This window comes from Gymnoscopelus microlampas (assembly GCF_963454915.1).
Source record: "Gymnoscopelus microlampas genome assembly, chromosome: 8".
NCBI classification, from domain to species: domain Eukaryota; kingdom Metazoa; phylum Chordata; class Actinopteri; order Myctophiformes; family Myctophidae; genus Gymnoscopelus; species Gymnoscopelus microlampas.
In genome coordinates this window covers 26,831,109-26,903,197 of record NC_139945.1, presented here as the reverse complement: position 1 = coordinate 26,903,197, position 72,089 = coordinate 26,831,109, and the positions used below count along the sequence as shown (strand labels likewise).

General features: G+C 38.5%; 3 protein-coding genes across 5 annotated transcripts; 2 read left to right on the top strand and 1 right to left on the bottom strand.

Annotated features, from left to right (window-relative positions):
* Positions 1–12,058: 12,058 nt before the first annotated feature.
* On the bottom strand, positions 12,059–21,646 carry mmp13b (matrix metallopeptidase 13b). Of its 2 annotated transcripts, XR_014601324.1 has the most exons (12): positions 21,517–21,646; positions 20,729–20,839; positions 19,852–19,979; positions 18,959–19,107; positions 18,018–18,143; positions 17,097–17,252; positions 16,693–16,813; positions 15,913–16,046; positions 14,501–14,660; positions 13,668–13,771; positions 12,915–13,135; positions 12,059–12,609 (listed from the first exon to the last, which is right to left on the bottom strand). XR_014601324.1 is itself a non-coding variant. In XM_084065001.1 (11 exons), exons 1-11 carry the CDS (start codon positions 21,610–21,612, stop codon positions 13,035–13,037), a joined length of 1,386 nt encoding a protein of 461 aa, XP_083921127.1. In that variant the 5' UTR covers positions 21,613–21,646; the 3' UTR covers positions 12,059–13,034. The 2 variants fall into 2 exon arrangements, 1 of the variants encoding a protein (XP_083921127.1); XM_084065001.1 differs by having other exon boundaries at positions 12,059–13,135.
* Positions 21,647–31,563: 9,917 nt separating this feature from the next.
* mmp20b (matrix metallopeptidase 20b (enamelysin)) lies at positions 31,564–42,700 on the top strand. Of its 2 annotated transcripts, none has more exons than XM_084064951.1 (10): positions 31,564–31,753; positions 33,115–33,353; positions 33,825–33,964; positions 35,283–35,408; positions 35,946–36,104; positions 37,200–37,362; positions 37,962–38,095; positions 38,698–38,854; positions 41,098–41,201; positions 42,470–42,700. In XM_084064951.1, exons 1-10 carry the CDS (start codon positions 31,625–31,627, stop codon positions 42,568–42,570), a joined length of 1,452 nt encoding a protein of 483 aa, XP_083921077.1. In that variant the 5' UTR covers positions 31,564–31,624; the 3' UTR covers positions 42,571–42,700. The 2 variants fall into 2 exon arrangements, with proteins under 2 accessions (XP_083921077.1, XP_083921076.1); XM_084064950.1 differs by having other exon boundaries at positions 33,816–33,964.
* Positions 42,701–43,776: 1,076 nt separating this feature from the next.
* On the top strand, positions 43,777–68,381 carry LOC311050535 (uncharacterized protein; the record flags this gene model as incomplete). Its single annotated transcript, XM_084064620.1, has 22 exons — positions 43,777–43,896; positions 45,696–45,952; positions 46,447–46,595; positions 47,038–47,169; positions 49,908–50,069; positions 51,337–51,448; positions 52,593–52,735; positions 52,963–53,119; positions 53,863–53,966; positions 54,818–54,913; positions 55,143–55,169; positions 57,695–57,855; positions 60,025–60,141; positions 61,215–61,342; positions 62,267–62,415; positions 62,931–63,056; positions 63,575–63,736; positions 64,584–64,737; positions 66,136–66,266; positions 67,150–67,315; positions 67,473–67,576; positions 67,829–68,381. 22 exons carry the CDS (start codon positions 43,777–43,779, stop codon positions 67,927–67,929), a joined length of 2,958 nt encoding a protein of 985 aa, XP_083920746.1. The 3' UTR covers positions 67,930–68,381.
* Positions 68,382–72,089: the final 3,708 nt, after the last annotated feature.

Here is a 72,089-nt window from a genome sequence, read left to right as displayed (position 1 = left end):
GCCCTGACGTCACAACATTTGGAGCGATGCCCACTGCACTCTGGTTGGTTGGGGAAATGAAAGGTTGACTCCCACTTCCTATGCCAGGAATGTCAACAGCCTGGTCCAGCCTGGAGATCGAGGCTAGGGCCCACCAAGGGCCCAGGTAGAACCCACGTATAGGCCACACGGGCAAGCCCAAGTGGGACCCAAGTGGATCCCGCTGACATTGCCCACTGTAGGCCCTTATAGTTCAGCCCACCTTGAAACCATATGGGACCCACGTCAGGCCCACATAAATTGCCAAGTTACACTAGGTACACCTAGGGCCCAGGTAAAACCCACTTAAAGCCCGCATGGGCAAACCCAGTTAGGACCCACCTCGGTCTCACATAAACTTGCCTAGTTAGGGCCCACCTACTGTAAGGTCCAAGTAGAACCAACTTATAGCCCACATGGGCATCCCAGTTAGGACCCACCTCGGCCCCACATAGAATTGCCTAGGTGGGGCCCACCTAAGGCCCAGGTAGAACACACTTATATCCCACAAGGGCATCCCAGTTGGGACTCAAGTGGATCCCGCTGACATTGTTTTTTTTTGTATTACAAAATAATGTACAGGTTAGTGTTTTGCCAATTATTTGGGGTCGCATTTGCAATATCCTCATGGCCCACCAGTGTGTCCCGACCCACAGGTTTGGAATCGTTGATCTAAAGTAACAGGGATAGGAAGGACATTAAGACCATTTTGAGCACAGCTCTGGAGTCATTCCCAGCATGGAGGAATAGCTACAGTACAGGTCTACCAGTAATCCCTGGGCAATTCTAAACCTGTCGAGTTTGCATAGAACAATGAGCTGTTGTCTGCTATTTAAATGTTTGGCACACACACACACACACACACACACACACACACACACACACACACACACACACACACACACACACACACACACACACACACACACACACACACACACACACACACACACACACACACACACACACACACACACACACACACCTCTTTTTCCGAACAAAAAGCCACAAATTGAATTCTCGCATTGTTGCACTGTACAACATCAAATCCTACATCATAAACTGTGACACATCTAAAAGTAAAGTGAATTGGAGTAAAAAAAAGTACTCGCATTTCTTACTAAAAGTATCAATACTGCATTGTAGAAAATCTGTTACAAGTAAAAGTCCGGAATTCAAATTTTACTTGAGTAAAAGTACAAAAGTATTGGTATCAAAATATAATTATACGGTACCAAAAGCAAAAGTACTAAAACGTTTGAAAATAGCAGATCTACAAGCTCACAACGCATCGCGATGCGTTGTGAGCTTGTAGATCAGCTATTTTCAAATAGCCTAGGTATAAAATAGGTGGTTAATGTATGTTTTATAATATTATAATTTATATCTGCAAAGTAATCAGTAGTTTTCAAATAATTGTAGTGGAGTAAAGAGTAAAAGTATAATGCCTCTGAGATGTAGTGGAGTAGAAGTAAAAGTACTGAAAATTGGAAATACTCCAGTAAAGTAAAAAATACCTCAAAATTGTACTTAAGTACAGTACTTAGTAGTAAATGTACTTAGTTACTTTACACCACTGCTGAAAACCATTAATATTCTGGGTATGGAGAGCCATATGGAGCTCAAAACAACTGTTTCAGATGTCTTATCTCTTCCTCTTTCTGGGAGGCTTAAAAGCTATACTGCTTTGAAAGTTTGGTGCCTTTATGACAAATGTGAGATCAGCGATGAACATGCAGAGGGGATTTCATGAAGTGGGTGACGCACTCTCTCTCCACCATTGAGAACCTCGGAAATGAGCAGTGGAGGGTGAGTGTGCTGCCGCTGCGCTCTAATTGCATCCACATGATTTGGGGCCCAACGTGGATTAAGCTGCCTGGCTCATGCTCCACTGTTCTAACTGTCAGGCAGGCCTTAAGCCAGAGATGCACTCGACAGGCCGGGGCTGAACTCTCTAAACTGATCTCCATGGGGGATGCTGCTTCACCCCATTATAGGATTGCATAATTATCAACATCTGAACAATTTCACGCTCACCACAGAGATCACAGGCTTTGAGATTTTATTTTGAGACCTACTGTATAGGCAACTGTGCAATTTTAACGAACTTGTGTGGTGGACATGTGGCAGGTTCCTAACATGTTAAGGGCCACAGCCCTCCCCCCGTAAACTACGCTATACCAATGAAATCAGCCTTTTTTTCTTTTTCAAAACATGAGTGCAACTCCTAGCAAGAATGGAGAACTTTGAAGAGGGGGCATAAAACAACAAAGCCGTCTTAGAAAAACAGAATTGTACTTCTAAATGTGATTCTTAATTTCAACATGTCTAACATGAGGCTACTTTCCCCTATTTCCTTACAGCCAGGCATATCATCTGCTATCTTTTCCATAGAGTGTCCTCTAGTGGAGAAGATAAAGAACTGTGATAGATGTATTTCCTTCCTAATTAAGAGTAAAACACGTGTTTTTGTTTTCACTTCAAATCGTAAAGGTGGTTAAGTGATTATTATCATTTCATTAAAATAAGTGTTAAACAGTCTCTATATTCCAATAGCAATGATTACTATGGGTGTTTGTTCAGTAACAAAGGTCTCCCTTTTATAAACAGAACATCAGTGGTGGAAAAAGTACTCACATTAGTTACTTAAGTAAAAGTATCAATACTGCAATGTAGAAATACTCTGTTAGGGCGCGCTCCCACCGCACTTTTATTTTACCTCTGGGGCAGAATCTGCCAATGCTTTGTCAATGCAAATGCGTGGATTCCTGGTATTGCAGATTTTTTCCAAGAATCCACGCATTTGCATTGACAAAGCATTGGCAGATTCTGCCCCAGAGGGAAAATAAAAGTGCGGTGGGAGCGCGCCCTTACAAGTAAAAGCCTGGTAATGTACTTGAGTAAAAGTACAAATTGGTATAGTATAGTATTGGCATCAAAATGTACTTAAAGTGCCAAAAGTTAAAGTACTCATTATGCAGAATGTCCCATTTCACAAGTTTTCAAATGTGCAAAAATCATTTGAAAATAGCCGATCTACAAGCTCACAATACATCGCATTGCGACACATTGTGAGCTTGTAGATCTGCTATTTTCAAATGGCCGAAATGTATATAGGGCTGAAGTGGTTAATGTATGTTTTGTAATAATAATCAAAATGTACAGTGTAACTAGTATCTAAAGTTTTCAAATAAATGCAGTGAAGCAAAAGTACAACATTTGTCCCTGAGATGTATCGGAGTAAAAGTATAGGAAATTGGAACTTAGTTAAGTAAAATACCTCAAAATTGTAAAGTACAGTACTTGAGTAAATATACTTAGTTACTTTCCACCACAGGAAACAAATATAAAGCATATATATATATATATTATACAGAGGGTATGTGAAAGCAGGTATATACAGTACATGTTTAGAACATTAGCGTCATACAGTATGCACTGCAGGTCTGTTCTTTTTTATATATATATATATATATAAAAGTATACAGCAGCAGCAGTGGAGTTTCTTAAAGGAGTAGTTCACCACAAAAAATGACGTATTTTATATCAATTAATTACACACCCCATGAAGCCTTGAATTCATGGAGATTTTTATTGTTTTTGACACATTTCTGAGCAAATCATTTGATGACCGGGTGTATTTTTGGGGGTGAACTATCCCTTTAAGGTGCTGTACCTTGTGTGTGTTTATTCACACTGCTACTGTAGTTTGACTTTTAGAGTTTAACACCTCTGTTAAACTTCTGTTTTGTCCATATGGGGCATAATAGCATGGACTGGGTGGAGCCAACCAGCACTGTTTGGGTCTGTAGCATGAGATAATTTCCTGTGTGATTCACAGGTCTTCCTGAGGTCTTTGTATAGGCTGCTGCTGAAACACCCACAGGCCATGGAGTCTTTCTGTTGTTTTTGGTTCCAAAATACAGTGGTGGAAAAAGTACTCACGTGTTTACAAAGTGTCAATAATACAATGTAGAAATACTCTGTTATAAGTGAAAGTCTGGAATTCAAAATGTACTTGTATTGAGTAAAAGTACAAAGGTATTGGTATCAAAATGTACTTAAAGTACCACAAGTAAAAGTGCTCTTTATGCAGAATGTTCCGTTTCACAAGGTAATATGTATCAAATGTATTAAAATCTTTTGAAAATAGCAGATCTACAAGCTCACAATGCGTCGCATCACGACGCGTTTGAGCTTGTAGATCTGCTATTTTCAAATAGCCAAAGTTTAAATAGGTGTAAATTAATGTATGTTTTGTAATAATAATTCAAATCTACAAAGTAACTAGTAACTAAAGTTTAGAAATAATTGTAGTGGAGTAAAAGTAGGCCTACAATATTTGTCTCAGAGATGTATAGTGGAGTAGAAGTAAAAGTACAAAAAAATGGAAATACGGCAGTTAAGTAAAAAATACCTCAAAACTGCACTTAACAGTACAGTACTTAAGTAAATGTACTTAGTTACTTTACACCACTGCCAAAAATAATCTGTTCTCACGATGAAAACCTTTCTGTTTAGCTTACCACAGTTTGATTTTATTATGCCATGTTTTGGAATAATTACCTAATTTCTACAGGTCCAAGCAATGCGTTTGTCTGAGTAGACCTGTTTTTATTTTAACATTGAGTACAACCTTTGTGTGGTCCTGCATTATTTTCAAGCATGGCTGTGCACAAACATTGTTTCTAAATTCTAGTTTCCAGCATCCAATTTCTCAATAATAGGGTTTTGGTATATGAACTTAAATGCTGACTTGTTTTGCATCACTGGCGTCCTCTTCATGAATAACTTGTAGTTGCAACGGAACCTGACAGCTTGCTTATATCCTCTCCAGTTACAAACTATAGGCAGTACTGATCATCCCCAACACCTAGATCCTGAAAGTAAGATATACGCAGCCTACTATATAGCATCATTCTGCAGACCTGTCAACAATGTTTGCAAGAACTGGGTCTGTATAGGTTCAGTGTTATATTTCAATCCGGCTTCAACTCTCTCTGATGTAAACACGACTTTCTGCCTGAGGTCCATTGCACACAACCCTATACCTAACCCTCACCCTAACCCTAACCGCACGCGGAAGCCACTAGTCGGAGTGGCGAGATGTCGGCATGGAAGACTGTTACCATAGAAGCTGGAAGGACTGGTGCACGAAATGTGTGATGTGAACGGCAGTCCCCCTCCAGTATGCATTCACATGTCTCTGTGATGTCATAGTCTTTTGAATCAAATTCCATTTAGTTTTAGTCATGTTTTAGTCATATGAAACGTTTCACTGTTAGTCTAGATTTAGTCGTCTAAAATGTCTTTTGGCTGTGCCTTGATGATATCATAATGGCAGATTTTGCACTTGGTTGCGAGCTCGGCTATTTTCAGAGCGCAATAAACATGAAATGTCTTGTCTTTTAGTTCTACTGGATCTCTTCTCCACTAGTCCCTCACTAACTAGTTTTTATTTGTTGACAAATTTTCAATATATTTAGTCACAGTTTTAGTCATCATAGCTTAGTTTTTATTTAGTTTTCGTCAGTGAAAAAAGTAGTCGACGAAAAATGTTCGTCATAGTTTTAGTCGACAAAATCATATTTGAGTATACATACTTCATTTACACACTTCACCCCCAACATTAGATCAAACAACCCATTTCATTGTCTAATGATCTATGCCACTTGCAGGACGACTTGTATTCCTGTTCCTGTTTCTAAGATTGTATGATTCTAATATGACTAACCGTATTAGGCTATCAATCGAAACTACGCAAACACAAACAACACACCCACTTCACATCTAAGACTTCAGACAGTTCTTGAGGGGACATCCTCTTTCACATGAGTGTGTCAAATCAGAAACTCACGTTGCACAGACAGGTCAGCTTTGACCTCTCTCCCATTTACCAGATTGTCACTGAATCCCTGTTGTCTGGAGAACAGTACCGTACAACCTGGTTGAGCCTGGTGGAGACACCTTGTGCAACCCCTCCAACTCTAATCAGTGGTGTAAAGTAACTACAGTAAGTACATTTACACAAGTACTGTACTTAACACATTTGAATACTTTTTCCACCACTGACTCTAATACAATAGACGCGTTTCCTGTTTGTAAACATGAGAGGATATGCGCGCACAGTGGAGGGGTGAGCCTATAGAGGGCGCTATTACCCACAACAGCTCTGGTAAAATCTACATTCATAAAAGAAATGGTCTTCACCGGGTTTAATGAAAGTAGATTAAATTATGCAGTTTGTAATATCTTGTTTACTCTATAAAAATGATTTGACGGAAGTTGGATCTGTTCGTCTTTTATTTGTATACAATAGCAGCATTATGCATATTATGCCTATAATAGCAGCATTATGCCTATCTAACTCCCTAACACAACAACAGAGTGAAGGGCACTTCCGGGTTCGTTCTACCCCGGGCATGCGCAGATTGCGCATTCTGCTCTGTGATGACGTCGCGCGGAAACCTGTCTTCTACACAACCTAATATATTATGGGATACATACATTTGCTGATCTTCAGCATTCACCGCAGGAACACCCCCCCCTCTCCTATCAGCACTGCAACAGAGAACATTTAATAGAATATAACTGGCAAAGGCCAGAGGGGGCCGTCACACTGTTAGTATTTAGAAGATATTTGTTGAATCCCCAGAAGCAAAGATTTGAGTTAAAAAAAAATCCCTTTGAAAAATATATATTCAAAGACTTGCACAAATTTTCATGAAAAAATAGCAGATCTTTGGCTATTTTTGAATAGCCAAAGTATAAAATAATGGTTACACAGACGCTTTCCCGGTCTTAATGGGTTAAGATGATCCATGTGCTCCAGCTTCTTCCTTTTCTATGCTACTGTGGTCTCTGTCTGAGAGGCGCAGGATCTCATCCTTAAGGATAATTCCTTTTAACAGGTCGTTCATGAAAGTCCTTGCGGTCTTGTTTCCAATGAGAACCTGTGAGCAATTTGGGGTTAAGAGTCTTGCTCAAGGACAAATTTCATTTCATCGACACATATGCTGGCCTGGCCGGGAATCGAACCTGCGGCAACCAGGGTCTCTGGCTCCCTAGGCGGACTCACTTACCACTCAGCTATGGCCGCCCCATCCTTAAATGGGTTTTCGTGTGTGAGCTTTATATAAACTTTATATACTTCATATAAAGCTGGTACTTTTACTGGCCCATGGATGATATATACTATACAACATCTGATAGAATAGTATTCTGACAAAATCAGGTTAGATAGATAGATTGATAGCTAGATAGATATAGATAGATAGACATTGCAGAGCTGAGAAACATATCCTAATCTCCTCCCCCATGCCTCCTTCTGTTACACAAGTTTACTTATAGCAAGAGGTCTGAAACACATTGCACAGTTATCCATCATTTAAATTGGACTAACGGTGCATATCAAAGCAGTACAAGTACATCATATAACATGAAAATGGTGCTAGAATAACCTGAAGCAACCAATATAATGCCTGGCTAGTTAGTACAATACATCATTTAACAGTGAGAACTGAGTAGAAAGCACAACCGCATGCAGTGGTGGAAAAAGTACAGGACATTTTTTACTTACGTAAAAGTATCAATACCACAATGCAGAAGTACTCTGTAACAAGGAAAAGGCATGTGTTCAAAATGTTACTTGAGTAAAAGTACAAAAGTATTGGCATCAAAATATACTTAAAGTACCAAAATGTTTGAAAATAGAAGATCTACAAGCTCACAACGCATCGGCGCATCGCGATGCGACGCATTGTGAGCTTGTAGATCTGCAAGGCTATGTATAAAATAGGGCTTAAGTTGTTAATGTGTGTTTTATAATGTAACTAGAAAAAGTGCTCCTCAGAGCACAAGTCTCCGCCAGGTCAGGTAGGTTATTGTGGCCTCCTGGTGGCGCTATAATGTGAAAAGGGTGCCATCTCTTCTTAGGCTTTTCACGGCAATCGGACACTGCATTCATGATTTGAGGTATTTTGTTCCAAAAATGTGTTTTGCTAAATTAGACCTGCTGGTGGCGCTATAACAGGCAAACGTGAAAAGGGTGGCATTTCTTCCTCGGCCTAGAGGGAATTTGTGTGCAAAATTTCACGGAAATCGCTCACTGCGTTCATGATTTGAGGCATTTTGTTCAAAACGGACCTATCCTGCAAACTTTGGAAGCCAATGCTAGCCAATTAGGATGAGATATGAAATTCCGGACACATCCATCTTGATCACCTGACTAGAGATACTGTGTACCGATTTGTTTTTTGGACAGAATCTGAAGGAGTAAGAGCAAAAAATGTGTTTTACAAAAGTCAGCCTCCTGGTAGGCAGGAGCCGGAGTGTGCGTGCAAAGTTTCACACAGATCGGTGCAGATATACAGTAGGTAAAAATGTGAATCGGCCTTTACGTTTTTACGTGTCATTTCTTCCTAGGCCAAGTGGGAATCTACGTGGAAAATGTCACGGAAAATCGCATGCTGTGCTCATGATTTGAGGCATTTTGTTCAAAACGAACCAATGCTGCAAACTTTGGAAGCCAATCTTAGCCAATCAGGATGGAATATAGAAAATCGGACAGATCCGTGTTGATCATATCACTATAGAGATATTGTGTACCGATTTGCGTGTTTTTGGACAAAATATGTCGGAGTAATATAAAAAAAATGTGTTTTGCAAAGGTCGGACTTGTGGTGGCGCTATGACAGGCTGATATGAAAAACGTCGGGCAGAGGTTCTGCTGTGGCATCCAGGGAGAGTGTGTGCACACTTTCACAGCGACCAGGCCAACGGTGGCGGAGATTAGGTGGTCACAGACAGAAGGACAGGCGGACGGACGGACACATGGACTGACGGACGGACGGACAGACAGACAGACAGGGGGCAAAACATACTCTCTCTCGCCATGCCTTTTGGCCTGGTGGAGACAATAATTTATATCTGCAAAGTAAATAGTAACTGAAGTTTTCAAATAAATTTGCCTCTGAGATGTAATGGAATAGAAGTAAAAGTATTGAAAATGGGAAATACTCCTGTAAAGTAAAAAATCCTCAAAAGTGTACTTAAGGACAGTACTTGACTTGAGTAAATGTACTTAGTTACTTTACACCACTGACCGCATGTACTGTACAGTGCATATTACCTTCTGATAGTTCCATTAATTCTCTCCAACAAGCCATCAATGTGTGTGTGGTACGGGGACCAAAGACTCAGATTTGACTTTTTTTTTTACAGATGCCTTGACTGAGCTGTATGGTTCAGTGGTTCTCAAAGTGTGGTCTGGAGACCCCCAGGGGTCCTTGAAGGGGTTCCAAGGGTCCTCAGAAAAATCTAAATCAGTTTGAAAATAGCATTTCTACAAGCTCACAAAACATCGCAATGTGACATGTTGTGAGCTTGTAGATGTGCTATTTACAAAAAATATTTTTGCAATATTTTTAAACAAACACATGCATGCACGCACCACACAGTTACTTAAATACAATCAAATTCAGTATATACAGTATAGTTAAATAATGTGGCTAACATAAGATCTCCTGATCATGTGTTCAGAATGTTTGCTGAAAGTGATGCAGCAATTTAGATGAACATATGTTCCTTTTTCTAAACATTAGAGGGCATTACTGCACCATAGATGGAGAGTTATCATTTTGAAGCTACTATACATATGTGTGGGTGTCTAGAACATAGATAATCAATCGTTAGATGATGTAAGATGTGCCATATTACTTTAAATTCCCTCATGAAAACTACAGTAGCTACATTAAAATACAATAATATGTTAGAAATAAAATGTCCAAATTATTCACACTGGAAAAATGGGATGAATATTTTAGCTAGAATGATATCAACCCAAATGACTCCATGCACAATTTATCACAAGGTAGTTCTCAAAACTATCCGTAGTCAAGTATCTGTATATCTGTAACTCCCATCCGACGCATGTAAGACTCAGGGTCCTTGTACTGGTGTTTATTCACTTCAAAACAACGTAGAACTGACAATACATACAGAAAATACAAAAACAAAACATCAACTTGGGCATTCTGACATTCACAATACATGACTTTCACATTAAGACTCACAACAATTACTGACCACTTTGCCTGCTTGCACACGAATGGGGGTGGGGGTCGACTTGGATACTTCAGTCTTTCTGCAAAACCTTTGCTTTTCTCTTCTTTACATTCTTCTATTTTACTTTAATTTCTTTCTTTCTGTTAAACTCTCGTTCTCTCCTCCTGCTCTCCCACAGTGGAATGAGAATGCTGCTCTCTTCTCCAGCACAACAGGTGTCGCAAACAAAACTTGATTACAAAATCACACCTCCAACACATAGAACACACTTAGAGCGCCCCCAAGAGACATAAGTCAGTCACTAAACAACAAATACACAAAAATAAAACAATTACCTGATGCCAGCAGTAACAATATCTTATAATCATACTTAATCACTCTTAAGCTGTGTAATCATATACTATTGTGTGTGTACATAGTCTACTTCTCCTTATCACAAATACAGTTTGTATCACATCTGTCTGTTCCTGTCCGGTCTTGCCTACTTCTGAATCAGCCAAGACTCAAATAACTTCTTGCTGAAGATACATTTTGGGGTTTTCAATGCTGGCTCATTATGGTAAAATGTTTTCACTGCTGATGGCCCAAAATGCTGCTGACACTCCATTTCAACGGCTGTATCCATCCTATAAGAAGCAACTTGCTGTAATTGGAGTGGGCCATCGTCTCCCAAGATAGGGCACAAAGCCCTTTATAATAATACTGATAATTATGCTATCTTCTCTTTTCTACCATCTGTTTGGTCTACTGGCTGATCAAGCAACTCAGCTGAGAAGAGTGCAATGAAACAACTCTCCATAAAGAGGCCTCTCTACCCTTCAGATGGTGAGCTGGCTGGTGTCACACGTGTTACTCATCAGTTCTTTTTCCCCAGCGGAATCTGAAGCTGTAAGTGACTGGAATCCTCAGGACTAGGAGCCAGCCAGCCTGCCATGCCACTAACTAACCAGCCAGCCAGCCAGACCGCCAGACCGCACCCTTCAGCCCATGCTGACCACCACACTGCAATGCCTTTTCACCAGCCCTTCCCTGCACCTCCATGACTGAGTGTCCTTTTACCACTGCCTCATGGCAATTCCCTAGCCTTGCCACTTGTTCTGTTATTGTTACTGTTTACCAGTGATTGAAGACCCTCTTTAGAAAGGAGTTTAAGCTCAAGCAGTGTCCCAGCATTTTTCTCTAACCAGGTGAAGGACATGGGAAAAAAAGAGTAATTGCTTTTTTAATCCAAATGTTCAACATCCAGCCTTTAAAAAAGACCCCAGCGTCGTAAACCTGTTGTCCTTCTTATTTTCTTTCAATAAGGTTTAAGCATTAATTGGGGCTTGCACTGTCTTTTGAAAATATATATGTCAACTGCACTTGCATAATGGTCCTGGACTATATCCTATAACATACACTCATATCAATTAGGTATTGATTTTAACTCTACGTTCTAATTCTAAGCTCTAAGCTTTTCTAGGGCCTTTCATTTGTTTAGATAATTTGTTAAAATGTCTAATAGATTCTATACCATCCTCAGTAAGACTGCTGAAACCTTTACCCAAAGATGCACACTGCCAAAATGAAAACATATTTAGTGTGCAAATGCTGGCAACTATGGTGCCATTTTACCTGTCTTAGGAGGTTTATCGTACCTGCCGTTCTACGTGAAGTTTTTTTTCTACTCGATCTTATCTTTAGTGTTTTATTTTTCTTCATTACATCTAGTATTGTTATCTTGTTGTATTGTTGTGTCAGTACAGTCTCTGTGGAACATGTCTGCTCATATACCTACAGTATAGGCCTATGAGTAAGTGACAAATAAATCCCTCTTGATTCTCTTGATTTTTCTCAACAACCAGTTTATTGTCTTGAATGTTTTGCTTTGCTGCTGTTAAGAGCTGAACAAAATTGAACCTAGCTAAACCATAGCTAGGTGGGCGGGTTGAACCTTTGAAAAAAAATTGTTTCCAAATAAAATAATAAACATAAGTAATTTTCAATAATTTAATACATAAAAATAATTGTAACGATATCAACAGCACCTGAATTAATAATGTCTTTTAAAAAAAAGAAAGAAAAAAGTACAATATAATCAACTGCCGGTTAATTACTTAAGTGCCAGTGAAAAGAAACATAGCCTGCATCTCCCTGCCCTGCAGTAAAAGTTTAGGTAAAATAAATTGAATAAATAGTTTTTAACCTATCAAATACAATTATGCAGAATTGACCAGCATTCTGTGTCTGACAAATGACATTTTAGGCACTTAGCTCACACTCTGATCCAGAGAGAAGTGAAAACTGTATAAGGCTCAGCATCTTACACAGTAAAATCCTCAATGTTAATTTATCCATTTGTAATTCTGCGAGCGTGTACAATTGTAAATTGAAAAACAAATTACTAAGGTCCTCTGAACCAAGGTTACATTATTTTGTAGACTCACAGAGTTAGATTAATACTGAGGATTTCCCTGTATAGACAGGACACTGTACCCGTTGTTTTAGAAAAATTTAACTAATTTAGCCGGGAACCCTGTATGGAACCTTAAAGGGATAGTTTACCCCCCCAAAAAAATGTTTCAATCGATTAGTCACCCCATGGAGAATTCATGGATATTTTTTTGTTTTTGTCGCATTTCTAAGCCAATAATTTGATGACAAGCGGACCAGTAGGCAACGGTTCCGGTAGGAGACTTAAAGGAGACTCTTTGTCTCTCCTTCTGGAACCGCTGCTGGTCATCATATTATTGGCTTAGGAATGCGACAAAAAAAAATATCCATGAATTCAAGTCTCCATGGGGTGACTAATCGTTAGGAAAATTTTGGGGGTGAACTATCCCTTTAAGGACCCATGGGGGTCACTTTGAGAAGCAGGGCACTAGGCCCACTGCCTTCCACAAATAACATTTGCACCAATCCAGCACAATAAGAAAAAACATGTTTCCAGCCCATGTGTGGGACCAACATCATCAGCAGTTGAGAATAGAGTTGGTTCTCAGGATGCGCATGACTTTCCTCGATGTGTAGCTGTACTCAAAACGCACGTGTTCATGGAAGAAGTACAGGTATCCTGTAAGTGGATGAAGAACAGAGAGGGCCGATCACTACAATATACAGTATACTGCTAGTGCTGTTGAAGTCACTGCTTTGAATATGCATTGAGTCTGTGACTTGTTTAAGGCATGGTGTCTTCATTTTCTTTACACAAACAATGATAAAACAAAGACGTGATAAGTGATAACACTATAACGATATGATACAATACAATGTGATAAGAAAACAAAAACAAAACAGGAGCATGGATAGGAGCAAAGGGATAGTTCACCCCCAAAACATATTTTTTTCTATCGATTAGTCACCCCATGGAGACTTGAGTTCATGGATATTTTTTAGTTTTTGTCGCATTCCTAAGCCAATAATTTGATGACCAGTGGACCGGTAGGCAGCGGTTCTGGTAGGAGACGACACAAAGGAGACTCTTTGTGTCTCCTACCGGAACCATTCATCAAATTATTGGCTTGGGGTGACTAATCCATAGGAAAAAAAGTCATTTTGGGGCTGAACTATCCCTTTAAGGAAGGACTTAAGTATTAAAATATTACCATAGTGATAAACTGCTGCATCAACCTCATCTCCCATTCCAGGAAAGTCTTTTTCAATTGATCGTGGATATCCTTTATCCATGGTGCCAGTGTTTTCATCATAGCTGTGGATTACATACTGTATAAATATACTGTAATGCTACATGAGTGAAATACAGAAGTGGCAGTATAGAAGTCATGTTCATTTGCACCCTCCAGCTTAGGAGTTGGAGCAGCTACTTGGGAATGGGAAGGTTCCCAGTTCAATCCCTGGCTTCTGTGTTAGTGTCAAAGTGTCCTTGAGCAAGACACTTTGAATTGGTTAAAGTTTAACCCATTCAATCCGGGAACGCATCTGTCATTTAGTTTTTTTTTAGCAATAACCATTATTTTATACTCAAATCTTTGCTTCTGGGGGGGTCCCTGGAACAACATAGTTTGAAATGGGGGTCTGCGGCCAAATACATATAATTTTGGGGGTTCTTGACATGAAAAAGTTTGAGAACCACTGATTATATAGCAACATAAGTTTCTTTAAAAAAAAAAACAGTTCGGATTTAGAAGACATTAGTAGAATCCCCAGAATTAAAGATTTGAGTTAAAAATGTTCGCTTTAAAAATATATATATTCAAAGATTTGCACAAAATGTCGCGATTTTTCACAAAATAGCAGATCTACAAGCTCGTAGAGCTTGTGTATCTGCTATTTTTGAATAGCCAAAGAAATCTAAAATTGACACAGATTGTTTCCCGGTCTAAATGTGTTAAAGAGGGGTCAGATTATATACAGTAGGTGTGCACGGGCGGCCAGCCAGCGTTTGGCACAATCAGTGTTTGCCATCACAACAACATACCTCCAGTACTGTTCCTCAGCAAAAAGCAGTGTCTTCCCCGTGTCTCGTATGTAGACGGCAGCATCGATCTCCCTCACGGTCTTGGGAAGGCCCAGTTTGTGGATGTATTTTGGATAGCCGTCCACTAGGTTGTAGCCGTTCAGGGCCCACATTCTGATCCCTGTTCAAACGCAACACAGAGTACGCAGTGTCTTTCAATGAATAGCATTTGAATTAGCGTTTACATTTTGACCTTTAGCTCTGTGGTTCTCAAAATGGGGTCCAAGGGGGGGTCTAAATGGAGCTACACCTCTGCAGTGGTGTAAAGTAACTAAGTACATTTACTTATTAAGTACTTAAGTACACTTTTGAGGATTTTTTACTTTACTGGAGTATTTCCCACTTTCAATACTTTTACTTCTACTCCACTGCATCTCAGAGGCAAATATTGTACTTTTACTCCACTACAATTATTTGACAGCTTTAGTTACTAGTTACTTTGCAGATTTAGATTATTATCACAACAAATACAGTAACTACCTAGTCAGCCCTATATACATTTCTGAAAATAGCCGATCTACAAGCTCACAATGCATTGTGATTGTGTAGATCTGCTATTTTCAAAATATTTTAATACATGTTTAACTTGTGAATTGGGACATTCTGCACAATGAGTACTTTTGGTACTTTAATTAAGTTCAGAGTTATGGGGGTCCTTGAAATTAAAATGTTTGAGAACCACTGATTTAGCCGATCATTTTATCCCAAATGACTTGCACCAATGTTTCAATTATAATATCAGTATGGTATAATATAATTTGGTATTGGTGTTATAGTAGCCTAGCCTGGCTCCAGCCCCTGAAATCGCTAGCCTCGCATTCAGGGTCTGGTGGCGCTGTAGAAGGTTTTCTCGGTTGAAAATCTAACCGGCGGCCCGGCCCAATCGGGATCGGTTTAATCCATTATGAATCAATCGCTAAAGAGTCCCACTTTGGCCACGCCCCCATCTCAGAAATCGGCTCCACTGAGAGGGCTTATAGAGTGAATAATGGAGTGAAACGAAATGAAAATTCAGGCTGAGTGTCAAGCTAATAGTAGCCTACATGCAAATAAGAAGTGCTGTGTGTGTGTTTCATTTAACTGTTGAGGAGAGGGGCGCTTATGGTGTAATGCACTGGTTCGCAAAAGACCCAAAAGAGAGTCTCCCCGGGATGCAAATTTACATGCGACATATTGTGGATCATCACAAATTTTGACATTTTAGAAATTATCTGAAAATGTATTGTTGATTTGTTTTTTTTTGCATGAAAGGTTACAAAAAAACATGTCTACGACCCAAAATGGGTCACAACCCTATGTTAGTGAAACACAGGTATGTGAGGACCAATTATGCCCCAATTGCCAGTATATGCAAAACCTTGTTTTCAACCCACCGCTAAATATGAAGACCAGATCCTTGTCTGGGTTCTCATAGGCAGCATCCACTTTGTTGGGCAGAGAGGGCCAGGTGGACTTGATCAGAGTCTGCTCTGGTTCTGGCATCTGCTGGTGAAGACGCCAGTAGAACCTACAGTACCACACGGTATAGAGAAAACATCTCATACAATGACCATGCCAAAGCACATTTTATAAGGATGCAACAGTTAATTAAACTAATCAATTTAAAATATTATAAAAAAGAATACAATTTAATAGAATATATTTTTTAAACGCAATAATAGATTTTGAGGATAAAACATTTATTTTTGTGTTTTCTCATGTTGTTTTCTCATGCCAAGAAGGCAGATCTGCAACTCATAACACATCGCCATTCAAGCTATCAGCTATTTTTGCTATTTTTGCACAACACCGTTGTACAATGAAGAATAAAATAGGGCCTAATGGCCTAGATGGTTAATCAGACTGATGGATTTAGTAGATTATAAAAATTCTGAATTTCCTCATGCCTACTCGTTGATATAAAAACATATAGATATAAAAAAAACTGCGCTTCTTGATGATTATTTTATACAGAATTTTAGACAATATAAACATGTTTCCTTTTATAATAAATCCTGAGTGTTAAGTAAACTCTGAGGGTGGAAATATTTTAATGTAAAAAATGATCGCTACGGATTTGAATGTGTTCTAAGGAAATCGATGCCACTCTGTCTATTTAGTTTCACATAATATTAGTGGGAGAATAATGAACTCCTTAGAGGTGTGTACTGCACCTGTCTTTAAAGATGATGGTCTCCCCTCGGAGCTCAGTGACAGCATCAAAGCTCAACATGGGGTCACATCTGGTGGGGGCGTCAGGTTTAGGCTTTACCTTCCTCTCGTCTGGGTTTGGTCCTGTGAACGGAGGTGAGATGTTTTAGTCTAATGCACAGTGGTGGAAAGTAACCAAGTATATACATTTTCTCAAGTACTGTACTGGAGTATTTGCAATACTCAGTACTTTTACTTCTACTCCACTACATCTCAGAGGCAAATATTGTACTTTTAGTCCACTACAATTATTAGAAAACTTGATCAAATTCTTGATCAACCTGTTTGCAAAAATATATACAAAATCATTTTGTCTGGAGCAGGGAAGTGCAAATTATTTTCATTGGAGTATGCTTTATTTACCCACCGTAAAGAGCTTGGATTCCTTCAATGTCGTCTTCAGCCAGAGGAAACCCTTTGGCATAAGCATAGACCGGGTACATGAGGGCACCTGGGTCAGCAGAATGGGACATGCCAAGGGCATGGCCAAACTCATGGGTTGCCACCAGAAAGAGGTTGTATGCTTTTCGGGGGGAAAAAAGAAAGAAGTTAAAATGGAGTTTTTTCCCACCATTTCAAACATCCAGTGTTGTCTCTAGTTGATCGTTGAGATCATACATCTATAAAGTGTATCTATGTTTAAAATTGGTACAGACAGAGTGACATAATATTCAAGTCAACTAAAAAAAATGTCTCGTAAAAAAGACATTTGTTCAACTGAAGGGGAAAAAAAGGCACAAGAATATCATACTGTAGTTACCAGTAATTATTATCATTTTAGATTTTAACCACTTTAACCATTATCTTATACTTTGGCTATTCAAAAATAGCAGATCTACAAGCTCATAGTGTGGCACTCGGAGCCGCGCTATGAGCTCATAGATCTGCAATTCTTTGAAAAATCATGAACATTTTTGCAAATCTTTGAATATATACATTTTTTAATTGAACATTTGTAACTAAAATCTTTGCTTCTGGGCGATTCTACAAATGTCTTGAAAAAAATTGAAAAAAAATTATGTTGCTATAATCAGTGGTTCTCAATCTTTTTCATGTCAAGGACCCCCAAAATGATATGTATTTGCCCGCGGACCCCCATCTCAAAATATGTTGTTCCAGGCCCCCCCCCCAGAAGCAAAGAGTTGAGTTAAAAATGTAAATATATATATTCAAAGATTTGCACACATTTTCAAGACACACGCACACACACACACACACACACACACACACACACACACACACACACACACACACACACACACACACACACACACACACACACACGTACCACTGGAGTCTTTGGTCCAGTGTTCATCGTCATCAAAGTGGGTGTCACCACCGATATCCCTGCCAGGAGGATAGGCGTGAGCCAGGAGTCCATCAGGACCGTCGAATGGGTTGTAGTCTCCATGTTCTAGAGATGATACAGGAGACATGAGACCAAGGAGAGAGAACAGAGCTTCACAGCCTTCCTACTTCAATGTTATGTTAAGCTTCATTTATAATTTGTTGTACAGTTTAGGCATTTAGCAGACGCGACTTAATCCAGAGCGACTTACAGTAAGCAAGGACACAAGATAAATACATCATAAAACATCAATACACATAATACATCAAATGCTTAAAAATAGTAATCTAATAATAAAGTAATACATAAGTAAACCAATAATCTAATAATAACTAATACATACGTAAACCAAGAACCTATCATCAGCCCACATTGAAACTATACACACTATAGGATGCCATCATGCTATCTAAGTTACATTTTAGCCTTTTGTATGACGGTATCGGATGAAAATCTGTTATTTCAGGAGATCGACACCGTCATACGACAATGTATAAATGTGGCTATATGCTACTCAACTGCACAGCTATAGTTAGATGTTAGTCTCCTCATGTCTTAACACATTTAAAGATTTACATTTACTTATTTAAATGTAGTAGCGGTCAGGTTACATTTGTGAAAATACAGGAACCATTAACTGCAAGCATACCTTATATAAGTGTTGCACATGTAGATATGAATATTATTTCATGATTCAACTAGCCTATTGTCTCTGGAAACCGGGTGGAAACCTCATATGTCCAAAACTGTTACTTTTCAGGATTAAAAAACAGGGCATTCATTTACGGAAAACAGTCAAATATATAATATTAAAGTAAAATATGGAGATAGGAGGTTTATATGGTACAGTAGGCTACAGTAACAGAATCCTTTGACCTCACCTTTAGTTCCAAAGCTGATCATGATGTCAGCGTTGCCCTCATAGAGCTTCTTGAAGGTCAGAGGGGTCACGGCAGACCACACATTGAATGCATTGCGGACGGCTCTGTCCACGTCTCCCTTCTTCAGGTCTGGTGTGTAGTTCACTATCCTGGGATACGTCACGGGATGGAAGAAATGTCATTTGGACTTTTCAGCTCACAACACTTGTATGCAGCATTATTATATTTTGTACTTGTTTCGTTAGAAATTAATAACAAAAGTGAATGTTTGTTTCCAGTGGTGTAAAGTAAACTAAGTACATTTACTCAAGTACTGTACTTAAGTACAATTTTGAGGTATTATTTCTTTACTGGAGTATTTCCAACTTGCAGTACTTTTACTTCTACTCCACTACATCTCAGAGGTTTTACTCCACTGCAATTCATTGAAAACTTTAGTTCCTAGTTACTTTGTGGATTTTGATTATTATTACAAAAGATACATTACCCACTTCAACCCTATATACATTTTGGCCATTTGAAAATAGCCGATCTACAAGCTCACAATGCTTCGCAATGCGACACATTGTGAGCTTGTAGATCTGCTATTTTCAAAAGATTTTAAAATATTTTATACATTTGAAACTTGTGAAATGCTTTTGTACTTTTACTCAAGTAAATTCTGAATTTCTGACTTTTACTTGTAACAGAGTATTTCTACATTGCAGTATTGATACTTTTACGTAAGTAAAAAATGTGAGTACTTTTTCCACCATTGTTTGTTTCTGTATATATATGGTGGCTATTGCTGAAATGATATAAGACACAGTCTAACAGTATATTGATTATGTTTCTATTGACTGTAGGCTATTGAACATCTAAAGTACCCTCTGTGTGTTATGACAATCTCCTACCTGAAGGTGACATTGTTGTTCTGCCATTTGAGGTGTCTGGGGAAGTGGTTGTATTCCCCGACATCTGGGACCCCACACCTGGGCATCTTCATTACCTCCAGAGTGTTGCTGTCCAAATCCCCCGTTACCTTCAAAGGTCATGAAAAGAAAAGAAGAAAAAAACAATATTTTACTTAAGTGTAAAGCACTGCAACTGCAATTATCCAGTCACAGTTAGGTCACCGCCGGGAGATTCCCCTTTTGAAACCATATCTACATGGCTTGAGTTATGGGAGGTAAAGAAAAACGTATATGTCCTGATGAAGGATAGCTTGGTAAACCCTCCCTCCAGAAATCTCATTTCCAAAAAATACAATTGAGATTTCTGGAGGGAGGGTTTACCAGGCTACATGAAGGACTGAACAGGTCGAAACGTTGACTATAAATAAATTACCAAGTGGAGCTTTTTGCAACTTTGACAGTGTGCAGTGTTAACCCATTCAATCTGGGAACGCATCTGTGTCATTTTAGATTTTTAGCTTTAACCATTATTTTTATGCTTTGGCAAATATTGTACTTTTACTCCACTCCACTTTACTACACGCATTGTGAGCTTGTAGATCTTTAACTTTTGGTACTTTAAGTACATTTTGATGCCAATACTTTTGTACTTTTAGTCAAGTACATTTTGAATTACGGACTTTTACTTGTAACAGAGTATTTCTACATTGCAGTATTGATACTTTTACTAAAGTATAAAATGTGAGTACTTTTTCCACCACTGAAAAATATAAATAAACAACAATACAAGTAGACAGGTAGAGATCAAAGTCCAGACGTAACAGAAAAGCTAACTTCAGTAAGATCACAACAGTAGTTATTTTGTACATCTGGTCACCTTCAATTTGAAGAAACTTTGCATTTCCTTAATGGTGGTTCGCATGGTGTCAGAAGACTTCTGAGTCCCTTGGAGACCAGCTGGAAGGCCATAGAACCGTCGCAGGTATTTCTGTATATTGAAAGAGAAGGATACTATTTTTTGAGGTATACAATACAAAACAACAACAACAAAAACAAAAACAAAAACAACAACAGAATGGGGGAACCATGTAACACTATTGAGGGGAGTCTGATTACACTATTTACCATTGGTAAATAGTCATGAGCGCTATACAGTTCACGAACTGTATAGCTGTATAGTTCACGAACTGTATAGCGAAAAGTACAATATTTGCTAAAAATCTAAAACGACACAGATGCGTTCCCAGATTGAATGGGTTAAGTTTTTTTTTTTTTTTAAGTCTGCAGGCAGATTCACGTTTTTGCCTATAACTCTTGAAAGAGTTATAGGCCAAAACGTGAATCTGCCTGCTACAGCATGAGGCTGATTTGAAAAATGCAGGGTGGCATTTCTTCCTTGGCCTAGTGGGGATGTGCGTACAAAGTTTCACGGAAATCGGAGGCTGCGTTCATGACTATTTACAAATGGACCGAATGCCCCCGCCCCCAGTTAAAAATCACAAAAATCACTATAACGATAGAAAGCAATACATGATTTTTTTTTTTACACTCATCTTTTAATTATTTTCATTACAAACTAATAAAATAACCCTTGTTGTAAAAAAAAAAAAGTTGTCCTTTAAAACAAAGGTCATACATAGTGTGAGGAGAAGTCTCATACAGTACCTCAGCTCGTAGCCGGTTCTCTCTCTCCTTAGCAGGCAGAGGCACAGCAGAGCAGTAAGCAGCGATGAGCAGGAGCAGCAAGCCTCTCATTGTCATGTTGTCTGTCTTTGTGAAGAGCAGTAATTGGGGACGAACCTCTCTTCTCTGAGGGGTATTTATAGTGTTTTGTTCACTTCGAGTGTCCTGGTGATTCATGTAAAAGCACCTAGCCACTTCCTCCTCTGTCCTTTAAAAAAAAAAAGTGCTAAAGTGCTTGTTTCTTATTTGTTTGTGGTGTGGGTGGACTGCTTTGAACCCACCTGAAAATGCAATGATATCACATTCTTTGAAAAAAAAAAAAAGATGGTCATGACTTCAGTGTTTTCCCAATAAGCTCCTACCCAGTAAAAAGCCTCTGAGTTAATGTATCCATTTGTACAACTGTTAAGAGTATAAATGAACACTGACTATTTTACTGTATAGGTGTTTAACCATTCGATAGGCTTTAAAAATAGTCTTGAAGTATGTGATATATACAGCATTCTGTTAATATCTAATGTCTTGTCAGTTTCACAAAAGTCCCTTTTTGAGAGGGGGGGGGGGTGATAATATAGCCAAGATAAGAAAAAGCTTTGTGAAGTATGACTATAGCAGCAATAGCAACATCAACATTACAGCAATAGAAAATAATGTGCAAATAGGACATGACCATGGCATGTATATAGAAATCACTTCACATTGTACAAACTCCTGTGCAATATATACAGTATGTACAGTATGTATGTATGTGCATGTGTGCATGTATGCACAGACTGTCTGTATTCTGTCAGTTATTCATCCTTTTGTCCCATGATTGTCATTCTGTCTCTTTTTATATCAGGATGAGACGATGTGACTAAGATCCGCCAGCCATACTAAAAATAGTTAAATGAAAATATATACAAATGTAATTGTGGTGTTGCTTTACGATACACAGCATTTTGTTGTGACTGTGTATTTGGCCAAACTATTTACATTGGAATAAACCAAATCCAACAGGAGGTTGTCTTGTCACAATTAAAAAATGTGCTCCCACAGACCAAGTCAGCATGTGGGATCAATTTCCTGGTTGTCCTTTTGAATGTGATTCAAAGGTTCTGGTATGGATACTAACCACAAACTGAGTAGGCAAAAACACTGCATCAAAGTCTATTCTTCACATACGTTTAGGGGACAGTACAGTATACTGTACATACTATAGGCTAAACACAAGTTATAATATGTATTTTTTTATTTTTTAAATATTTCTTTGGGGGCTTTCATGCCTTTATTTGACAGGAAATGGGGAGAGAGATGGGGGGGGGGTGATAAGCAGCAGAGGTCGTCGGGATCGGGAGTCGAACCTGCGACTCGTTGTCAGGCTGGATTACCAACCGCCCGAGCCTATAATATTTATTTTTAAAGATTACATAGAGGGCTTTTCTATGTTTGGATACAGATGACTGACAGGAAAGAGTTACGATATGCAACACCCTGTAGTTGAGATAAATATTTATAACCTTAATTCAATCCCTCCCCAACTTCATATTGGAGGTGAGTTTTTAAGGTATGTTTAAGTAAAGCATAGCTAAGTATTTGATTGTTAGGGTTGTGATTTTCAGAGTTTATTCTAAATATGACAATTGAAGAATAAATAAACAGATACTGGAGAATATTGTATTTTGTTGTCTCCTGTATGAATTGCCCTGAGTTTTGCATTGAAATGTCATTTCTATGCCCACGCACACTTGCCTGTGATGTCATTGCACAGTACATGCACAATTTCAGATACTTAAGAACTGGGAGGACACTCACACAACCTGTGAGTCACATCACAAGCAAAGGCACCAGATGTCGTTCCTCCCAAGAGCATACAAGCTTTACCAGAAGTAATAGAAACTTTTTTATTGTGTGTTTTGATGTTAATTCTGATGTTATCTTTAGAGCGGTCCTCTTGAATCTGTAAGAAACATCATAATTCATATTGTTATGCAATGACGTCTTCTAATAAAACTTGAATTGAACTATACTGTAAACCAGGGGCCTTCAACAGGGGTCCGGGACCCCCTAGGGAGTCCTCAGAGTTACTTCAGGGGGTCCGCCAAATATTTGTGTGATAGGATAGTGTCTTTTACATGAATCACTTGAACCCTAGTATAGCATCCCTATTCTAAGGAGAACTTTAGCCAACAATAGCAGATCTACAAGCTTGTAGATCGGCTATTTTTGGCAAAGAGAGGGAAAAAAGAGCAGACTAAGTACATAGTGAAAGGTCAAGTTTACTTAGTATAGACGGTTTAAGAGTTTAAATGTCTGAAAATACACATGAAACATACACTGATCAGTTGCTGTCAAACAACTCTATGAAGCTATGTATATGAAATCTATGAAAATGTTTAATCTGCATTGCAACACAATTATAGACAATATGTAGTGGGGGGGGTCCCTGCTTCATCACTCTCTCAGAAAGGGGGTCCTTGGCCTGAAAAACGTTGAAGCCCCCCGCTGTAAACATTCCTACAGACTCTGTCATGGAGAGGAAGAGGGCGGTTGAGGTCATCCTTGATCCTTCCTTCCAAGCAACCTCCACCTCGTCACAATGACAGCCCCACTGTCTGGTGGTCTGCTTCTCTGAAGCAATCCACCAACCCATAAATAAAATTTAAAAAAGCATCTGCCATTTTAGATTTTAACCACTTTAACCATTATCTTATACTTTGGCTATTTTTAAAAAAAAATCATACATTTTTGCAAATCTTTGAATATACGTTTGTAACTCAAATCTTTGCTTCTAGTGATTCTACAAATGTCTTCTAAATCCTGACAGTTTTTTGAAAAAAAGATTGCTATAATATCAGTGGTTCTCAAACTTTTTCATGTCAAGGACCTCCCAAAATGATATGTATTTGGCTGTGGACCCCCATCTCAAAATATGTTGTTCCAGGATCTACAAGCTCATAACACAGTGGTTGATAATGGCTGTGTAAAGTGGTTACACAGATGCGTTCCCAGTTTTGATGGGTTAATGACAGAATGGCCAGAGCACATAGATTTGGAGAAAACAATGTTCACTATACTGATTTCATGAAAAACACCTTTATGATGCACAGTGCATTTATGTGATAACATCAGGACATACAGTACGGTAGCCTACAGTAGCTACCTGTGGCTAGATACCTGGTGTTAAGGCAGGTCAAGACAAGCTACTGTCTGTGTGTGTGTGTGTGTGTGTGTGTGTGTGTGTGTGTGTGTGTGTGTGTGTGTGTGTGTGTGTGTGTGTGTGTGTGTGTGTGTGTGTGTGTGTGTGTGTGTGTGTGTGTGTGTGTGTGTGTGTGTGTGTGTGTGTGTGTGTGTGTGTGTGTGCGCGCGTGATCTCAGACATCTAATTATTGTCAGTTGCAATGCCAACGGAATTCTTGGACTGCTACATACTTTAAGATGCAATGCACGTCTCCACAAGGCTAATTTATACACCAAAAATAGATCCAATCCAATGCTATATGCATCGTTCATATAATCAAGTAATTAGGCTTAACCCTTTCTAACAATTTAAATAAACATTATAAGAAAAGAAAAAAAGGGTATTCCAGATTAAATAGGTCAGTGCCATGTCTTCCTCGGTTGCTACAGGAATGTGTGTCAGAGTGCTAGGGATAAACAAAGGACGAGACATTACTGTAACAAGATGCTTGCAAAACATCCGTTTGGTGGTTCTCAAAAAAAGTGCCTGAATGTTGTAACTGTTTTTGTTATTATACTTCACCACGCCAGAGCTACATGGTGGAAGAAGTACTCAGACACTTTACTCAAGCAGCAATACCACAATATAAAAATACTCTGTTACAAGTAAAAGGCCTCTGTTCAAAATGTTACTTCAGTAAAAGTACAAAAGTATTGGCAAATATACTTAAAAGTACCGATAGTAAAAGTACTAAAATGTTTGAAAATAGCAGATCTACAAGCTGTGTCAACCGTGTCACGATGCGACACATTGTGAGCTTGTAGATCTGCTATTTTCAATGTATAAAATAGGGCTGAAGGGCTAGAATGATTTATATCTGCAAAGTAACTAGTAACTAAAGTTTTAAAATCATTGTAGTGTAGTAAAAGTACAATATTTGCCTCTGAGATGTAGTGGAGAAGTAAAAGTACTGAAAATTGGAAAAACTCCAGTAAAATAAAAGTACCTCAAAATTGTATTTAAGTACAGTACTTGAGTAAATGTACTTAGTTACTTTACAACACTGCCAGAGCTGAATGTCTGGGTTGACACCACGCTTGTTTGCTCATGGTGTGTGTGTGAGTCAGGTCAGGTCAGGGGAAGTAGAGTTGGGGGGAATTTTTACAGTTATTCTGAGATGGACACTGACAAACACACAAAACACAAAACAAAACACATACACACTGAATGCATTATTTGGTTTAATTTTGTATGTACTTATATGGAGCCAGTATTATTGTATTTCTGCAATTAGTTGACAGATATGAAGGAAATTATTGTATATACATGTATGCTATTTTCACTATTTTGAAAACTATTGAAAATGTAGGAATTTCACCCTAAATGACATGCCTAAAATAGTGATGCCAAATTGAAAGTGTTTAAAAGCCCTTCTTTAAATCACATGAACCCTGGCCCGGCATCTGTGGGCATGTCATCACAGGCGAACTTTAGCGTGAATAGCAGATCTACAAGCTCACAACGTGTCACATCGCGACTCGTTGTGAGCTTGTATTTTCAAACATTTTAGCAGCTATTTTCAAACATTTTAGTACTTTTGGTACTTTAAGTACATTTTGATACCAATACTTTTGTACTTTTACTCAAGCACATTTTTTTATTCCAGACTTTTACTTGTAGCAGAGTACTTCTACATTGCAGTATTGATACTTTTACTTAAGTAAAACATTTTTAGTACTTTTTCCACCACTGGCTTTTAGATAGGCAGAGATTTGTTAGAGGAAAAAAGGCAGGCAAGAGGGGACCAAAGTATACAGATGATTTAAGTGATTAACAGACCTTCTAACCTGTAGCTTCATCTCTGCATGGCTGGGGTGGATGGTTTACTATGAGAACATTTTATAGACCGTGGGTCACGTTACCATTCCCATATTACTGTAATTAAAACACTCTGGCTGTAAAGGAACATGTCTGATCATATTTTTACAGCCATAATCAAGCAATTAAATTAAATTATATGGTGTGATACAGTTGTATATCCCATGATCTTGGCAACTCATAACACAACACTGGTAAAACAGTTTGGGTTGTACTTTTCAGGAAATAGAAAGGCTTTTACATTGTTCTGCTAAAGTAAATCATTTGTTTATCTAATATTAACCACACCATTAACCCAGTTTAGTAGACCTTGTGTTGTGAATTTGTACTTCCATGTACTGATGTTCTCGTGTCTTACTAAATAAAGTAGGCTACATCAATCAATCAATCAGACAGACACACACACACACACTCTCACACACACACACACACACACACACACACACACACACACACACACACACACACACACACACACACACACACACACACACACACACACACACACACACACACACACACACACACACACACACACACACACACACACACACACACACACACACACACACACACACACACACACACTCGCACATGCAGGGGCGGACTGACCATTTGGTATACCGTGCCCGGTGGGCCGCTGTGCTAGTGGGCCGGTCGGCCACCAAAAAAAAATATATATATATATTTTTTTTAAATATTTTTGCTCCCGTGTTATGATTATTACGGTCATTTCCAGGTCGCGTGGACCAATTATTAGTTACGTTAATGTTTGGGCTGGGATGGTTTACAGCAGTGGCATACTTTACATAGGGTTAAAACAGTGAAAGCCCCCCGTTGACAAAACGGACCCCCCCCCCCCCCCGTTGACAAAACGGTGGGGGGGGGACTCTGAGCCCCTGCCCTTTTGTCTGTCGGTAAAAAGTGCCCTTGTCTCCTCTGACTATAAACTGTAGAAGCGTGCGCCCGTTGGCCTCGCACCTGCAGTAAAGCTTACTTAATTGAGCCCCATGCCGTGCAGTGCTCGCGCAGAATTATAGTTGATTTACAAGCTCACAACGCGTCGCAACGCCAGGCATTGTGAGCTTGTAGATCGGCTATTTTTTGTGTGCGCGATACCGCCCGGCAAACGAAGTATATTATACACAATCGAAACCTAACTGAGGGCACAACTGAACGCAGTGAATGCACGCAGAACACGGACCAATTGTTTGAGACAGATTAGGTATGTATGGACAAAAAATATATATATATAGCTGTTAATTTGAAATTACTTGTCAAGCAGGAGCCTATATATCTCTCTCTCTCTCTCTCTCTCTCTCTCGCTCTCTCTCTCTGCGTCAGCAGTGGTGGGAAAAGTACTCAATTTCTTTACTTAAGTAAAAGTACTCATTATACAGAAGAATAAGTGGCGTCGTTAGGCGGGGGCTTCGGTGGCTATAGCCACCAATGTTTTATCCAAAGCCACCAATAAAAAAAATTATTAAAAAAAGTTTTTTTAAATAATCTTTTTATTATATATCTATAACCCTAACCCTAACCCTAAAACCGAAATAAAGTAACAAAAAACGGGTAAAAAAGTACCCGAATCCGACGAATATCCGCAAAATTTCTGCGCGCGCATGTGCCCTTTTGAAATTCCAGCCCCTGCCTCTCCATATCTCTCTGCACGTCTCTGGTGCGGGGGGTGGTGGGCTGGTTCAGACCAAAATGCCAGGTCTGAATTTTGGTCCCAGTCCGGCCCTGCACGCACGCACGTACACACACACACACAGCCCACTCAGCTCCATTTAGAAACTGTAGCCCTATGTCTATAGAGATTGTCACCACAGGAGGGCAGCAGAGACTCAGTAAACCATTCTGGGATGGCAGCAGCATACCTTGGGTGTTGCCTTGATAGCTTCACTAAATAACATTGCAGTCCCAGGTATTGCATATAATCTATGAGTTCACAGATATTGAGAAGCAACACAATTTAAAACAAAGAATGGCAATAGAAGGCACAAATATTTTTGATAGTTGTGATGATGAAAAAATAAGGTATTTTTGTGTCTGACATAACATTATAAAAAAAGTTAAGGTGTACATCTTATAATAGTGCATTGAGTCCTGCATAGAACTACTCTGATATAGACAATGCACAGACAAAAGCCATGCAATGTTACACAATCATTTGTCAAGTGAGGACAATTAGGAGATTTATAGGTTCATTAGAATAATATAAACACTTCTATCAGTATGTCTATCTATCAGACTACATTATTGCAGAACAAAAAATATCAGTACTTGCACAAAACTGATGATCTAGGTCTACAATGGCATATAAAGAGAACATTTTTCTGAGGCAACAGACACTTCTATGAAATACCTCACAGTCAATGACATATGATTAATTCTTAAAAATCTCAGATCTACAAGATCTACAAGGTCACAATATGAAACGCCATGACACGTTGTGAGCTTGTAGATCTGCACTTTCCGTGTGTGTGTGACATGGTGCTCAACCAAGTATAAATCAGACATTACAATGCATAATTAGGTTGAGGTTTGATCTGTTATGAAATGGCTTCATTGGATTCCCTGTCAGTACGCCTTCGCTTGCTGTCGGGGCATTTTGATAGTGCATAGCTTTCATGCCCTGAAGCTCTTTGTGTTCATTGTTTGTGGTTAAAAATAAACTGTTACTACTAGTGCAGATTGTGTAACTTTGTTCTTGTAGCATTGCATCATGCCCTTTCTGGCTCATGAGCTTCAGGCTATGGATTGCGAAACCCCTGAGAGGAACGCAAAACTGAACCTGGCTTGTTTCTTCTGTTTAAAGATATAGCTATCAAGTATGGAGGAAATGCGTAATCATACTTGCTGTTACAGTTCCTCATGTACATATACTGTATTATGCTGGTTTTATGCTATATGTGTTGTCACCTTCTTAAACTAAGTAATTTTTTTAAGTTTTTCAGAAGAAATTAAAAACTGATCCAAAACAAAACTATATGATATTTCTTAATCATTTCACCCAAAACGTTTATAACAAATTATGACTATTAACATAAAAATAACACTGTCTGTCAGTTATGATGAATTATGACGTCATTTTCGCGGGAAAGACACCCCTATCACCGTTCAATAGAAAATAAATGTATAAAAGGCTTTTGGGGGTGAAATTCATGGAGTGGGTGTTTTGAAACTTTTGCCACTCACAAAAGATATACAATTTAACTTTAGTTTTGTTGAAAAAGTTACCTAGTATTACTTTAAGTAAAACATTGGCGCCTACTTTTTCCACCACTGTTTAAATTACACCAGCTTTTCTCTCATAAAATTATCTAAACTAGTATCCTTTTCCGCTTACAGCACATATTTTCTTGAGATAGACCCACTGGTCCAAGAACAAAAACATGCCACTTTTCTTTTAGCAATGCTTTCCCTCAGCTGATTGTCCTCAGACTGACTGACAACACAACAGCCACTTTGCAACGAGCGGAAGTGTTAGAGCTCTGGCACCTTCTTGGTGTAAAAGTATCTTTGGGGCAATGCAGTAATGCTTGAGCTAGCATAATTACCACGTCTGAATGGTCTTTCCCAAACTTGTAACCTCACAACTCTCAGTCCCGCTCTCTTGATCACTGGTGCCTGAACTGACTTCACCACCTCGTATGTATGCCCGCAAAACCAGACCAAGAGGAATTCTGCATGAGGGCACAATGGATCCTGGAAAAGCAGGTCCACATTCCCCTTAGCAAAGGAAGGAATGCTACAGGTCATATAAAGGCCCACAACAGCCAATCAAGCCTAATTGTAGCCTAAATTTTTACCGTGGAACCACCCTCACCACTCCAGGCATGCTGGCCGGCGGCCATTTTCTTTTTTGAAGGCCCCGAAATCCCTCCCTGCAATTAGAGTCAGTTTTGGGTCCTTTTTATAGAGCTCTCTCATTGAACGGATCTACATGGATATTCTAAAACGGGGCAAGAATAGGCTTTGATGCCATTATTTTGGGAGAGCCTGCAGAATGCGTGGGACTGAAACATTACAGCACAGTTCATTTGTGTTGCATCAGAACCCATGGTGTGTAGGTTAGTTGAGTTGGCCGTGCTCTACAGATCTTCTATGGAGAAAATACATTTATCAGATTTCAGTTTGTGCATTAACCCATTCAATCCAGGAACGCATCTAGAAATGTATTCTAAATCCTAACAGTTTTCTGAATACCGTATGTCGCTAAGTGGTTCTCAAACTTTTTCATGTCAAGGACCCCCACAATTATATGAATTTGGTCATAGACCCCCATCTCAAAATATTTAGTTCCCGGGACCCCAAAAAAGCAAAGATTTGAGTTACAAATGATGTTTTAAAAATATATATATTCAAAGATTTGCACAAAGTTTCACGATTTTTCAAAGAAATAGCAGATCTGAGTGCAGAGCTTGTACTGTTTACCTGCTATTTTTGAATAGCCAAAGTATAAAATAATGGTTTAAGTGGTTACACATATGTGTTCCCTGTCTTAATGGGCAAAAAACAACAACTCAATATTCTGCAAAATAACTCAATTCGAAGAGCAGAGTAGAGTTTCACCACTTATTTGGGATTACCTGTGAGTCAGTAACTGGTTTTCTGAAAACTGCCAACAAAAATCTCCTGGGTGTTATGGATTGATGCAAGTCATGGCACCAGTCATCTGCAAAGTTGGATGGGAATGACAAATGTCAGTCATAAATAAAGAGATGGAATTGATCATATCTGTGTTATGTTCAGTGGTCAAAGGAGTAAACATGACCTAAATGTTTGTTAAATGAAAAGAAAGGTTTGTTCCTTCCTTTTCTCTCCTCTTTTTTTTCTCTCCTCTTGGTTGTCTTTGGCCGGTGTAAGTAAACCCCTCCCTAATTCCATAGTACTGTCTGAGGCTTCCCTTGGTTTTGGCGTGGTATGAGTCACAATAACCATTTAAAAGGCTTTCTCATTAACCAGAAACTCCTTTGCAACTCTGTGCGTTTTTAAAACTTGGCCACTCTAGTTCCCGTAGTGTTAGAGGTGTGGGAAACGCATGTCATGTTGCTGTCCTGCTGCTGTTTTGTCCTGGTGTTGGTTCTACCCGTTCCATGTTCCACGGCACCCACAGTCATTCCTGAGGGAGACTGGTCCTCTCCTGCGCCACAGAGTGACCTGAAGCTCGCCACAGTAAGTGTATAATTGAATGGGCTTCATTACAGATATTTGGAATGGACTGCATGTTGCACAATGATACCCTATATGCTGATTTGAAAACAAATCCTTTTGTGAATGACATTCCATCTAAGTTCCACGGGAACTGTCTCTTAATGTGAGTGGGATATGGAGATGATCTTTTTATCCATTTGTGTTTTGCGTGGGTGGGGGGGGCGGAGGTAAATAACGGGCATGCCTCTGAGTCTTGGCAGCAATTATACCATCCGGTTTTAGATTTGACCAAGCCACCTAATTCATTATGTGGCAACATCTGTATCTCCTGTCTCGCCCACTTAGTATGTCTATGGTTATGGTTTAGTCCTTTGGTGTTAAATGTATTACGCCAAGCATGAATGGGAGCTATACATATTTAGCTTCCATTCTGTTTGGTGTAGGGTAATATTTTTGGATAAACTAAGGCTCATAACTTAAAACATAACAGCTTGACATTGTGTTCTCCAAGACAGTATATTAGTGTGAGTGTTCACATTTTCACATTAACACATTATTGCCTCTGATGATATTGTATTATAAAGTATACTGTATAATCTGCATATTAAATTGTCATATCTAGACCCTTCACCACCTGTTCTGTTTTTAAAAGTATTCCATGGGGGAATATAGTTCAAGATTCCAGATTCAAGAGGTTTTGTTTGCCAATCACTCATACTGTACAAAGTACTGAATGTGCAGTGAAGTGTTGGTGTGACATGATGCTCCACATACTGTGCTAACAATATATGTAAAAGCACGATAATAAACCAAGGAATTAGTAGAAAAGTAATAACTTTAACAGCAATAGAGAAAGAATGTATAGATTATAATGGAGAATACTCTGGAATATACAGACTATACTCCACATACATGCAGCAGAAAATGTTGCATATACTGTATAGTGCAAGGTTTAGTCTTCAATCACTCAACTAGGGCTGTCACCATTACGTCATTTAAGTTAACTCAAATAATTGCGATCAACGATTTAATTGTGTGTTTGGCGTTGAACACTGGAACATCAAAATCTGTTTGCCTTTAGGCTTCATAATGAAAAATTGCACAAAAAAGTCAAATATACAAAGAAATTATTCACATTTAATACTTTTATAGATGTGAAAATAGCAGAAATAGCTGATCTACAAGCTTACAACGCGTGAAGCGTTCTAAGATTGTAGATCAGCTATTTCTGCTTTTTTAATATGTGAAAATGGCTGAACGTATTTCAACCTGGAAACGATAATTGCGATTATCTCAAATAATTGCGATTAGACGGTTATGTAATAATTGTGACAGGCCTAACACTCGACATGATGAAGGACCGGATGAATGTTTCCACACAGGAATATCTCCAGCAGTACTACAACCTGAAGAAAGAGCCTTTCGGACGCAGGAAAAGGAGCTGGCCCTCGTTTACCTCCAAGGTCAAGGACATGCAGCAGTTCTTTGGGCTGAACTCCACGGGTACGCTGGACCCAGAAACGCTGGACATGATGCAGAGTCCTCGCTGTGGGGTCCCCGACGTGGAGGAATACAATCTTAGCCAGGGAACGCGATGGAACAAGAATGTCATCACATACAGGTATAACCCAAGGATCTTTGTAAGCTAAGAATTGTAAGTAACAACAATCCAATTATTTAAAAATGCCACGCCTATCAATCAATCTCAGTTTTGTTTTATTAATTACATTACATTACATTACATTACAGTCATTTAGCAGACGCTTCTACAAATGTTTTGAGATGGGGGTCCGTGACCAAATTCAATGGAATTACAATGGATGTGTGATTTGGATCATAAGAGGGTAATAGATGGAAGATATTTGTTTTTTAAAAGGTGAACATTTTGAACCCAAATCTTTGCTTCTGGGGCTCCCTGGCACAACATATTTTCAGGTGGGGGTGCGCGGCCAATTACAAATCAATTTGGGGGTCCTTGGCATGAAATGTTTGAGAACCACTGCTGTAGATACTGTTAGATCTAATTTTGGATGGGGAATTCTTCATAATGTAACATGCAGTGTGCTGTGCTTTGCTGTGTCAGCATCGGTAGGTACACCAGAGACTTACCTCGCAGCACTGTGGACTCTCTGGTTGCGTCAGCCCTCAGTGTTTGGGCGAGGGCCAGCGGTCTGACGTTTGTCAGGTCATACACCCGCAACGCTGACATCATGGTGGACTTTGTCACCTATGGTGAGTACAGTACCTCCTGCTTTGGTTTAAAGTAGTGGATTGATTCATTTTGTAGGCATTTAATTTCTGTTTTATTTTTTTCCAAGCGGATAAATTAAAACACTTAGTTACTTTACGCCAATGCCTGTTACCATCAGTGTAACAGGCATTGGCGTAAAGTAACTAAGTACATTTACTCAAGTACTGTACTTAAGTACAATTTTGAGGTACTTTTACTTCTACTCCGCTACATCTCAAATATTGCCTCCACTACAAATATTTGAAAACTTTAGTTACAGTAGTTACTTTGCAGATTTTGATTATTATTACAAAACCACTTCAGCTCTATATACATTTCTGCCATTTGAAAATAGCCAATCTACAAGCTCACAACGCAACGCATTGTGAGCTTGTGCTTGATACTTTTACTTAATACTTTTTTTGCTTGATACTTTTACTTAAGTAAAAAAATTGAGTACTTTTTCCACTCCTGGTAACAGGTGGTATAGTGGCCATTTGATGATAGTGGACGGACACGTTTCATACAAAAGTGCATCAAACATAACAATGAAGGAAACAAAATATTCATCATAAACCACAGTACACGTACGGCAGCATGCGCAGGCCCCAGTGGGAATCACACCCATCATTATGGCAGTGTTAGTGCGAGGCCCTAACCACTGAGCTACACAGTACATAGGTGAGGTAAGCAGAGGGCTTTATTTTGGTATAATCAGTGGTGTAAAGTAACTACACATACTCAAGTACAAAGTACAATTTTCAGTACTTTTACTTCTACTCTCAGAGACAAATATTGTACTTTTACTCCACTACAATTATTTTAAAACTTTAGTTACTAGTTACTTTGTAGATATAAATTATTATATTATAAAACATACATTAACCACTTGAGCCCTATTTTATACCCAGGCTATTTGAAAATAGCCGATCTACAAGCTCACAACGCGTTGTGAGCTTGTAGATCTGCTATTTTCAAACATTTACTTTTGGTACTTTGTTGCTTTTACTCAAGTACAAGTACGCACTTTTACTTTACCTCTGGGGCGGAATCTGCCAATGCTTTGTCAATGCAAATGCGTGGATTCATGGTCAAAACATCGCAAGACCATGATGAATCCACGCATTTGCATAGACAAAGCATTGGCAGATTCCGCCCCAGAGGTCAAATAAAAGTGCGGTATGACCGTGCCCTTACAGAGTATTTCTGCATTGTGGTATTGATACTTTCGCATAAGTAAAATGTGAGTACTTTTTCCGCCACTGGTAAGTTGTCCCTGTGGTTTACTGTGTTCTCCATTACCTGGATTGGATCATGCAGCCCATGGTGACATGTATCCATTCGATGGGCCCAGAGGCACGCTGGCACATGCTTACGGTCCAGGAGAGGGCACTGGTGGCGACACACATTTTGATGACTCTGAGCTCTGGGCCGCAGGAGGAAAAGGTACTGTGGAAACCATTTATATATTAATACACTGTATGGAATTCTACCTGTTTGGACACTTGGAAGTGACATGGAATAATGCAATAGACTAGATTAATATTGTGCCAATACACATAATTGAAAAATGATTCTATAGTAAATAGTGCCCTAGAATCATATTAGCATTCAATACCATACAAGCTTGCTTACTTATTCAAAGTCATGTGAAATCTGAAATGTTGTTCTTAAAGGGATAGTTCACCCCCGAAATGACTTTTTTTCTATCGATTAGTCACTCCATGGAGACTTGAATTCATGGATATTTTTTAGTTTTTGTCACATTCCTAAGCCTAATTTGATTACCGGCAACTTTTCCGGTAGGAGACACAAAGAGTCTCCTTTGTGTCTCCTACTGGAACCGCTGCCTACCGGTCCACTGGTCATCAAATTATTGGTTTAGGATTTTTTTTGGGTGAACTATCCCTTTAAGAGAAGCATGTTTATGCATCAGCGCTGAGATGTATTTTAATATACAGCATTTTCTTTGTACTATTGCAGGATTCAACCTGTATGTGGTCGCCGCCCATGAATTCGGTCATGCTTTGGGGTTAAAACACTCCAGGAACCCAGAGTCACTGATGTATCCAACATATACATCATCTAGTCCACTCAACATACTCTCCAGAGAGGATGTAGCAAGTATCAATGCACTTTATGGTAAATATTGTTTGTTTGATATATAATAATATAATCGGGGTTCTAATGCAGATTACACATACTGTAGCACAGTATGGCAACATCCTCCAATAATAAACAAAACTGAACTTCATTTAAGTCTTACATTTAGGTAGCTAACGCTTGTGACTGAGTCTTACCTCAAGTCCTTCTGACAAGTATTGCCCAGTGTTGATTTAGTCGACTAAAACTATGCCGAAAAATGTCTGTTGACTACCTTTTTTCACTGACGAAAACTAAATGAAAACTAAGCTATGATGACTAAAACTATGACTAAATATACTGACAATTTTGTTGACAAAAAAAAATTTACTAAAATGTTTGGGAGGAACTAGTGGAGAAGAGATCCAGTACAACTATCAAAACTAAACAATAAAAGCCCGGAGAACAAGGCTAGTAGAACTAAGACAAGTCATGGGTGTGCGCAGGTGTCACAGACCGAAAATAGTTGATCTGCAAGCTCACAACGCGTCACAGTGCGACGGATTGTGAGCTTGTAGATCGGCTATTTTCAGCATGCAGCTAAGTGAAAATCATTTCGATGCCATCAAGGCCTGCCAAAAATAGATTTTAGTCGATCAACTGTAGATTTCGTTGACTGAAATTGTATGATAATCGAATAAAACTAGACTAAAACTAAAACATTTCAGGTGACTAAAATATCACTAAAACTATACCGAATTTTATTCAAAAGACTATAACATTGAATCAAAGTTTGCTGTCAAAATCAACACTGGTCTTGCCAACCAGATGAAAAGATAAAAAACTACTTTAAGTATATTTAGATTTTGATGTCAATACTTTTGTACTTTTGCTCAAGTAATATTTTGAACACGGCCTTTTACTTGTAACAGAGTATTTCTACATTGCAGTATTGATACTTTTACTTAATTAGAAAATGTGAGTACTTTTTCCACCACTGATTATCATGCATCTCACACAGATGTCGCACTATACTCAAAACACTCACTATCACCCCTAAAGACAATGCTTGCTAAGTTGATATTTGCTGTGTTTGAAAGCAAAGTGAAGCAGAACCAAAGACATATAAGTGCGCACTCACTGCTATTCTCTCAGGTCCAAACAGACGCAGGCCTCAGTACAGCTGGAACACTCAGTACAACCCCAGGCTGTCAGGCTCTCTCTTTCCCCCTCGTCTGATGAGGAACAAATGTGACCCAGACATGTCCTTTGATGCCGTGTCAACCGTGGGGGATGCCACCTTCTTTTTCAGAGAAAGGTAACCTTGTGATAATCAATCAATCAATCAATCAATCAATCAATCAATCAACTTTACTGTCACAACACAGGTACAGGTAAAAGTGAGGTGAAACCCTTATTTATGAAGTTTTACGCAGTTAAAGGAGTAGTTCACCCAAAAAAATACTTACTTTCTATCAATTACACCCCCCCGGAGCATTGAATTCATAGAGATTGTTTAGTTTTTGTCTCATTCCTAAGCCAATAATTTGATAACCGGTGGTCTCTCCGGTAGGAGACTCCTTTGTGTCTCCTACGGTATACATTATACATTTTTCCACCGGTAATCAAATTATTGGCTTAGGAATCCGACAAAAACAAAAAAAAATCTCCATGAATTTAATGCTTCGTGGGGTGTGTAATTGATAGAAAAATAAGTAATTGTTTGGGTAAACTACTCCTTTAAAGGAGTAAAAAGGAATTAGACGTAATTCAAATGTATTATACATTCAAGTAAAAAATGTGAGTACTTTTTCCACCACTGGCAGCAGTAACAATAGCATGATGAAATTGGGTCTCTTTGGTCTCTTCCAGAAGACATTGACACGCACTGTTTTTCTTCTGTAACTATCTCATCAGGTATCTATGGATCAAACATAACAAGCAACAAGACATCAAAGAAGGTCCCATCACCAACTTTATGCCTAAGATCGAAACCAACATCGACGCTGCCTTCTGGGTGCCTCGCAGATCCACTGCTTACCTCATCCACGGTACAGCCAGTTGAAAACGTTCTGCTCCATATAGTCGCAGCATCAAATTATTTCCTGTAAAATGTATTGACATACTGTGAAGGTTGTCAAGATAATGGTAACCCACATTATATTCACATAACCAAGTCATGTAACTGTAAATACATCAAGATTCCAACAGGTTATAGTCGAACTCCACTTGTAGGATTGTGTTCGATCTTGGCCCGAACCGCTGGCGTAGCATAACACACATTAACCACTGCAATCCAATACATTTCGGCCATTTGAAGCTACAGTACTACAAGCTCACAATGCGTTGCGATGCGACGCATTGTGAGCTTGTAGATCTGCTATTTTCAAAAGATTTTTATACATTTGAAAACTTGTGAAAAGGGACATTCTGCAATAATGAGTACTTTCTACTTTTGGTACTTTAAGTATATTTTGATGCCAATACTTTTGTACTTTTCCTCAAGTAAATTTTGATTATCGGACTTTAACTTGTAACAGAGTATTTCTACATTGCAGTATTGATACTTTTACTTAAGCAAAAAATGTGAGTACTTTTTCCACCACTGTGTACCTCTAACATCTCAAACAAAGTGGTTCATGTCACATGACAGAATCCATGTACTGGACGGTGAAAGGCTCTCTGGTAAAGGGGAAGCCCAAGCCTCTCACCAACTTTGGCTTCCCCACCTGGGTGCAGGACGTGGATGCAGCGGTGCACATCGTGCAGACGGGACGCACCTTGTTCTTCATCCACGACATTTACTGGAGGTAAGACAACGGTTCAAATGAATGAACTCACAGAGAGAGAGACAGACACGTTTAAATGCGAAACGGAATTCACCCGTTATGGCATTGATTCTCAACCTGTGGGCCTGGGGTCCACTGGTGGGCCATGAGGTTACTGCAAGTGGGCCCCCCAAATAACTGGCAAAACACTAAGAAATACTGATTTGTGGAAAAGGATGAGAATTGGGGGGGAAAAAATCATGGTATTTCTTTCTTTAAAACCTTGAAAAATAGCAACTTGGTCTCTATACTGCCTCCCCCTGGCGCCTGATGGAGGGGAAAGGAACTGGTTGGAATAACGTGTTCCTTCCGCACGCTACGTCCTACTGGGGAACCTCCCCCCTGTCAGGTGATAAGAAGTGGCCTGCTCACTTCTCATGCATTGAGAGAGGCATGAGCTCAGTTCGGGGCTCTCCCCAGGCTGGCAGAGGGAGAGCAGCGCCCAGGATTACAAGCTTCAGCATTTGGCACTGGGTGAAAAATGGGTTACAAATTCGTAAATTTACAGTAGATTAAAAAAAAGGAAAACAAATAGCAACTTTGGCATTGATCCAAGCAGAAACATAATTCAATTGATTGATCATTAGAATAAAAATGCTCTGAAAATGCACGCAGCCCACCCAACTGACCACGTAAACACGGCAGCCAATCAGCTGGCGTGTTTACGTGGTCAGTTGGGTGCGCCGCGGACGCTTTCAAGGTTTTACAAGTGGATACTGAGCCAGAAACGGTTGTAAACCACTGCATTATAGGATTTCCCTGCATGTGCTGTATGGCCATTTGAGTGCACAGACGGTTTTGGTTTACTTGGGAAAAGTTGGAAGTATGGCTCTCAGTCTCCACAGATTCTTTAAGTGTGTATGTACTGAATGCAGGTTGCACCCTGAGGTGGGGTAGGTTAGGGAATTCCATCTGCAGCTCTGCACACACACACACACACACCCGCACGCACGCACGCACAACTACACTCACTCACTCACTCACTCACTCTCACACACACACACACACACACACACACACACACACACACACACACACACACACACACACACACACACACACACACACACACACACACACACACACACACACACACACACACACACACACACACACACACACACACACACACACACACACACACACACACACACACACACACACACACACATCTGGATTAAGTCCAGCATCATGCTATGGTAACATAATAATAACTTTATTTATATAGCCCCTTTCAAAAACAAAGTGATTTACAATAACAACAGTTAAAACAGACATTATAATTGCATAAACAGTACAACAATTCATAATCTAAGAAAAAGCTGTGCAATAGAGGTAAGTTTTTAGAAGAGATTTGAAACAAGGTGAGACTTTGGTACCGTCAATAAGGCCCTGCTGGATGATCTCAGGCAGCGGCCTGGCTTATAAGGAGTTAAAAGATCACATATACGCATGAGCTTGACCATTTAGGGCTTTAAAAACAAGCAGTAAATCTTAAAATCAATTCTAAAACTCACAGGTAACCAATGAAGGGCCGCATGGACTGGTGTAATGTGCTCACCTCTCTTTGTGCGGGTCAGGAGCCTAGCAGCTGCGTTTTGTATCAGTTGCAGTCTTTGAATATTTTGCTTACTAATCCCTGAATAAAGTGCATTACAATAGTCAAGTCTGGAGGAGATCAAAGCGTGGACATTGTATCTCACACTTGCTTGCGATCTTCCACTTTTGAAAAACGAGCAATGAACTAATGCTTTGAAGATGGTTTAAAACATGAATGTAATTCATTTAGAAACTGCGTTGCTCTAAAAGTTAAATCGCTATTTTACAGTACAGATTTTGAAATTAAGATATATATATTTTAAATATAATTGTTCACTGGGATATCTTTCACAATAATCATTGCACATATAACTGTGTTGTGTGACCACTTCTCTAAATGTGTGTATATATTTTTTCTCTGAAATGTATTACTAGCGAAACTGTTATAGAACTTCTGTTCTATAACAGCAACAAAGTATGACTTTAAGTTTATAATGAATAAATCAGAAATTATCTTTAGGCATACAGTAGGAGGGACCGTGTTCAGGGACTTCATTTAAACTTAACTTTTTTGATGTGGCCACATTGACAGTAACTATGAACACATTTATTTTTCTAAGTTTAGTTTACTAGGTTACAGTTTGTAATTACTTGTGTAATACCCATTGTTTATGTTATGGCTTTAGTTTCAATGAAAACCGAAGAGTCATGGATGTCGGTTACCCAAAATACATCAGTGAGGACTTCCCAGGACTCAACACTACAATAAGCGCAGCACTTCAAAAAGATGGTGAGCCATTTTCTTGTTTTTTTGCTGTTCTTGTATTTTATTTCCACAGAAGAAGTATTGTTTCATTTGTGTTGGTTGTTAAACAATTGGAGGATGCCATTCGATGTGTTATGGTAAAAGAATGGCAATTCATTACAATATCTCAAGGTCACAAGGACATTACATTACATTACATTACAGTCATTTAGCAGACGCTTTTATCCAAAGCGACTTACAATAAGTGTATTGAACATAGCTAGGCAAGAAAACTACTAATCACCAGAAGTCTTAAGTGCATTCTCTTCTAAAACAAGCAACTAAGAGTATACCTAGAGCTAAGGTAAACGTGCAATATATCAGCTACCTACTTTCTTAAACAGATGAGACAAATAGGAAAGTCAAATGAGCAAGAGCTGAAACAAATAAGTGTATCAAATAAACAAGATCCAATAAAACAAGAGCTCAAGGACTTTGCTGTTGCCAGCAATTATCTGGACACATTTGAGTGTTCACTTTTTGGTGGATATCTTATTTTGAAAAGAAGTCTTCCCTTAAGTTTTTTTTTTTAAACACATTTAGCTGCCGATGTTAAAAGTGGTAGTTTCCCAAAACAGTCGGGTCAAATGTGTTCAACACCATCCATTTAACATAGCTGGAGTTGACAGACTGGTCCATGTTGGTTTAGTTAAGTGAATGGAGCAATCTTGTCAGCCAACTGAACAAACTGTCTACACCTTCAGGGTCTTTTGCAACATAAATACACTAGCTGTCACGGGCATAAGAATGCTAATTCACAGACATGCAGCATCATGTGTTTGGCACTGGGGTTGTTCAAGGACCTGCGCTATCATTTTACACTATATCATTGTTTTCTTGAACCTCATATATGTGGTTACTTCAATAGCAAAAATGAACATTTTATACTTCTATGGTGTCTGGATATAATTGAGTGAAATGTAATGTTTTTTTTTTTGCGAACGACACCGCTGCGTGACAACGTATATAGATAAAGCGTCAAGCTGTTTCTATAGCTATTATCATCATCAGTGGCGTAAAGTAACTAAGTAACTCAGTGCATTTACTCAAGTACTGTACTTAAGTACATTTATGAGGTACTTTTACTTTTACTAGTATTTCCAATTGTCTATACTTTTACTTGTACTACACTACATCTCAGAGACAAATATTGTACTTTTACTCCACTACAATTAATTGAAAACTTGATAAAAAAATCTTGATGTATTTAACACGCTGTAAAACCTCTGAAGATTTGTATTTTGTCATCCTAGGTTTTATCTTCTTCTTTGTCGGACCACAAGTCTTCAAATACGACTACACCCAGCAGCACGTGGTGGGAGTTGAGAAAACAAACACCTGGCTGGGATGTTGAAATCCTTCTTCCATAAAGAGTGTCGAGGAAATGCTCCAATAAACTTGATTATAGCACTTAGAGAAAAAAAAAAAAACATTGTGTGAAGTGTTCCAAGCCTTATTTATCATTAAAATATTGTATTTATCAGAACCACTGTGGCCATCATTTTGTCCAAATAAAGGATCTAGAATGTCTAGCAAGCATATGTGTGGTTTTGATATTTAGACCACTGCGAAATGCTCCGAGCAGAGTTGTCTGATGTCTGTGGTGAGTTTATATGAATTCCTTTGATCTGCAGTAATATACCGTGCATCATCACTGTGGTGGTGATGACTACAATAGTTTTCCCACGCTACACATGCAGAACAGTTGTATTACAGTGTAGTACAGGTTTCACCGTACAGGTTTGGTATCTACAGTACAGTAAGTGATCACAATAGAACGTTTACAGTTCATCTGATAATGTCTATATTTTCTTTAGTTATGATTCTAAACCCCTTGCAAACAACGCAGTGTTCATTTTGACAGTCATATTTTTTAGTCATCTGAAATGTTTTAATTTTAGTCTAGTTTTAGTTCACTAAATAATAAGATTTTAGTCGATTAAAACTACAGTTGATTTTGTCTACTAAAATGTATTTTGGCGGTATACTTGATGGCGTCGTAATGCCTGATTTTACACTTGGTTGTATGCTGAAAATAGCCGATCTACAAGCCGAGCACTACCAAACATACTTGTCTTAGTTCTACTGGATCTCTTCTCCACTCGTCCCTCCCTATAACATTGTAGTCTAGTTTTAATTTGTTGACGAAATTGTCAATATATTTAGTCTTAGTTTTAGTCATCATAGCTTAGTTTTTATTTAGTTTTCATCAGTGAAAAAAGTTAGTCGGCGAACATGTTTCGTCATAGTCGACAAAATTAACACAGCAACAAACAGTACCTACAAACACACCGGTTTGCATTTCATTTGACACCATAAGCCTCTATCACGAAGCATGTTGTGTGCAGCCTGTTGCATTCTATAATATCTTGTAGAGTAGACCAGACATGGTATGTAGACATTCCATTCAAAGATGATTTTTAAACCACAAAGCCTCCTGAAAATTGGGGTAGGTTGAGGGCTTTGGGCCCACGTGATTGCCCAATAACCTCATTGTGCTCTCATATATAAATATAGAGACGGATGAAAGTGAGCTCACTGTGATGTTTATTTATGAACGATGGAGATGGTATTGTTTTGGATAACCGTCTTAGGCTCACTGTTGCTCATGGATATCTTGTGGACTTTACCCGTTGGTGAGGAACAGGGCGTGAGGCCAGAGGACGTGCAGATGGCTGAGGTCTGTGTTTCCAAAACCTGCTGCAGACTAAATATGATCTATTGTATATTATGACAAGACATTAGATGTTACAATTAACCCATTAAGACCGGGAACGCATCTGTGTAACCACTTCAACCATTATTTGATACTTTGGCTATTTCTTTTTTTCCAAAAACGTGAACATTTTTGAAATCTATATACATTTTTTAAAGCAAACATTTTTAACTCAAATATTTGCTTCCACAAATGTCTTCTAAATCCTAACAGTAAAAAAAAAACCTATGTTGCTAAAATCAGTGGTTCTCACGCTTATGTCAAGGACCGCCCAAAATGATATGTATTTGGCCGCGGACCCCCATTTCAAAATATTTTGTTCCAGGCCCCCCCCCCCCCAGAAGCAAAGATTTGAGTTAAAAGATTTGCACACATTTTCAAGATTAAAAAGCTTGTCAGATCTACATATATGTATATCTGATATTTTTGAATAGCCAAAGAAATCTAAAGTGACACAGACGCATTCCCGGTCTTATTGGGTTAAATGACATACCGGTAATATGTCATTTAATATTAATTAGTTTTTTTGCAGCAAGAGCAGTCAGGTTGTTTCAGGTAAAAGCCTCCCATGTGTTGACCAAGAAGGGTTTTAAAAAAGGATTTTTGACTTTCATGGGGATTTATAAATGATGGTACGTGATTTCACAAGGGCAAGAGGTAGCTATGGATTAGTACACTACACTACAGTACAATATACTGTATTGTGTATTTTTCCGAATGTAAAGATTGTTACTGAAGTAATACTTCAAGATAATAACAGAGACAACTGGTTACATTTTAGCTAAATAAACAAAGATAGATAAACAAAGCACCTTGACATATTGTAAAATGTAATATGGTCACAGCAGGCAAACATTTGTTGGAAGATTTGAATTAATAGTTGTCCTCAATAACTCCTTGCTCAACGTGAAACCTGGAAAGGGGACAAGTTATATTCAGTGTAGTGTTGATTTATACAGCAAATCTTGATTCAGTTTTCGATCACAACGCTTCGTAGCGCGATGCGTTGTGAGCTTGTAGATCACAACCAAACATAAAATGACTTGTCTTTTAGTTCTACTGGATCTCTTCTCCTCTAGTCCCTCACTAACATTTTAGTCTAGTTTTTATTTAGTTTTCATCAGTGAAAAAAGGTAGTCTTTTTGTTTTTGTCTATGTCCTGTACTGTATGGTATTGTGTATGCTGCTGGTCTGTGTGTCCAAGACACATTTCTCCCACGGGAGACAAAAAATAAAGTAACCTAACCTAGTCAACAAACATTTTTCATCATAGTTTTAGTCGACAAAATCAACACTGATTCAGAGCAGTGTCAAATAGAGTGGATTGATTTCTTGTAAATAAATTCCAATGTGGCATCATTATGTGGGCAAATAACTTCATATTAATAATCACATGAGCCAAAGTGAGTTGTGTAATGCACATGACACAAGGGAGCTGATTATTTTCATGTGTCATTATTGTGAAGTCTGAATCCTGAGAAAAGTGAGCAATGGAAAAAGAGTCCTGCGCTATAACAAAAGGAGTTCATCCTATACTGTACATACAAATGGAACCTATGAAAACTATAATTTCAGAGCACTGCCTACCATGTGTTTGTACTTGTTTTATTGATGCCATTTGTTGATGTCTATTCTATTGTTTGGTTTTAGTGTATTGTTTTAATTACTTAGTTTTATTGTGTTACTTCTGTCCTATCTGTAAAGCACTTTGTAACTTTGTTTCAAAAAGCGCTTTTAAACTTGCTATATATATGCAATAACAGGACTACCTCAGACGATTCTACAGCCTAAATCCCCATCAGCACAGATCTAGATTCCCCAGTAGAAGGGCCAGGTCCATGTCTGCCATGGAGGAGAAGATCAGGCAAATGCAAGCCTTTTTTGGCATCAAAGAGACAGGTCGACTAGACCTCAACACCCTGGCTGTGATGAGGCGACCGAGGTGTGGCGTTCCAGACGTGGAGAATTTCAGCTTGTACCCTAGTAAGCCCAAGTGGAAGAATCACACCATTACTTACAGGTGAGACGATTTGCTTCATTATGATCACAAATTGGTCCCTTAGTAATAACATAAACATGGACATTGTTATTTCCAGAATTATATTTATGTAAATATCTGGCAAACAATTCTATCTAAAGTAAATATTTAGTAATACTGTAACTTTGTCCTGGTTGTCCAAAAATGTTACTTTTTCCAGGTGGTTGATATCTATTTTTGTCCATTTTATAAAAAAGATTGTCCTCTTTAGTAATGTCCTGAGCTCTATAAACATAACATCACATTTGTACATTTGTGCACCAACGGTTACTGTACACACTTGCTGAAGGCAAATTGTCTGAATCTGTATTTTTTTGTTATAATAAGCACCAATATGGTGCTGCTGACGTTATTGTCTACAAGCGATGCGACGTGTTGTGAGCTTGTAGATCGTCTATTTTCACTAGTTTGGGTCCCAGAGAGACATCACTGGCTTACAGTACATGTGTGTGGACACCGCTATGAATGGCATGTAGGATTGCAGCGTACACTCCAGACATGAAGAGAGGGGATGTGGAAAATTCCTTTCGCTCAGCCCTGAAGATCTGGAGCGATGTGACGCGTCTGAAGTTCATCAAAATCAACTCTGGCCAAGCTGACATTGTCCTCTCATTTGCAAAAAAAAGTAGGCTACGGTCTTTGTGGGTTCTTCTCAGTAGGATGTACATTAGCTTAGTTATGTTTTAGGATGACATAGACCAGGGGTCTTCAACAGGGGGTCCGGGACCCCTAGGGGGTCCTCAGAATAACTACAGGGGGTCCGCCAAATCTTTGCGTTATGGGGAACATTAGCCGAAAATAGCCAATCTACAAGTATCGTACTTGTAGATCGGCTATTTTCGGAGAGTCGGTGTAGAGTGAAAAAGAGCAGAGCAGGGGGTCCCTGCTTCATCTCTGCTTCATCTGTCTCTCAGCTAAGGGGTCCTTGGCCTGAAAAACGTTGAAGACCCCTGACACAGACGATAATTGCTGGGTGATGTACAGTATTACAATGCACACAGTACACAAACATACTGTTGACATTTCCAGAGGACCGTGGCATAATCTCAGTATTAATTTTCCGTCAGCTCATGGAGATTTCTTCCCCTTCGATGGGCCCAAGGGTGTGCTGGCTCATGCCTTTGAGCCCGGAGAGGGCTTGGGAGGAGATGTGCACTTTGACGAGGATGAGAAATGGACGATGGGACCGTCAAAGCATGGTCTGCAACAACCAAAGCATGCACTCTGCCTTGTGTGACTACTTGTGTTTAGTCAGAAGAAAAAGTAGCCTACTGAAAACAGTTTTATAATCCTAATAAATGCTTAATTTCTATTGGCATGACAGTGACATACAACATGAGCAATGTCAGCAAAATAACTGCCAGCACTCACAGAAATGTCCTTCTGGTACTTTTGTTAAAAGCACGGTAAATAAATGTAACTTCTGTGAGTGCTGGCAGTTCTTTTGCTAATATTGAACTCTTTTGAACAGTGTCAGTGCCCCTGGGTAAACAGTGGACCACTGGCACTGAGTTGTGCTCGCATTGTTTCTACTTTGATACAACAAGAGTGAGCAGTGGATCAGCTTAACACAACAATCAACCAATATTAAAGGGACACTATCACACTTTTGCTGTGCATTTCATTTCATTGTTAAAAAAAATGAAAAGAAAGTATCCATGGGCCATTTCTGTCTCTTTCTCAGTGTTCCTACAATTCCCATGATGCATTGTGCAGGCAAGCGACCATAGAGACACACGGGGACTACAAAATTCACGGCCACAATTGAGACAGACCACGCAAGGTCCGTTAGAACGATGTACTACAGCTGTCAATGCAATTCCTATGAGAGGCATCGTAAATTCACTGGTTAACTACTGAGGCTGTAGCGATTCTTACTGTGTTCTAATAAAGTGTCCCATTTGTTTGATTTGTCCTTTTTAATGTGACATACCTGCCATCTCAATGTACAACCCACAATATACTATAATATACTCCATCAGTGTGTCAAACGTTCTAGCATCTGAAATCTAAAGTTTAAGTGGTCGCATGGTATACGTCACGGACGCATCCCTTGAGGTTTTCAATACCCAGATACGTTTGTGTCTCTCCTGTATCATTTTTGTAGGCTATTTATTTTGGACAGTTATCCAAACGGCATCTTGCAAGACTATTTGTATATTAATAGTATCCTGGAGAATTCACTAAGTAGTTCAAAATGTCGGGATGTGTCACTCCTCCATTCAGTTGGGTTGTTTCCCCAACTTACATTCAGGCAAGTTAGTACAACAGCGGTAAACCCACATGTTTTAATTTTAAACCGTCGAAAGTCCGCGGTGGGTAGAACATTAATTTAAGCCTATGAGATGTTCAAAATATAGACATGAACAAAGTCAGTCGAGATTGGGATGAGAATTACCCCCTTTAAAGTAGGCGCTCGGCGCTCGTACAGACAGTGATATCACTGAAATGCGACTACTTGTCTGTCTGCCGTCTCCCCTCTGCTGTGTTAACATTATGAGTAACTAATTTAAGTGACAAATTAAATGTGAAACACATCAACTATTGAGAAAACAAGAAGGTATGTTGATAAAGACACATACATTTGGAAACATATTTTTATTCAATTCTATATCGTCTCCAGTCCATGTGGGATCATTTTTAAAGTAGGCTAACTCTCATATCCTCTCATAGGAATTGCAGTGACAGCTGCAGTACATCGTTCTAAAGGACCTTGCTCAATTGTGGGCGTGAATTTTGTAGTCCCCGTGTGTCTCTCATGGTCGCCATAGTATTTTGCCTTAAAGTGGCATCATGTAACTTTTTTTATGAATAAAATGTCATTTTGTCCAATATGTATGGCAGAGTATGTTAATACAAAATAACTTAAATGGGGTGGTTGTATTTAGTCTCTCTGCTCTTCTATTGAGACATTTAGATCGTGTCAAAGGTCATGTCTCACCTAGACACAGGATCTGACACAAATTTTTACCTGATGGTCAAGATTCTATTTAACCCCTGAGCAAGCAGGTACAAATGTCACCGCTTGCGCAGGAAACCGGGTTCAAATCCGGGGTGGAGGAGGCCAAGAGGAAAGTTACATAGGCATATATGAGCAGCTTTGAACACAGCAAAGATGTTTGACGTCAGTGACGTCAAACATCTTTGCTGTGTTCTGAAACGCCACTGAAACATCTTTGCTGTGTTCTGAAACGCCACTGAAAGATCTTTGCTGTGTTCTGAAACGCCACTGAAACATCTTTGCTGTGTTCTGAAACACCACTGAAACAACTTTGCTGTGTTCTGAAACGCCACTGAAGTTGTGTTGAAAAGTTTCATCCAGTAACGTCACATCACTGGATTAAACTTTTCAGCACAACTTCAGTGGCGTTTCAGTTACACACAGATGATCAGCTTAATGGCTGTGAAAGGATTAGCTCTACAACAAAGTAGTATTGACATTTGTCATAGTGTCCTTTTAACCATTTAAACACTATTTTATACTATGCTCCACTACATCTCAGAAGCAAATATTGTACTTTTACTCCACTACATTTATTTGAACACTTTAGTTACTAGTTACTACATTTATATATATACATTTCGGCCATTTGAAAATATCTACAAGCTCACAGTCCATTGCGATTTGACGCATTGTGAGCTTGTAGATTAAAAGATTCAAAAGATGTTTATACATTTGAAAACTTGAATGGGACTTTCTGCATAATTAGTACTTTTACTTTTGGTACTTTAAGTACATTTTGGTACCAATACTTTTGTACTTTTACTCAAGTAAATTTCAAATTCCGGACTTTGACTTGTAACAGAGTATTTCTACATTGCAGTATTGATACTTTTACTTAAGTAAAAAATGTGAGTACTTTTTCCACCACTGCTTGAAACAATGAGTACACCTGAAATTAGCTCATCTTGTTTTTGTTGTTGCTTGTTGTTTCAGGTTACAACCTCTTCACAGTAGCAGGCCATGAGTTAGGCCACTCACTGGGCTTATCTCACTCCAAAGACCCTTCTGCTCTCATGTTTCCAAACTACAAGTATTACGGTAGTGCTCAGTACAAGCTGCCTAGAGACGATGTGCTTGGGATCCAGGCTCTGTACGGTGAGTAAAGTGAATTTCGTTATTACAGTATAACTAGAAAGGTGCAATTTCCGGGAAATTGCAAGTTTGGTTGCCCAGACGCCTTTGTGGGCTGTGGCCGTCAGGACTCAATGGATCCACGGTCATGAAACATGCGATTCAAATTTAGTGTTGATCGGATCTTGCGTTCATGATATATATTCTTCTGCCTACTCATACGTTATGTCCCAGTATGAGCGAATAGGAGAAAGGAATCAATGTCACGTGATGCCTTTGTTTTGCCCGGCAAAAACTCGAATATGTCTCAAACAATATGATTATTGGCAGAATCGCAGAATGTTTTGAATATTTGGTGGTCCCGTTTTCATTTTTCACAAGATTGGTGGTTGTTGCAATGACCTGCACTACAATACTTCACCATATGTTGCGCTATGACAAAATAAACGCATAAAATGTAACAACGTGTGCGTTCTGTAATAATGGTGAAAGCTGTGTTGTTTCACCTGAAAAAGTAATGGGCGGATTCGGCCACGCCCTGAAATACCCGCATGTGTGTGTCTCAAAGAATAGCTTTTTATTATCACATCACTCCTGAGATCACGTGTAATTAATTTGGAGGGGATTGATTGATCCTCCCAAAATCGTGTCTTTGCTAAATAAAAATGCCGGAAAATCTAGTCAGATACAATGGGCGTGGCCAATATGGGGAGTTGCGTCATGATCCAAGAAGTCCAGGGAAATGTTTTTTTTTTTTATTCTACGACCTACGCTTCAAGACTAACCCTAACCACACAAAGAAAGTCGCCCATAAGTACTATAGTGTTGGTTGCCCCTAGGGGCGACCACACTAATTAAGTGTTTGGGTGGCATAGAGATAAAACGCCACCACTGCTGTAGAGGTGTAAATTATTATATACATTATTATAAAATATACATTAACAAGCCCTATTTTATAAATAGGCTATTTGATCTACAAGCTCAACACAACACGTTGCATTGCGATGTGTTGTGAGCTTATAGATCTGCTACTTTCAAACATTTTAGTACTTTTACTTTTGGTACTTTAAGTACATTTTGATACCAATACTTTTGTACTTTAACTCAAGTAAATTTGGAATTTCTGACTTACTTGTAACAGAGTATTTCTACAATGCAGTATTGATACTTTAACTTAATTAAGAAATGTGAACACTTTTTCCACCACTGTAATGAAATAATAATAATAATGATAATAATAGATTGTGTAGCCTAATTATTATATGACATAGTTGTTATTTTTTCCTTTCAGGCAAGCCCATTTCAAAAGTGGAAAAACAAACGATACCCAAGAAGTGTGACCCCAAATTCTCTGTCAATGCAGTGGCAGTGATTGGGAAGGAGATAGTTTTCTTTAAAGACAGGTATGGTTAGAAACGTGTTTCAAAACATTAACCCAGTGATTGTGTCCCCCATCTTTACTATTGCTGCCTGGCTCAATAATGAAAAACCAAACCGTTTGCCTGCTTTTCGTCAAAATGTGTTAATTTTTCATTCACATGCACGCACGCACGCACGCACGCACGTTACCCCTATGCATATTATTTAACTGATATGTAAATATTGGACATTAAACCAGTTGATTAATGATTGGGGACAGTGTGTCAATATTGCTGCCCTCAATTCGATTTTTACTCCAGTTTCAGGTGTCTGTTAGGGTTAGGGTTAAGGGCCGTCCACACTAAGAATGATAACTATATATAATTATATATGATTGTAATGATATTATAATTAACAATAAAGATGTGAGCATCTATCAATATTTCTATCATTCATCAACATGTTCAGAAAGTTAGCCTATATGTCTTTGTCATTAGTTGTGGTCTGGACTCTGCCATCCACTTAGAATTATTTTTAAAATAATACATACACTTATTTTTATAGATATTGTTGTTGGTTGTGGACTGTCCTCAAGGGTTACGGTTAGCTATGGGGATATGGAATAAATGTACTGTAAGTTAAAGCAATATCCCTCAAGGTGTCATAGGCAAGTATGTGTAGTGGTGTACAGTAATTAAGTACATTTACTCAAGTACTTAAGTACATTTTTGAGGTATTCTTTACTGTACTGAGTATTTCCAATTTTCAGTACTTTTGGTTCTTCTAGTATTAAAACACATAAGTTACTAGTTACTTTGTAGGTTTTGATTATTACAAAACATAAAGTAACCACTTCAGCCCTATTTAAACTTAGGCTATTTGAAAATAGCAGATCTACAAGCTCACAGTGCGTCGCCATGCGACGCATTGTGAGCTTGTAGATGTGCTATTTTCAAAAGATTTTTAAACATTTGAAAACTTGAAATGGGACATTCTGGAAAACGTGTACTTTCTACTTTTGGTACTTTAAGTACATTTTGATGCCAATACTTTTGCACTTTTACTCTGGTCATTTTTTGAATACTTGATTACAATGAATAATTGATACTTTGACTTAAGTAAAACATGTGAGTTCCTTTTTTTTTTTTTTTTTTAAATCAGTATGTGTGTGTCACTCACTCCATGCAGGTACATGTGGATGAGAACTACTTGGACGACCTACTGGAACCGCCTGAGAGAGGGCCAGAGCAGCACGTATTTACCGGGCGTCAGCTCCCACGTGGACGCTGCCTATGACATCCCTGCCAAAGGAGTGGCATACGTGTTCACTGGTATGAGGCTAATGTGCACTTCTGCAAAGCATCACTTAGGGCTCTAGCATGACAAGGCTGGATTTCCAGCACAGCGAGAACACAATGTTGCACCCAAATTACAGCCTTGCACAACTTTAAGTGTTGCGCTCCATGCAGCAGCCTCATTGAGCTTGGCAGGCCTTGTGGTATGTTACTGTTTTTTTCATAGTGTCCCAAAATGCGGTGACACAGCAGTGTTTTTCCAGGTCCTAAATACTGGGTGGTTCAACAGCTTAAGATGAGAAGCCATGCTGGCTCCATCTACGACTACGGATTCTCCACCAGAGTCAAGCAGGTCGACGCCGCTGTCCATATCAGTGAATATGGGAAGACGTTCTTCTTTGTAGGATATGTTTATTACAGGTAAAAGATAACCTATATACAACAGCTTCATTTGTATCATGTCACCATAACACCAAGACTCTTTCATGCATTTTGATATCATAGGTAAATAGGCCACTTTTCTACGGCCTAGAAGTGAAAGTCTGCCACCTAGTGATGGTTAGAGTTTCAGAAATTAATTGCAGTTTAACCCCTTCAATACTGGAACGCGTCTGTCATTTCCGATTTCTTTGGGTATTCAAAAATAGCAGATATACAAGCTCATAGCGTGGCACCAAGTGAGCTTGTAGATCTGCATTTTTTTGAAAAAGTGATTTTCTTTTGCAAATCTTGAAATATATATATATATTCTCAAGATATATATGATATATTTTTGAACATTTGTAAAATATGTTGTTCCAGGGACCCCCAGAAGCAAAGATTTGAGTTACAAATGTTCACTTAAAAATGTATATATTCAAAGATTTGCACGCATTTTCACGATTTTTCAAAATTAGCAGATCTACAAGCTCATAGCGCGGGACTCGGTTCCGCGTTATGAGCTTGTAGATCTTCTATTTTTGAATAGCCAAAGACATCTAAAAATGACACAAATGCGTCCCTGGATTGAATGGGTTAATGAAAAAAGTATACATAAAAGAATGCCACATAAAAAAAAAATAAGATAGGAAGATTTAATAAGGTTGAACTTGCGGAACAAGCCCTTCCACTAGTTATAAAAATGAATGAATTAACACGACGTATAATAATGTTCCATTGACCAGGTATGATGAATACAGTAGTAGGATGGACCCAGGCTTTCCCAGACCTATCCACCAAGACTGGCCTGGCATCATGAGGAGGGTTGATGCTGCGTTTGAGTTACGAGGTACAGTAGGAAAAGGAAAAGCCAGGGGATATTCAGCCGTCTGATGGCATTGGTAGAATGCCATCAGAAATATTTTAGTGGTTTTACTTTTGCTATTTTAAGTACATTTCGATGCCAATACTTTTGTACTTTTACTCAAGTAAATTTTGAATTCTGGAATTTTACTTGTAACAGAGTATTTATAAGTATGTTCATGATGCGTTATACACATAGGATGCATAGCAAGTGCTACAGAGTATTTCTATATAGCAGTATTGGTACTTGTACTTACTGTAAGTAAAGAATTTGAGTACTTTTTCCGCCACGGAACAACAGTGTATTCATAATGTATTAATTGTTGTTTATACTTTATTTTTCATCTTCAATATTACCATCAGTTAATGCTTGCTTGTTTGCATCCCTGGAGTAATCGAATATCAACGTGTCCACACTGCTTATGTTCATACTACATGAACAATACTTTTATCTACAATACAATACTTGACACGCTTTCGAGCTATAAAAGGTAGCTTTTAGAAAGGCCACTCGACATGAGCCTGGTAAACCCTCCCTCCGGAAATCACATTTCCATTTGATTTGAAATCAAATGGAAATGAGATTTCCGGAGGGAGGGTTTACCAGGAAATCACATTTCCATTTGATTTGAAATCAAATGGAAATTAGATTTCCGGAGGGAGGGTTTACCAGGCTAACTCGACAAGCCCACCTGGGTTTTTTTGGTCTTTCCGGCACATCATGTTTTGATGTATTAATTTCTTTCCCTTTTCATATAAAAGTATAGTTTTTTTCCATTTTTGTTTTTATCATGTCTTTTTAAATTAAAATAAAAAAATAAAACAATCTGTTGACAGGGAACATCTACCTCTTCAGTGGGACAAAAGCGTACCAGTATGACTTCAAACGAAAGCGGGTGCTAAACACCATCCCAGCAAATGTCTGGCTGGGATGTTGATGCACTCACTGAATGGGACGGGAAGAGCATCTATCGACTACGAATGGCATCGATTACTTATTGTGTCTTTGTTGTGTTCTCCATAAAAGAAAAGAAAATAACTTTGGAACAGGGAAGCTCAAAGAACATTCATGACTGCTGCATTGCACAATATTTCTTATTGACGGAACTATTACACCCATATTTTAAACAAGTGTGTGCCTGTTCCCTCTGGTTGTGAATAGTGTACATATCCGTGGTGTATCCTTGGGGTACAGCAATGCAATATATCTCATGTGCTAGCATGTATTAAATGTTGAATTAACCCTTTAAGACCGGGAACGCATCTGTGTCATTTTAAGATTTCTTTGGCTATTAAAAAAATGAATGAATGAATATTTGTGCAAATCTTTAAATATGTATATTTTAAAAGCGAACATTTGTAACTCAAATCTTTGCTTCTGGGGGATTCTACAAATGTCAAATTCTACAGACAGTTTTATGAAAAGACTTATGCTGCTATAATCAGTGGTTCTCAATTTTTTTTCATGTCAAGGACCCCCAAAATGATATGTATTTGGCCGCGGACCCCCATCTCAAAATATTCTGTTCCAGGGACCCGGTGGCCTAGTGGTTAGAGGGGCGGCCTTGATACCGGAAGGTCCCTAGTTCGATTCCCCAATTCATCACATCAATCATGAATCACCGCTGAATAGCCCTTGAGCAAGGCTTCCATGCAGGGTCCGGCTGGAAACAAGCTTCGTGCTTAGTCCGACTCCCTGGGTAAACAACAAACTTTGCTTTGCTTTACCCCCAGAAGCAAAGATTTGAGTTAAAAATGTTTGCTTTAAAAAATATATATATTCAAAGATTTGCACACATTTTTTCAAAAATAGCAGATCTACAAGCTCGTAGCGCGGCATTCGGTACCATGCCACAAGCTTGTATATGTGCTATTTTTGTAGTATAAAGTATGGATAAAGGGGTTAAAATGATTGTGACCCCTGGGGGTCCCCGGACCACACTTTGAGAACCAATGCTTTAAGACATATTCATGGGCGGGCCGGGAGGCAAATCGGTGACTTTCTGATTACGGAACGGCCTCGCTGCCTACTAAGCTACGGCCACATCCGGCAGAACTCTTGATTTCTACAGTACATTCAAGTAATAGTAATTATTTGTACAGTGTTTTAATCCGAAGGTCTGTGTGTACTGAAAGTGAAGTAAAAAGACAAAAAAAAAGTGTGTGTTTTCTGTGTATAAGATACATTTCAATAAAATGTAATTTCCTATTAATATTGTTGATCCTTTTGTTCATTACCATATGTTACAAGGCTTATATACAGTATTAGGTTATCTTATGTTAACATCTAAAGATGATTTGTACCCATTAGTTCTGTCTTTAGATTTTGAATAAAACATTTATGTGCTCTGGGGTCAATCATTACTTAACGGGGCGACTGGTTGCCTCATCGCTCAGTGGTCCTTCTGGCCGATCTACTTTTCTCTGTTCTTGCCCCTCAGTGGTGGAATGAACTCCCCACTGATGTCAGGACAGCAGAGTCACTGCCCATCTTTCGCTGCAGGCTGAAAACCCACCTCTTCAGGAAACACTACCCTGACCCTTCCTCTTATCCTTGCCTACTTGTTCTCAATTAGTTGTACGAGTTCTTGTTTTATTGGATCTTGTTTATTCGATACTTATTTGTTTTAGCTCTTGCTCATTTGATTTCCCTACTTTATCTGTTTAAGAAAGTAGGTAGCTGATATATTGCACTTTTACCTTAGTGCTAGGTTATACTCTTAGTTGCTTGTATTAGAAGAGAATTCACTTAAGACTTCTGGCGATTACCGTAGTAGTTTTCTTGCCTACCTACAGTATGTTGAATGCACTTATTGTAAGTCGCTTTGGATAAAAGCGTCTGCTAAATGACTGTAATGTAATGTAACAAACACAGCAATGTGTTGTGGGTGGAAGTTGAAGCAGGTGTGTGCACATGCAAGTGTACATATTGCATAAAGTGAGTGCAGGTGACATAAGCGGCTTTGAAAGACATTGCACATCAAAGTAAAGACATTCAAAAAGTATAATAATAATAATAATAATAAATAACAGTAGAACTCATTCACCAATTAAAGTACTTTTGTAGTGTTCCCTCCATCTTAATCAGTGGTGGGAAAAGTACTAAAATGTTTTACTCAAGTAAAAGTATCAATACTGCAATGCAGAATTACTCTGTTACAAGCAAAAGTCCAGAATTCAAAATGTACTAAAGTACAAAAGTATTGGCATCAAAACGTATACATACTTAAAGCACAAAATTAAAAGTACTCATTATGTAGAATCTACAATGTGTCGCGATGCGACGCGTTGTGAGCTTGTATATCTGCTATTTTCTGGGGCTGAAGTGGTTAATGTATGTTTTGAAATAATAATCAAAATCTACAAAGTAAATAGTAACTGAAGTTTTCAAATAATTGTTGTGGAGTATAAATATAATATTTGCCTCTGAGATGTAGTGGAGTAGAAGTAAAAGTACTGAAAATTGGAAATGCTCCAGTAAAGTAAAAGCACTTCAAAATTGTACTTAAGTACAGTACTTGAGTAAATGTACTTAGTTACTTTCCATCACTGATCTTAATACAACACATCCAATGTATCCCACCACTGGAATGTGTACCAGAGGATGCTGCCATCATCCCATATATGTACAACACACACGTTAACACACCTTTAAGGTGGGGGCGGGCTGTGTGAGGATGATGGACACAAAGAAGGGGAGATTGATTTAAATAGAGAGAGAGATCTGGGAGTCAACATCACATCAAGGTCTCTCGACCAGAATGGATTCCTGCGTGGTGTTGGTGGTGTTGTCCTGTTTGACTTTATGCTCAACGGCTCCAGCTGTTACACCTGAGACAGATGCTCTGCCGGAGGATAAAGATACACTTGCTGAGGTAATATGAAGAATACGTTGTTTATTTACTCTGTAGTTTTTCCATATAGTGACATAAACTAAGCTAAGTAAACCTATAGTCAGAGGTGGAAGAAGTATTCAGATCATGTGCTTGAGTAAAAGAACCAATATAGTAATGCAAAAAACACATTACCAGTGGTGGTAAAAGTACTCAAATGTTTTACTTAAGTAAAAGTATCAATACTGCAATGTAGTAATACTCCGTTACAGGTAAAAGCCTGGTATTGATTATTTACTTGAGTAAAAGTACAAACGTATTGCGGCATCAAAAACTTAATTTAACTTAACTCATTATGCAGAATGTCCCATTTCAAGTTTTCAATATGTAGATAATTGTAGGCGAGTAAAAGAGATGTTTTAGAGAGTAGAAGTATAAAAGTACTGACAATTGGAAATACTCCAGTAAAGTAAAAATACCTCAAAAGTACAGTATTTGAGTAGTTACTTTACACCACTGTACATTACAAATACTGCATGAAACCCCTACTTAAGTAAAAGTACATAAATATTAGCAAAATAAATATATATTTAATATTAAAGTAGAAGTGCTGGTTTGGTCCCTCTGACCATATTACCTCTGATATAGTATAGGCCTACATTAAATCATTAGATTATTTATACTGAAGTATCAGTGCATGCAGTGCATCAGTAAGCATGCATGTTACTGGCATAGCTGCTGATGGTGGAGCTTAAAGACAGTTGGCAAGTTTAGTGAGAGGAAAGAAGAAAAAAACTAAGTTCTGATACACAAATCTCAGTTTTTTCTGTTTGGTGAAATATTGGATCATTTGAACATTACATTGAAATTAAACCATGCGAGAGCTTTAGAGGGATAAATCTTTAGCCTACTTGTTGGAGCCGTTAACAACTTAAACTAAAGACATCTAAAATGTGACCCAGAGGGACAGGATTAACCTTGTGTTAAATAGCTCTATATTCTGATAGTACTCGTTGATATAGAGTGTTTGTTCAGTAAAAGGAGTCTCCATGTCTCTCTTGCTCTTTATTAAACAGAAAATGCATTTTCAGTGCTCGCTCCTGATTGGCTTAAATGTTGTCACCTACTGTACCTGAAAATGTATTATATTCTGTACTAAAGAGCTGGAGAGACCCCTGTGACCGAACAAACGCTTTTTTAGCAATGATTACTATCAGAATAAATAGTACTTTAACCTTTTAACCGAAACAAAATGTTAACCAAAAAATATCACTTACCCTACCTTTAACTAAAGCGGTCTAATAAAAGTAGTGGATTAGAAAGTACAACATTTCCCTGTAGAAATGTTGTTAAGTGGAAGTATAAATTAGCATGAGAAATGTACTTAGCTACTTTCCACCATGAATTCTGGTGAGATCCATTTAATAAGCCATAGTCATGCTGTATGTCATATGCACAGTACAGTACAGTAAATGACTAGGTGGAGATGGTCTGAGAATTACAAAACACATTGCACAATTTAATACAAGGAAGGTGTTGCTGATAAATAACTCGGTGAATAATACATGGGTTGTGAAAACTATTTTGTCGTAACATTTCATGAAAGACTTATCCTCCCCTATTAAAATTGGCTAATGGGAGGGTGTGCCCATACATCTCCATATATGGGCACAAAAGGGACACAGATTGATGGGTACAATGGGGACTCTGACAAAGCCTCCAACACTGTGACTCAGACATATTGGTCGGATCGGCTGTGCGACGTGTGAGGGCCGAACCTCTAGTTTTGTTAAATTGACGATGGTCAGATAATAAGCAGGATCATTAACTAAATGTTTTACATCAGTGGTTCTCAAACTTTTTCATGTGAAAGACCCCCAAAAATGAAATGTATTTGGCTGCGGACTCAAATCTCAAAATATTTTGTCACAGGGACCCCCATTAGCAAGATTTGAGTTACAAATGTTTGCTTAAAAATATATATATTCAAAGATTTTTATTTAAAAAATAGCAGATCTACATGCTCATAGCTCTATGAGCTTGTATATCTCCTATTTTTGAATAGTCAAAGTATAAAAGGTTAAAGTGGTTAAAGTTGTAGTGATGCTATATTTACATATTTTGTTGGGGACCCCCTGGAACCCCCCCCCCCCCCAAGGACCCCACTTACCAATGTTTTACATAATCCTCTTCTCTCCTTTTCTATTTCAGAACTACCTGTCTCATTTCTATGCTGATGGCGGGAATTCCAATTCTGCAATGCGTAGAATGTCCAGGCCTTCATTCAATGACAGCCTGAAGTCCATGCAGATCTTCTTCGGACTAGAGGTAATAATTTCTACGAATAATGGTTTGTACTTCTACAGCAGATGTGCATGTTCTCAAAAAGCTAGAATTGTGTAAATAAGTGAAAAAATGAGGCAATATCACATTCAATCAAAACTCTCTCACAGAAAATGTTGGCGAGACAATTGAAATAATGTTGCATGACGTTTTAAAAACATAAGTGCCAGTGCTGGGTACTGGAACTTGAACATGTTGATTGACATAATTTGGGATGCGTTGTCAGTGCAATAACCCTAGCCTGACACTCAGCCTGAATTTTCATTTCGTTTCACTCCATTATTCAGTCTGAAAGCCCTCTCAATGCAGCCAATTGCTGAGATGGGGGCGTGGCCAAAGTTTTTTTTTTTCAAAGACTCTTTGGCGATTGGTTCATACTGGATTATTCGTCGTACAGATTTTCAACTGAGGCTGAGACCTCCTATGAGAGCGTCACCAGACCAGAATCGACCAGAACATATTTTTTTAATGGGCGTGGCTAGCGATTCACGGGCTGGAGCCAGGCTACAATAATCCAGCAATGCCAGGGAATCTTCTGCCTGCATCTTTAAACACAAGAATACCACGGACAATAGAGTCTCATGCCATCGATCATTTTGTCACTGGTTTCAAGTGGATGGATGGATGGATAGATAGATATCTCATGATGGAGTGAAACATTTTAACCAATTCAATCCGGGAACGCATTTGTGTTACTTTAGATGTCTTTGGCTATTCCAAAATAGCCGACATACAAGCTCATAGCGTGGCTACGAGTGCTGCGCTATGAGCTTGTAGATCTGCTATTTTTGTTTTAATCGTGAAAGTTTGAGCAAATCTTTGAATATATATTCTACAAATGTCTTCTATATCCTAACAGTATGTTGCTATATCAGTGGTGCTCCAACTTTTCCTTGTCAAGGACCCCCAAAATGATATGTATTTAGCCGCCGACCCCCATCTCAAAACATGTTGTTCCAGGGACCCCCCCGAAGCACAGATTGGAGTAAAAAATGGGAAATCAGTTGCAAACGTCTGTATGTTGTTTTCTAAACTTATCTGCCACTAATGACCACCAGGTGACTGGCACCTTGGATGATGAAACTGTGAAGGTGATGAAGGAACCCAGGTGTGGAGTCCCTGACATCGGCCGATATGCACACTTTCCTCGGAGACCAAAATGGCAGAAGAGCCTCGTTACCTACAGGTGCTGAACATTAAAGCAAAAAATGAACACTTTCATTACTTCTATCATGCTAATATGATGCGTTATATAATGAAAATTAATTGATTGAAATCAAAATAACATATATTATCATTCTTTTAAATGTAACTTGTGCTTAGGGTGACTTGCACAATACATGACCAACTAGAAAAAGTGCTCCTCGGAGCACAGGTCTCCGCCAGGTCAGGTAGGTTGTTGTGGGCCAGCAATGTTCGGAATTCGCCAATCAGGATGGAATAGGAAAAATCGGACAGAACCATCTTGATCACTTGACTATAGAGATAATGTGTACCGATTTGCATGATGTTTGGACAAAATGTGTTGGAGTAATATAAAAAAGAGAAGTGTTGCAAACATCTGCCTCCTGGTGGCGCTATAATAGGGCAATGTTAAAAGGTGGCATTTGTTCCTCAACAAAGTGCGAATGTGTGTCAAAGTTTCACCGCAATCAAGCATTCCTTGAAAACCAGCGTTTCAAAGTATGACAGAAGGTATAGTGTGATAGTGAGGTGATAGTGAGGTGACAGTGAGGTGATAGTGAGGTGATAGTGCTGTCATTTCATTTGCTAAACCAAGGGTTCCCAAACTTTTCAGGCCGCGACCCCCGAAAATAATCATATTTGAACTGGGGACCCCCCCACTCTGATAAGCACTTGGAATTGTAGGCATTACATTTAGTTTGACTCGGTTCCACAGATAAATATTGTGAAAATAGCCGATCTACAAGCTCACAGCGCCCCGCAGTGCACAGATCGGTGAACCAGTAGGAGCCCACGGATGTTTTCTCCGGAGATTTTGAATCCACCCCTCTATGATAGATATAAGACGCGCTGGGGCAGGCTAACTGTTGAGTGACCCCCAGTTTGGGAACCACTGTGCTAAACTATCATAATCCCAAATGAACAGGATCCTAAACTACAATCGCCGTCTGAGCCAGAGTCAGATTGATGCCACCATTGCTTGGGCATTCCAGCTCTACAGCGATGTCATCCCGTTGGATTTCAAACAGATCCACAGTGGTACTGCAGATATGATGATACTCTTCGGAAGTGGAGGTGAATATGAGAATTTTTTTTTAAAATAGTGGTGGAAGAAGTACTCACATTTTGTATTCACTGCCAGTATTGATAATGGTAAATACTTGAGTAAAGTAAAAAAAAAACACACCCAGTGTGAAGAGAGTGGTGCCTTTGAAAGTGTAACTGGTTGCATCCTTGTGTTGCAATCAGCAACAATATGTTGTCACGTGACACGTGACAACATATTGTCACGTGTGAAGCTTGACCAATCATACGGACGGACATACGGACGGACGGACACACGGACAAAGTCAAATGTAGGAGTGGTTGGCACCACTCAAAAAATACCTCAAAATTGTTACTGTATGGAGTCCTATATAAGGCATCATGGAGTCCCTTCATGATGCATTATGGGAATTATCAGATTATTGATAGAATTATACTTTGGTTACTGACTGTACAAGTACCGTATATTCCATTCCCCCTCAATGATACCTGTTCATTTATAGAAATAAACAGCAGGTTATGTTTACAATGTCTACATAAAACAGATCATGGGGACAGTGACCCTTTTGATGGGCGAAACGGAGTACTGGCCCATGCCACCGCTCCTGGATGGGGAGAAGGAGGGGACACACACTTCGATAACGATGAAAATTGGTCTTTAACCCAGACAGGTAATGTTTTATACCATTAAAACAAAGGGGGGATTTAGAATATCTGTACAGTAGGGGTAAGAAGAAGAAAAAAGAAACCCTTGAATTTTGATTGATTGATTGAATACAGTTTGCAAAAAGTACAGAGGTACAGTTATACAATAATGCTACAGTAAAAGGATAATTTTAGTTGCTTAAAGGAGTAGTTCACCTAAAATATGACTTGTTTTCTATCAATTACACTCCCCATGAAGCATTGAATTCATGGAGATTTTTTTGTTTTTGTCTCATTCCTGAGCCAATGATTTGATGACCGGCGAAAAGATGCTAATGTGTCCGGTAGGAGACTCAAAGGAGTCTCTTTGAGTCTCTCTACCAGAGAGACCGCCGGTTATCAAATTATTGGCTCAGGAATGCGACAAAAACAAACAAATCGCCATGAATTCAATGCTTCATGGGGTGTGTAATTGATAGAAAATGTTATCTTTTAAGCCATTATTATCGGAGATTATAATATGCATTGTCATTATGGTTATCAGGTATAAATCTGCTGTTAGTGGCGGCTCATGAGTTTGGCCATGCTCTGGGCCTGGATCACTCCAGGGACAGATCAGCTCTGATGTACCCCACTTACAAATACGTCAGAACCTACGGATACAAGCTGCCAGACGATGACAAGCGTGGGGTGCAAGCTCTGTATGGTAATCAAAGCCTTTTTAGATCCTGTATGATGATTCTCTCAGAGAGAAAATGCTATACCATCCATTGTTATTACCGGTAAGTCTCTGGATTTTGAATGCGTCATGTACTGGACAATGTTGGAGGTAGCCAGTGGTGGAAAAAGTACGCTTTTAAAAAAAAACTTAAGTAAAAGTATCAATACCATCATGTAGAGAGAGAAAGTACAGAATTCAAAATTTACTTGAGTAAAAGTACAAAAGTATTGGCATCAAAAGTAAAAGTACTCATTATGCAGAATGTCCCATTTCAAGTTTTCAAAATGTATACAAATCTTTTGAAAATAGCAGACCTACAAGCTCACAATGCGTGGCATTGCGACTCATTGTGAGCTTGTAGATCGGCTATTTTCAAAAAGCCGAAATATAAAGCGCATTAGTGATTAATGTATGCTTTGTAAAAATAATCAAAATCTACAAAGTAACTAGTAACTTTAGGTTTTCAAATAATTGTAGTGGAGTAAAAGTACAATATTTGCCTCTGAGATGTTGTGGAGTAGAAGTAAAAGTACTGCAAATTGGAAATACTCCATTAAAGTAAAAAATACCCCAACATTTTACTTTAAGTACAGTACTTGAGTACATTTACTTAGTTACTTTACACCACTGGAGGTAGCTGGCATCAGGCATACATACTGTAGCACACACACATCAGGCTGTCAGTAATGATATATGCACAGTTAATGCTGACTCATTACAATTATCAGATGTTGTCTGTCCGAGTAACATATTTAGAAACCGCACCATCCATGCATAATCGGTAATGATTGACATTGTTGCTTGCTTGCCTGACTGAGTATTTGCATTAAAGGCGTCCGCACACCGCAAGTTCCACAACCAAAACCAACTCCGTCTCCAACTCCACCTGACCTTGGGCCCAACCCTCGAGATCAGAAGTGCAGCAAGGACCTGGCGTTTGATGCTGCTACCTCTCTCAGAGGAGACCTGTTGTTCTTCAAAAATGGGTACTGTGTGTTTGAATATGAATATATGCTATTAAATAGCAAGTTTTTCTTTTAATTGGTTAAATGCAAACCAGTGTTGATTTTGACAGCACATTTTGATTCAGCTTTAGTCATAGGCCTACTCTTTTGAATAAAATTCCATTTAGTTTAAGTCATATTTTAGTCATCTGAAATATTTTAGTTTTTGTCTAGTTTTTAGTCGCCAAAATGACTTGTCTTAGTTCTACTGGATCTCCTCTCCACTAGTCCCTCCCCAACATTTAAGTTTAGTCAATCGTCAGTATATTTAGTCTTAGTTTTAGTCATCATAGCTTAGTTTTTATTTAGTTTTCGTCAGTGAAAAAAGGAAGTTGACGAACATTGTTTTCGTCATAGTTTTTGTTGACGAAATCAACACCGATGCAAAGTCACCTATAAGTAACTCCACAGACTAATGCTCACGGGCTTATCAAAGACCGTAGCCGTCCCAACCACAGACTGTTTCACATGCTGCAACTTGATTGACAAATGGCTTCATGGACACATAGTCACTGGCAGTCAGTGGTGGAAAAAGTACTCACATTTTTTACTTGGGGTAAAAGTATCAATTCTGCAATGTAGAAGTACTCATTTACAAGTAAAAGTCAGGAATAAAAAAAAAACTTGAGTAAAAGTACAAAAGTATTGGTATCCAAATGTACTTATAGTACCAAAAGTAAAAGTATTAAAATGTTTGAAAATAGTAGATCTGCAAGCTCACAAGCTTGTAGAGGTTGAGAGCTTATCAAAATCTACAGAGTAACTAGTAACTAGTAAGTTTTCAAGTAATCGTAGTGGAATAAAAGTTCATTATTTGTCTCTGAGATGTACTGTAGTGGAGTAGAAGTAAAGTGCTGAAATTGGAAATACTCCAGTCGCGATGTGACGCATTGTGAGCTTGTAGATCTGCTATTTTCAAAAGTGTTTTTATACATTTTGAACTTCTGCACAATGAGTACTTTTACTTTTGGTACTTAACCATATTTTGATGCCAATACTTTTGTACTTTTACTCAAATCAATTTTAATTACCAAACTTTTACTCTGCACTACACTGCAGTATTGATACTTTTACTTAAGTAAAGAATTGTAGTACTTTTTCCACCACTGCAGCTGTGCTAGCTTGGGCTGCATGCCCAGAGCAGCGGAGCCCACACCAGAGCACAACCTTATTTTCGAGAGAATCAATCATAGTGTACCTCGAATATACCCATTTAATTCACTGTGGAATCAGCGCGCCACTGAGCCGTGAATTCAGCGTAACAGTATACCAGTCCTGCAGATAAAAAATCCAATCAATCAAAATTGTTGTCATTTCTTGAATGTATGCCTTTTTGACCGATTAAGACTTCATTTAAACCCCCTTACATTTCCTCAATAGTTACTTTTGGAAGAAGAGTACTTTGTTCCAAGGAATCCAATTCACCAAAGTGAGCACACAGTGGCCTCAGATCAACAATGTCGACGCTGCCTACGAAGTCCCAAATGAGGATGTGTTATATCTTTTTGAAGGTACTGTCGCAAACACGAGTGCCGATCTCCACTCTACACACACTCAATTCACTACAGATCAGTTCGCCTAGGGTTGAATTACAGACCAAAGATACCTGTTTGGACATGAAAACCTTGGTAGCCTAGTTAATGGCTAGCTTTGGACAAGGATTAAGGAATGCTTGAGTTAATCCTCAGCATAGATAGATGGTGTGACAGCATGTCGTCTCTTGTCGTCTGTTCGGTTAGGTGTATGTGCAAAATAAGTGCTCAAAGAAACAGTGCTCAGACCTAGGCCTGTCACAATTATTACATTATCGTCTAGTCGCAATTATTTTTGCATAATCGTCATAATCGTTTCCATGTTGAAAAACTTTCATCCATTTTCAAATATTACAAAAATAGCAGAAATAGCTGATCTACAAGCTTACAACGCGTCACTTCGTGACTTCGTGACGCGTTGTAAGCTTGTAGATCGGCTATTTCTGCTATTTTTACATGTATAAAATATATATGTATGTATAAAAAATGCGATTTTTGATTACGAAGCCAAAAAGGCAAACAGAAAAAAAAAAAATTCATACATTCCTATGTTCAACAATGCCAAACACACAATGAAATCGTTAATCGCAATTATTTAAATTTTGGGCTTAAATTTGAAATTGTGACAGCCCTACTCAGACCAAAACAAAACAATTGAAGAAGTTATACTGTAGGCCTGAAACTCCTTACCGTCAGGTTAAAAGAAATGGAATGGCGTCACGTGTATCAGAGGAGACACGTGCTCGCCTGCACCCTTCCAAAGACCAATAGCAGTCAGTAGTGACAATGGTCTACAGTACAAGGGGAAATATATATAGTAATAATATTAAAGGTACAGTAACTGCCCTTGCATTTTCTACAGGTCGCAATTACTGGGGCATTAGGGCATATGCAAACACAAAACTGCCTGGATTTCCAAAGCCTCTCACCAGCCTTGGCCTCCCATCAAGTGTGAAGAAGGTGGATGCAGCCGTTTATGTAAAAAACACTGGGAAAACTCTATTTTTTGTGAATACTCAGTATTGGAGGTGAGAGTTAACATGCACACCATTATTATCATCACATTTATCTTTTATTCTTCACTTCACTTAGACACACTAAAATAAATTGCTCACCTCAGCATGTGCAGTCCCATTTTAAATGTCATTTTATGTTGATAATCGATGTGCACTATAAATGTTCCAGTTATGATGAGCGCACAAACCAAATGGACAATGGATACCCAAGATACATCTCTTACGACTTCCCTGGCTGCAGTACTAAAGTGGATGCTGCTTTTCAGAATCGTGGTAAGAAATCCAAAAATAATTCACACTAATCAATAGAAAATGTGCAAGGCCTGGTGGCAATTATAAGGGCACCTTTTAGGCAAGGGAGCAGTTTAGTAAAATGTTATATAATATAACACAGAAACATACTGCTGGGAGTTCTTCAAAAGTTAAGGATTTGTATTAAGGATGAAAAGACATTACCAACCTCATAGTAATATATTTTGTTGTTGCTAATTTGTTACTTAATGAACTGAATGCTTCCTTCCATAGATTACCTGTACTTATGTGACGGCCCAAAGCAGACTGAATACACCCTTGCAAACAAACAGAATCGTCGTCTTCTCAACTACTATTGGCTCGAATGTTTTTAAGTAGTGCCAGTGGAAGACATAGCATGGCATTCTTTCTATCAAATCTGTCAAAAATGTTCATTAACCATACAACCTTCTTGGCTAATACTGGGCAGAAGACACCTGAAAGACTCGAACATATCAGAAAATATACAAAATATCAGCTTAATATTGTAGCTTCCCAGTTGGTTAGTGGGGGAAGTGGGATTTCCCAGAATAGAAGTGTATGTTATTGTCTCTTATAATAGGAGTTAGTAATTGGGATTGTGCTAATGGCGATTTATGTTTGTGTTATTATACTGTATGACATTTATTTATCCAATCATGTGATAATTGTGTGTTGGTTATTACACCATGATGGTTAAGGGTAAAGGTGGGAATCACCCCTCTCCATGTGAGGCACTGCTGTTTGAGTTGGTTTTGTGTGGGTATGTTTGTGAGCTGTTATGCCAATAAAAGAGTTCTTCCTAAAAGTCATGTCCATAGGGCTGTCACGATCACAAATTTAAGTTGACGATTAATCGTCACTCAAACAATTGCGATTAATGATTTAATTGTGTTTTTGGCATTGAACACTATTGGAACATAATATGAATAAAAACTACATTTTGTTTGCCTTTTAGGCTTCATGATCAAAAATTGCACGGGGCAGATGACAAATAACTTAAAATATACAAAGAAATTACTGAGATTTAATACTTTCCATAATAGCAGAAATAGCTGATCTACAAGCTTACAATGCTTCACAAAGTGATGCGTTGTAGTGTGGTTTCTTTTCGGGTGATACCGTGGGATAAACCTCAATGAAAAGGTCGCAGCACAGAAGGAACGAGATCCGATGGATATTATTCTCCAAGTCTTTTATTTGATCAACTTCAGGAGTATTCACAAAAAGTGGCAACTGCGTGGGTCAAAATACAGTGCCCTGAGATCACACAAGTACACACTTTGTACACAGTGAGTCTTGCTAGGCTTATCACACAAATTTGCATGAAGGTAACTTCTGACAATACAGTTTACTGTATGTTCCTGTGGCCAAACTATAACCTAAAATGGAATATTCTTTAATAATTTGTGTTCAGTATGTCCTGAGCTTTAAAAGGAGTGTAAACATGCATACAATTATATAAATATACAACAGTAACTACAGTTTAACTAACTAACAGTTAACAAACAAGAATTTTAAGGAACAACTTAATCTCTTCAATCGGACTATCTAAAGAGGCTTCCGCTTTGATCAAACAGATTCCAAGACCTAATCACTGAGAACCTGTTTTATCTTAACTACTGTAAACATCTTTACCAGGATGTTTATACTTTAAAGGAAAATAGCTCTGTGTTCAAATCTAATGATTAGATACGTCTGTGGCCTACAGTAACTTATGCTAAGAACATCAGATTTCATCACAGCTGTTGAGAGTTTAACTTTGTCCATTGTCCATCTAATCCTGAGATGTTTTGGAAGAATGTGTCTTATGGAAGAAAGCACTTCAATTCAGAGAAACAGTTGCTGGTTAAGTTCCAAGTCAATCACTTCGGATGCTGTTATTCTGAATGAAATGACTCTGCTATATAAATGCCCATGTATATCAATTTTAGCATATATGATGGTCTGGGAGATACTTTACTTTACTTTACTTTATTATGGATCCCCATTAGCACTTGCACTAAGCATGGCTATTCTTCCTGGGGTCCAACACCCAACATACACATCATACACAACAAACATTACAGATACAAACACAGACAAAGACAATAGTTCACTTACAAAAATTCAGAAATACATTTAAGCAATTTTGTTCATTTCATGATTAAAAAAGTAGCCAAACTTTTTTCCTACACCATATTCATGTTAATAACAGACAAGTCAATAAGATGTCAAAGGTTAAACACAAAATCAGTAAAGTTCATGAAATATTGGAAGATACTGTTTTACCATAATTTTGAAACCCTCTTTTGTATTGGCTTGAACAATATACCTAGGCAATGAATTCCACCTTACAATAGCTCTATACATAACAGTTTTCTGTATAACAGATGTCTTAACTTTGGGAAAATTCAACCTTCCTTCAATTGCATGTCTTGTTTGATATTCATGATGAGTATAATGTTTTAATAACTTTTTATATAATATTTCTGGAGATTGTGTAACTTTTATGTTTCTAATAAAATTAACTAAACAATAAGTAGCCCTTTGACTAACAGACAACCATCTCAGACTGTCATGCATGTCTTTTACATTAGTTCTATAGGAACAATTTAACGCACAACGTGCAGCTTTATTTTGAACAATTTGTAGTTTCTTAATATCCATCATTGAGGCACTAGACCAAATAACAAAACAATAATCAAGCTGTGACAGAACTAAAGCGTTTAAGACATGTCTAATGACATCTGGTGGCAGTCCCTTAGAAATTCTTCTTGTAACTGAGACAGCCCGTCCCATCTTGCTCACAGTATTACCAACATGATGTGACCATGATAGAGTGTTGTTGAAAGTAATACCTAGGAGTTTTGTCTCTTGTACCTGGTCAATTGGAATGTTGTTTATATTCAAATTCAATTTTGGTTTAGATAACATCTGATACTTTGATCCCATTAATATACACTTTGTCTTGCCAATATTCAGTACAAGTTTATTATTCTTTACCCATTCTGTTACTAGCTTTAATTCATTATCCAAAATATTTTTAATCTCATCTGTTTTCATTCCTGCAGCATATATGGTCGAGTCATCTGCATACATTGAAATTTGGGATTTATGTAGAGCTAACGGAAGATCATTTATGAAAATTGAAAACAATAGTGGTCCTAAACAACTTCCCTGAGGGACTCCACAATTAAGCTGACTTATATTTGAAAAACTACCATCATCTGTGTCAAGGCCGTACATGTCGAGTGACCAGGCCTGTAGGCATGCTGATATTCTGTATTTAATCCATTCACATCAAAATAAAATTGTATTTGTTGAAAGATAATTCTCTCCATTACCTTTCCTAACGCTGGTAACAAGCTTATAGGTCGACTGTTTGTACCAGAAAAAGGTGCAGCTGTATTTTTTGTAAGTGGAATGATTTTAGCAATCTTCCAAGCCTGAGGACAAATGCATTTCTCAATGCTCAAGTTAACAATATGACAAACAGGGACAGCAATAAAATTAGCCACCAAACTGAGAAATTTCACATCTAAATCATCAACCCCAGGTGGTCTATCTTTACATTTATTAAGCAGACACTCAACTTCATTAACGGTTACTTTTGCTATTTTAAATTTACAGTTTTTATTATTCATCGATTTTTCAATTAAAGTAGTTGAGGGGTTTATACTTGCATGTTGCATATTGCTCCTAAAACTGTTGATCTTAGAATAGAAATAATTCCCAAAATAATTAGCAATGTCCACTGGCTTGGTCAAATATTTTCCATCCACTTCAAGATATGATGGGCAAGATTTTGGTTTTCTGCCCATCATGTCATTTACAACATTCCACATTTTCTTTTTATCATTTTTCACATTTTTTATTTTGTTCTCATAAAACAATTGTTTTTTCTTTTTATTTTGAGCTGTCACATAATTTCTTAGCTTTTTATAAATTTGCCAATCAGACTCAAAACTTGATAGGATCGCTGCTTGTTTTGCTTCATCTCTCAATCTCATTGCTTCTCTTAGTTCATTATCCAACCAGGGTGATTTCAGATTTCTTACTGTGTATTTTCGAATAGGAGCATGTTTTTCAATAATTTGTACAAATAATAATAATACTTCAGTAGCTTGTAGATCAACTATTTAGATCAACTATTAAATAGATGAACTATTTATAAAACATGTCACTACTTTTTCCACCACAGCTTATTGTGTCTTTGCTGTGTTCTCCCTTAAAAAACAATAACTTTGGAACAGGGAAGCTCAAAGAAGATTGACAACAGTTGCATTGGGCAATAGTTCTTATAGACTGAATTATTACACCCGCAACAAGTGTGTTCCTGTTCCTTCTGTTGTGAATAGTGTGCAGTAAATCCCCGATGTACCCTGGGGTCCAACAATGCTGTTATCTCTTGTGCAAGCATGTATTGAGTTTTGATCATGTACATATCAAGACTGCAGGTCAGAAAGTGGATTGTGTCATAGGGCTTTGAGATGAGGCAAGATACAGAACCATGTGTCTTATGTCCTCATGATGA

What these genes read in the sequence shown, in the direction of transcription:
- mmp13b (XM_084065001.1), bottom strand. Translation starts at nt 21,612, where the DNA reads ATGACAATGAGAGGCTTGCTGCTCCTGCTCATCGCTGCTTACTGCTCT. An exon ending in AACAACAATGTCACCTTCAG is followed by an intron (nt 19,108 to 19,851) that starts GTAGGAGATTGT and finishes GACGTATCCCAG; the next exon opens with GATAGTGAACTACACACCAG. An exon ending in GATCAGCTTTGGAACTAAAG is followed by an intron (nt 18,144 to 18,958) that starts GTGAGGTCAAAG and finishes TATCATCTCTAG; the next exon opens with AACATGGAGACTACAACCCA.
- mmp20b (XM_084064950.1), top strand. Translation starts at nt 31,625, where the DNA reads ATGTTGCTGTCCTGCTGCTGTTTTGTCCTGGTGTTGGTTCTACCCGTT. An exon ending in CACTGCTTACCTCATCCACG is followed by an intron (nt 38,096 to 38,697) that starts GTACAGCCAGTT and finishes GTCACATGACAG; the next exon opens with AATCCATGTACTGGACGGTG. An exon ending in ATCCACGACATTTACTGGAG is followed by an intron (nt 38,855 to 41,097) that starts GTAAGACAACGG and finishes TTATGGCTTTAG; the next exon opens with TTTCAATGAAAACCGAAGAG.